The sequence below is a fragment of the Larimichthys crocea genome, unplaced genomic scaffold, assembly GCF_000972845.2.
Source record: "Larimichthys crocea isolate SSNF unplaced genomic scaffold, L_crocea_2.0 scaffold90, whole genome shotgun sequence".
NCBI classification, from domain to species: Eukaryota; Metazoa; Chordata; class Actinopteri; family Sciaenidae; genus Larimichthys; species Larimichthys crocea.
In genome coordinates this window covers 171,518-243,606 of record NW_020861222.1, presented here as the reverse complement: position 1 = coordinate 243,606, position 72,089 = coordinate 171,518, and the positions used below count along the sequence as shown (strand labels likewise).

The 72,089-nt window shown below is 41.0% G+C and overlaps 3 protein-coding genes across 7 annotated transcripts in view; 2 read left to right on the top strand and 1 right to left on the bottom strand.

The window, feature by feature from the left end:
- The window catches only part of ncaph (non-SMC condensin I complex, subunit H), an 11,593-nt gene extending 11,014 nt beyond the window's left edge, over window positions 1-579 (top strand). For both annotated transcript variants that reach the window (XM_010751937.3, XM_010751938.3), the window contains exon 18: window positions 1-579. This exon is cut by the window's left edge and continues 210 nt beyond it. The gene's annotated coding sequence lies outside the window, so the exon portion shown is untranslated.
- Window positions 580-2,400: 1,821 nt separating this feature from the next.
- vamp8 (vesicle-associated membrane protein 8 (endobrevin)) lies at window positions 2,401-10,975 on the top strand. The gene is made up of 3 exons (XM_010751940.3): window positions 2,401-2,600; window positions 5,756-5,923; window positions 9,498-10,975. Exons 1-3 carry the CDS (start codon window positions 2,586-2,588, stop codon window positions 9,681-9,683), a joined length of 369 nt encoding a protein of 122 aa, XP_010750242.1. The 5' UTR covers window positions 2,401-2,585; the 3' UTR covers window positions 9,684-10,975.
- A 6,122-nt stretch (window positions 10,976-17,097) lies between these two features.
- On the bottom strand, window positions 17,098-50,934 carry mamdc2a (MAM domain containing 2a). 4 transcript variants are annotated; one of them, XR_003462203.1, is made up of 17 exons: window positions 50,849-50,934; window positions 50,310-50,622; window positions 50,024-50,149; window positions 43,274-43,524; window positions 41,359-41,443; window positions 41,091-41,228; window positions 37,912-38,168; window positions 29,517-29,610; window positions 26,382-26,528; window positions 22,571-22,836; window positions 22,313-22,409; window positions 21,009-21,155; window positions 20,462-20,721; window positions 19,434-19,518; window positions 19,273-19,335; window positions 18,492-18,543; window positions 17,098-18,392 (listed from the first exon to the last, which is right to left on the bottom strand). XR_003462203.1 is itself a non-coding variant. In XM_027277194.1 (16 exons), the coding sequence occupies exons 2-15, from the start codon at window positions 50,335-50,337 to the stop codon at window positions 19,274-19,276; spliced, it is 2,043 nt and encodes a 680-aa protein (XP_027132995.1). In that variant the 5' UTR covers window positions 50,338-50,622; window positions 50,849-50,934; the 3' UTR covers window positions 17,098-18,543; window position 19,273. The 4 variants fall into 4 exon arrangements, 3 of the variants coding, with proteins under 3 accessions (XP_027132995.1, XP_027132997.1, XP_027132998.1); XM_027277194.1 differs by having other exon boundaries at window positions 17,098-18,543; XM_027277196.1 differs by lacking the exon at window positions 18,492-18,543.
- Between the last annotated feature and the right edge of the window lie 21,155 nt (window positions 50,935-72,089).

Below are 72,089 nucleotides of genomic sequence, written 5' to 3'. Positions count from 1 at the left end.
TCATCCTGTGTAGATAATTTAACTGATCAACCACCACACAAAAAAATTTATATTGTCAAAAGAAATAAAACCTTTTTTAAAAAAAAAAAAAAAAAAAAAGAGGAAAATATTAAGCCTTTTTTTAAATGACTCTTCATGATTCCAAGAATGAAATGTACTAATGCTAATGCCTGCCAGGGAAATAGTTTTCCAAAACTGTCATAATGACTTGGGTTATTTTCAGCTGCTTGTTATTCAGAGCAGCCTGCAGCAGTGTCTGACGTGACAGCAGGTAATGAACAGTATTTAGGCCTCACCACCGTCATTCTAGATAGAGGTGAAACAGGTTGATCAGGCTTGATGCTGCTGGTTGGGTGGGACTTGTTATGACGTCAGCTGAGCTGAGAAAGCCACAACAGTTTTATGTTCTTAAGAAGAGTTATGTCACTCATCGATTTATATGAAATCTTAGCAGTAACTATGTAATTATAATCCCAAATTTTTACCACTATCTTTTGCTAATGTGGATCATTTTCTACAACGATAATAACTTCTGATAGCAATCTGTAACATGGAACATTGCTGCTGATGTCGAGATAATCGAGTTCTCAATACTAGTTTCCTGTGATGGGTGGATACCGAGCTGAGAGTACATGTTGAACCAGCTGCACTGCAGCTTAAATGTTGGAAGATTACAACATGAGTTTGGAGAACACCGTACTCACACTACATATCATGTCATGATTGCCCTTAGAACTGAGTCACTGGTGGCATCCCTAGGTTACATGGGGTCAGGCGTGGGCCTTGAGGTAGACAGTAGTAGTAGTTTGGCTTTGCTTGAGGAAAGCAGGTGCCAGCCTATCAACGTTGACTGTTGACCAGGCTTTCAAAACAATAACCAGACAACAGTGTCTACAGACTAGAATGTGCTGACAGTAACTCTAACAAAAACATTCTCTTTGACTATGTATGTGTAACATAAGCTGTAATAAATGTTATCAGAAATATGTACAGTCTTTCCTGTTATCATTTAAAACATTACATGGACATGTCTCCCCTAGTTTGAGTGTAATCCAATTGTGGTAAATATGTTCAGCTGTACTCGAGTATTTGTTCTGATTACATTACTTATGATCAAAAACTAGCAGGTCGGCAACTTTGCTAACAGCCAAAGGTCAACAACAGCAGACACAGCAGCAGCTAATATTACTGACTAGTCCAACAGCAGTCAGCCCAGCTCGCCGTCTGTCTTTCAGCCTTTTATTTTACCAAGCTCTTCTTCCTGGTGGTCCAAAATGCCTGTGGTACAAACACTAACACTTCCCTGGTGCTCTAAGCTGTCTCGGCAGCCCAGCTAAGAGTTGTGGTGGAGCTGCCAGAAATAAAATATGATCTAGTTTCACCAAAATCAGGGAAACGGCTGGTGGTGTGTGACTGAAGAAACAAATTTAGATCAGCACTAGTCATGAGTCCGTCAAACTCCTGAAGTTTACAAGTGGAAAGGGTGTTTCCTATAAAGGGGGTGGGTGTGGAAAGAACCCAGTCTCACCTTCTGCTTTCTGGGCACTATCATGACCTCAACTGAGAGCTGAACATGGGCTTAAATCTGCCGTTTCTCACGAATTGTGGGAAGGCCAATTTTCCAGGGAAACTGGAATATTGTAATCCACATGATCAGGAATTATCAGTGGTTCAACATGATTATGATCTGTCTAATAAATGCTGAAAAATATTGGGGGACCTACTTGGAACTATAAACTTTTGACTTAAATTGGAATACTCACGCAACATTGAAGTCATTGTTAGCTGATCAAAGAGCTGATTGGCAACATGTTTTCATGAATGTTGCCACATAGATGTCTTCATGCCCGGACTCTGCAGTTTGGGGCAGATTGGACAATGCACACCAAAGTTAAAACAACTACTACTACTCCATGGCGAACCATCAAAATACCACCACACACACAGAAACACCATTCAACAAAGCTTCAAACCTTTAAGAACGAGCCATGGAAGCTGCTCTTTAGGGTGTGCTATCCAGACATTTTGGCATCTCATGCATGTACAAATTCATATTTTTTTCAAACACATTAAGTGCTAAAACTAAATGATACATATTTTGTTTGAAGTCTAATTATGAAGAAAACATGTATGTATGTAACTATGAGAATGGCTAGAGTTGACTCACTTGTTCATTCTTAAATCAAGGGTCATGACTTTTAAATAACAGTGCTGTTATTTTAGTTTATATGCTAACGATGCTAGGTAGACCACAGATTAATACAACAGGATCTTAATAGTGCTGTGACTTCCTGTATACTCTTTGAAGGCTCTTCCACTTTACAGTATCAGTTCAATCCGCACGAGCTCCATTCCACGGGAAAAAGTTGGGGAGTGTACTTTATTTTGAAAGTCTGAGCGGAAGTTGTGGTTGTGTTACGGACAGTCGAGGCGGAGGAATTCAGTTTGAAGAAAAAACAACCAGGAAGTTGAACGAAGGAGGAAACGTTTTCTTGAGAGAAACATCAAACCTCTTCAAAGAGGTTTTCTACAAACTGAGTAGAACTGCGTCAGCTGGACAGGAAGTCGATCCACCGGGCTAAAGGATGGACTTTGATCCGGTAGGTGAAACAGGCAAAGTGGACATCTCGTTGATAATGGCTGAAGCTTGAGCAGCCTGTTTGACGTCTACACGACGGTCAGCAGGTGTGTTTCCGGATAGAACAAGTTCCATTTGACTGAAAAGTGTTCCAACTGCGCGTGAATAAGAGTTAAATAGTTACAGAAGAGAACATGAACTTTTCAGAGCCTAGAAAGAAGCGCGAGTCTTGCGACAAAATGGCCTAACTGCACAAAGTGCTGAAAAGACGCAGTCTGACGGAGACGCGTTTCATTCGTGAAGCTAGTGTTAGACACTTTGACCTGCTACTATAACTTGATTATTAGTTTATAATTTATTTATTTTCTATGTTATCTATCGTCAGCTATTAATTTGAGCCGCGCACAGAAAACGCCAAACTCCACTCAAAGATGTCTGCTGCCTTTGAGGCTAACACTTGTTGCTCAGTGCATTCCTTTATTTCTCATCTTCTTAACGCCACACATAAAAGATAGAAAACAGAATTTACCAAAGGGGATAACAAAAAGTTGTTGTTGTTGTTGTTGTTGGTGGTGGTGGTGGTGGTGGTGGTGGTGGTGGTGGTAGTAGTAGTAGTAGTAGTAGTATTAGCTGTAAAAGCTGCAACGTTTGAGCTTTTACAGCTTCAACTGACAGCCTGCTAGCTTCTGTTTGGTCACATTCAAATGGAAAGCTGACACACACACACACTGTGTAACATTTTGTATGAACACAGCTGTGAAAGCTGTCATTAAACTGAATGAAGTCGTGCATTGCTATTTAAAGCTCACCTGTCACCTGTGCCATGGCTTTGCCACAGTTGGCTAATATTTTGGACTTGCTTTGAAGGACACAGGAAGTCCTGGGACTAAGCAGAGGTGGCACAACCCTGTCTTCATTGTGTCTTCTGCAATCCGTCAGCGCTGTGCTATGAACACAGCCTGAGACAGTTCTCAGGCTTCATGGGCTCTAATTAGTGTTTGTTGGAGGCTGTTGACATCAACCTCTGCTGAACAGTTACAGTTACAGACTGCACTTGTCCTGACTCGGCTGTGCTAAAGCCACAGGCTGGTTTTCCTGGAGCACGCAGGATTTATTACTGTCAGCGTTTATTGGTGTGCTCTGAAAATCTCACAGCCTGTCTGTCCTATGTTCAAACCTCGTCCTGTGCACTTACAGATTATGGTTTTCACATTTGACTAGATTTGAATGTGCGCATGAAATCCACTCTTTACATTTTTACAGCAGTGATGTAACATTTCAACAGCATTCACATTTCAGAGAGCACTTCCTTATTACAAGTATCGGCTTATTATTGACAGGGTGCCTTATCTGTCGGCCTTTTGTTTGAGTTGACAGGTTTGACTCGGAGACTCGAGTCACTTTCTGTACACGGCAGAGGAAACACGTTTAGTAAGTATTTGTATAGAAGAAAGAATGTAGCTGTCGGTCCAGGAGTGTCTCATACTGGCAATGTCTCCTCTCTGTGGATGCCTGACACTTGATAGCTGTCCACCATTCAGAGGGCCTCACTGAGCCACTGGCACTAAAACAACCTGGTTTATATGGCAGCTAACTAATAGAAGAGTTAAATAGGATGTACAGTGAGGCATCTGATGAATGCTGAAATAAGGTTGGATGGGCAGATATAGAACAAAAATGTGTACGATGAAACGCGGAAGTCACAACACACATCGGACATGATCAAAAGAATCACCTCTTACAATGTTGTAAGAGGTGATTTGGATGATCCTGCATAAACCAACAGATCCACAGGAAGCTGAAAAGAGGGAAGGAGGAGATAATGGAGCAATAGGAAAGAATGAAGACAGGAAGGTAACAACAGATGACGCAGCAAAACCTGCTCTGTTTCCTAGTGATGGCTTTGTTTACAGTCTGGAGCTGACTCCTGGGACTGTATGCAGACTCTCACACACACACAACACTGCATAGAACAATTCTTTGAAATTACACCTACAACTGTGTAAGATCACAACTTCCTTCTTCCTCCTGCAGCAGGCATTCCCAGAGATTTACAAACAGAGCTGTCACATACAGCAGGGAGGACTGAAATGACTCTCAAAGACACCACCAGTTGTCTTCTACATTCTTGTCTGTACCACTGACAGTGTGAAGAATGGATGTTGTATGCATGACGTCAGTGTGGTGGCTTTTGCCACTGACAGGTTGGCAGTCCTGCCTCTTCCACCTCTCGCCTAATCTAAAAATCAGCACAGACATTGATGGACTTGGGCAGGCTGAACAGCAGAACATGGAGACTGACTCACTTCTGGAGCCAGCCTCAAGCGGCTGTTTGAAGAACTGGGCAGGCTGTTCTGCCAGTGGTTGGTTTTAAAAATGTGAGCAGGCCTCTCAGTAGAGCCCATTGAAAAGATAACATTGTTTTTGCCACCAGAGCAAACCACATATTCACAGAGGCCAGGCAGTGTCGCAGGGCCAGTGATTTAGTATTATACTTCCATGAAGTTCAGGGGTTGTATTAAACAAAGTGAATATAACCCTGACCGACCTTAAGTCATTTCCTACAGTGCAACTTAATGCTCACTTCATATAAACTACATGTGAAGCCCAGACAGCCCACAAACACATGAGACATTATCCAAGTGTTTCCACACACTGAGCAGTAAACCCATTAACATCAACTTTCAAAGTAAAGATGCTAAAACAAGCTAACATCTCTTATTTATGTTAAAAATGTCTTGAACAAACTTGAACTGTTGTACATGTTCATGCAAGAAAACAAAGTATTCCATGAATAATTCAGCTAAATATGATCATTAACCTTCTTTTGATGTAAAAGACTGGACATGCTTTTTTAAAAACATTGAATCAAAAACAACACAAGCTCCTTGGAGTACGTTGAATTAAAGGAATCAGAAGCAACAGGCCCATCACTTTGATGAATATCTTATGAATGTGTCAACTAGAGGCACTATATGCAAAGAAACTGACTTAATGATTAACCCTTCATATACTCCACAAGCTGAATTTACTATATGGTGACACACACTGCTCTCAGGACAACAGGAACATTCAGCATCATGTGGTTTATAGCCCTGACAAATAGAAATCTAATATTCCTCAGCAAAAATCATAATTCTTCTGCTTATAATAACCTTTCATTTATCTGTATATCAGGAGCATGGAGGAGTCGCTGCAAAGCCGGAGCCACAGGACAAGGTGCAGGCCTTGCAGAATCAGGTAGATGGAGTGAAAAACATCATGACACAGAATGTGGACCGGATCCTGGCTCGGGGAGAGAGACTGGACGAACTCATGGACAAGTCAGAGGACCTGCAAGCAGGGGTCAGTCACAGCACAGGACTTTATGTTTCATGTTCTCTGTTTATGTGTTAAAGTGAGTTGAGATGGAACGATGTGCGTCTTTGGAATTTTGATTAAAGCTCTTTTTAGTTCTAGCTGCAGCTTTTTTGGTGATTGAACTCATTAACCCAGACCCTGGGTGTCTGTTCAGTGCCACACTGCACACACTCTGTTGACCATTCACTGTAGACGGTTTGATTGTGTCATAGCAGAATAAGTACAGGTTGAACTGATGACAAAACTACTTGATGTCAAATGTCTGCCATGAATAAGGTGAAACACTTTTAGCTTTATAGCAGGTTATATTTCTCTGCTCTGAGTATATGGAATTATGTAACATCTCACAGAGACATTTTGGAATTATTAATTAATAGCCTTAAACTTAAACTTAAATTTTAAACTTAAAATTAAAATTTGAAGTTTAAGGCTTAAAATTGAATTGAATTGAATAGATTTATCTAATGATAGTGATGGCCATGTCAGTGAAGCACCATGCATTCTCTCACTCTCATATCCCTCACTCTCGTATCTCTCACTCTCATGTCTCTCACTCTCATATCCCTCACTCTCATATCTCTCACTCTCATGTCTCTCACTCTCATATATCTCACTCTCATGTCTCTCACTCTCATATCCCTCACTCTCATATCTCTCACTCTCGTCTCTCACTCTCATGTCTCTCACTCTCATGTCTTTCACTCTCATATCTCTCACTCTCGTCTCTCGTCTCTCATCTCTCTCATTCTCATCTCTCTCACTCTCATATCTCTCGTATCTCTCACTCTCATATTGCTCACTCTCATATCTCTCACTCTCATATTGCTCACTCTCGCTCTCTCTCGCTCTCATATCTCTCATATCTCTCGCTCTCTCTCGCTCTCTCTCGCTCTCATATCTCTCATATCTCTCGCTCTCATATCTCTCGCTCTCATATCTCTCATATCTCTCGCTCTCATATCTCTCACTCTCACATCTCTCATCTCTCTCACTCTCATATCTCTCACATCTCTCACTCTCATATGTCTCGCTCTCATATCCCTCACTCTCGTATCTCTCACTCTCATGTCTCTCACTCTCATATATCTCACTCTCATGTCTCTCACTCTTATATCCCTCACTCTCATATCTCTCACTCTCGTCTCTCACTCTCATGTCTCTCACTCTCATGTCTTTCACTCTCATATCTCTCACTCTCGTCTCTCACTCTCATCTCTCTCACTCTCATATCTCTCACTCTCATATTGCTCACTCTCATATTGCTCACTCTCATATCTCTCACTCTCATATCTCTCATATCTCTCCTCTCATATCTCTCACTCTCACATCTCTCATCTCTCTCACTCTCATATCTCTCACATCTCTCACTCTCATATGTCTCGCTCTCATATCTCTCGCTCTCATATCTCTCGCTCTCATATCTCTCATATCTCTCATATCTCTCACTCTCATATCTCGGCTAAGCTAAGCAGCTGCTGTGCTATCTCTCACTCTCATATCTCTCTCACTCTCATATCTCTCATATCTCTCACTCTCATATTGCTCACTCTTATCTCTCTCACTCTCATATCTCTCACTCTCATATCTCTCACTCTCATATCTCTCATATCTCTCGCTCTCTCTCGCTCTCATATCTCTCGCTCTCATATCTCTCACTCTCTTATCTCTCACTCTCATATCTCTCATATCTCTCGCTCTCTCTCGCTCTCTCTCGCTCTCATATCTCTCATATCTCTCGCTCTCATATCTCTCATATCTCTCGCTCTCATATCTCTCACTCTCAAATCTCTCATATCTCTCACTCTCATATCTCTCACTCTCACATCTCTCATCTCTCTCACTCTCATATCTCTCACATCTCTCACATCTCTCACTCTCATATCTCTCACATCTCTCACTCTCATATCTCTCGCTCTCATATCTCTCGCTCTCATATCTCTCGCTCTCATATCTCTCGCTCTCATATCTCTCACTCTCATATCTCGGCTAAGCTAAGCAGCTGCTGTGCTATCTCTCACTCTCATATCTCTCATCTCTCTCTCTCATATCTCTCATATCTCTCACTCTCATATCTCTCACTCTCATATCTCTCATATCTCTCGCTCTCTCTCGCTCTCATATCTCTCATATCTCTCGCTCTCATATCTCTCGCTCTCATATCTCTCATATCTCTCGCTCTCATATTTCTCATATCTCTCGCTCTCATATCTCTCATATCTCTCACTCTCATATCTCTCACTCTCACATCTCTCATCTCTCTCACATCTCTCGCTCTCATATCTCTCACATCTCTCGCTCTCATATCTCTCATATCTCTCACTCTCATATCTCTCGCTCTCATATCTCTCATATCTCTCGCTCTCATATCTCTCACTCTCATATCTCGGCTAAGCTAAGCAGCTGCTGTGCTATCTCTCATATCTCTCGCTCTCATATCTCTCACTCTCATATCTCTCATATCTTTCACTCTCATATCTCGGCTAAGCTAAGCAGCTGCTGTGCTGGCTCCAGCTGTATTTTTTTTTTTTAACATGTATTTATTGAAAATGTGTTAATTTAACAAACAGCAACAATACAACAAGGCACATTACATAAAACAAAAAGGCACCAAGGATGAAAAATAGTAGCTGTAGTATCCACGGACATAAATCTGAACACCAAGTGTACACTCATGCTTCTAATTTATCACATGACTGTACAGTACAGGCAGCACAGTACTGTCCACAGAAGTATCTTACTTTAGAGAGAGAAGAAGAAAAATATGTTCAGTTTTCAATCCAACCATTTACATCCATATTGTTATTCTCAAAAAAAATGTAGAAGATGCTCCATGTTTTCCAAAACTTTTTCCAAAACCATTGTGATGTGACACAGTGTGTGTCTGAATTAACAACATAAACAAGCAATACATCGCTTGGCTTGCCAAATATTCAATAGAGACATAATTTTGTTAGAGGTTATAAAGCCATCTGGGTCGAGGTTTCATAAGCACAATTAGGGCTAAGGGGAACTTCCTCACCAGATCCAACATTTGCCTCCAGAATCGGAGTATCAGCAGACATTCCCACATCTAATGAAGTAAAGTCTCTTTTTGATCTTTACATTTGACACAAGTATCAGTATGTTAGGTTTAAAGTGGTGCAACTTAGCTGGGGTTATGTATAGTCTAGTTTTTAGTCTAGTAGTTTAGAGTTCGTATTTATGGATTGGGTTGGAGCTAGAAGACTTTTGACCATTCCTCCTCTGTTAAATGTCCCTGTAAGTTTGTTCTCCATGCTTGTAATAAGTTTTGTGATAATGGTTTGTACAGGAATGAAACCTGTCCCGTGGAATGTAAGAAATAAGTGTAATCTTCCAGAGTGGATCAGGAAGTTTCAAACTATTGCTCTGATTGGACAGGATGAAGCTTCTAATTTGTTTGATTTAAAAATGTTTTCCAGCTGTATATTTACTGTACGAACACAAGAGTGGTATCAATCTCTCATGTAAGTCTCAGCAGCAGTTGAATACATCTGAAATAAGTGAAACACTTCACCGTCTTGTCTCTCTTCCTGCTCAGGCTCAGCACTTCAAGCAGACGTCTCAGAAGGTGGCTCGCTCCTACTGGTGGAAAAACGTCAAGCTAATCGTGGTCATCGTGGTCATCGTCCTCATCATCATCCTCATCATCATCCTGCTGGCCACAGGTGTTATTCCTGTCAGTTCCCCCGTGCCTCCTTTAGTCCCTCCCACTGAAAAGCCATAAACACACACATATAATGTACATATAGATATAATTTAATCTTAAACATATTGCACAGTACAAAGCATTCTGTAGGCTCCTGATAATCACTGGGCTTTCTGGTGAAACCTTTATTACTTCCGAGGTAGTTTCTACTGGTAACTTTCTTGCTTATTTTGGAATTTGTGGTTAAGGAACTTTAATGAAACACTTTTGAAACCCTTTTAAAACACAATTCCATCTCATCCTTCATCAATATTTGAAATTGTGAGAAATTAAAGAAGTGTCTGGCAGGTGTGAAGTCTTCACCTGCCAGCAGACAAACACTGTCACACATCATCCCACCACATCAGCTCTGTTTGCTTTAAGGGCACAGAGGAAGTCACTTTAGTGTGTGTAGATATAAATCATGTTTTTGGATGTCTCCAGCCTCTTACTCCATATCATGTTTGACTTGGAAGTTATCACATGCACATTTTAAAAAGGACAGTTTGTATAGTTAAAAAATGAAACATGCAGTGTCTTAAAAATGTCATCAACATTTTTTTCTTAGTTTTTGTTGCAGACATTGGACAGATGCACGAAATGAAATCTGTAACAATTTTAGGTCACAGTTTATTTAATAAAAAGCTGTGATGTGTTTTGGATACATATGTTATCATTTATACCAAGCACTTCCAGTTTCAGACAATGTAGAAAAAGTAATCATTCCACTGAAATCTAAAATGTGTCTGATACTTTGTTGAATGTATGCAGTCATCACTGTTTGTCCTTTGTCCGAGGAGGGGTTTGAATAGTACACGCTCAATCTGAAAATGATACAGCTTTTGCAGTTGTGTGGTTTCTCTGCGTGCTCCCTTGAAGGTATGATGACAGAAAACTGTAGATTTGTACATTTGTCTGCCTTTTAACTGATTTATTTTTTTCCTTTCTGTGTTTTAACTGTAGAAATATTGCAGTCTAAATGTATGTTTAGTACACAATAAACAAAGCACCGGGTCAGCTGTTAAAGATCTATCACCACACTCCAGGCTCTTCCAGCCAACCAGCTGAGAGAGCTCACTTAAAGCCCCGGTTGCGTACGTGTCACAGTCACATCTTCCAACTAGAAACCTCCACCTCTGTCTGATGTGACCAGTTTAGCTGTAACTTAACTCCCATTGTTAACTGTAAATAGTCAACATATTCTTAGCCTTTAAGCAGCTAGTCAATTAAAGTTTCTGTTCGTTTAGAGGGTATTTATTTAATCCTTTGTCATTTGTATTTTCTTATCAAAAATCAATACGGATTAATAATAAAATGCTATGTTCAATGACTCTGCTGTGTATCATTCTTTACAAGTAGTTTTAGGTAGACTGTGTTCTATGTTCCTGGCTCTAATCTCTGCCTGTTTATATAGTGATACTGACCTGACCATGATCAGCTCTGTTCATACACACTTCACCTGCAGCAGGGCTCATTTTGAATCTGCATCTTCAGGTGAAATACCAGAATACGGTTTAATAGTCTGTCATCTGATGCTTTGTGGTACGATATGATAGTATTTACCTCAGTTGTATTGTAATGTTTCCCCATGTGCTGAAGTGCTACAAGATGGAGACAGGTTCCAGCTGCTCTGAGACTTGAGGAAGGTCAGAGGAAATGCTTTTCATAGCTCCTTACTCTTTTAACACATTTTTGTTGCATAGTTTATTCACAAAGTTTCAACAATCAAAGAATTTGACTCTGAGGTCATCTAATGAATGTTTTATTCTTAGCAATCAAAAGTTGGTTTGATCTGCCTTCCTAGTGTTTTCCTTTTATTTTCCCCTCTTCTTGTGTGTCCGTCTTGTCTGTCTCTCCCTGGAGGTGTGATCAACCCATCAACTTGTGCTGCATAAAGCCCCATGAAGCTCATTCTTCTGCCAGAACGTTCAGCCTCCATTGCGGTAACAGCATCACAGCCAACTCTTTGTTTGTGCGTCTCCTCCCAACACATCCAGCTCTAGTTGTCTCCACGTCTGCACTGTGCACTGTGGATTCTTTTGTGTTATCAAGGTTTCAACGACATTCAGTCTCCAGTTGTTGTATTTGAGTCCATTTTCATTCTCCTGATAAGATGCTGCAGTCGAGGTGGGGTCTGTGGCTGCTGCAAGCCAGGCAGCAGGCAAAGGTGATGTTCCAGGCATTCTGACTTAAGGCATTGCAGACTGGTCCTACTGGGTACCTGTTCTTTCAATATATTACGGTATTTATGATCCAATGAGCAATAAACCAATAAACCTCTATAGATTGACTTCTGCATCACTTAAATCAAGTTGATTGTCAAACACAATACTTCACAATTCTATTAAGCTTTATTTCTATAGCACCAGATCATAACAGAAGTTATCTTGAGTTATCTTCTAGTTATCTTGCTGGAGAATTGAAGAAAGTAGTCTAGTCTGGTCACTACTGTTGGTTAGTGCTGAATGGAGATGGTGTAGGTAAAGAGAGCCTAGGATAGCCGGTTAGCTCAGAAACTTGACAGACAATGATTTCCACACCGTTAGCTTATTCTGCAGTCCTTAACACTGACTACACAATGCCAAGAATTAAATAATGAATTGTACTGGCAGACAGCCTGGATTTGGTGCATTTAAATGAGGACCATATGAACGTACTACTTGTACTAGTTGGAATGTGAATCTGGACCACAGCCTTTTTCCCACCACCTCCAAAAACCACAGTTGTAAAAATCTGGGGCTTTGTTCGAGAAAGTGGGCTCAGAGAAAAACACCTTGAGTAGATGGAAACCCAGTCCTGTGGGTCAGCATCTACAGCAGCTTACAACCAGCTCCAACATGCTCAAGCCAGAGTTAACAGTCTATCAAAGCTCAGGTCATCTATAGGTTCATGTCAAGACACAGATCAATCAATCATGTTTTCATATGTAATTGTTAGCTGATGTCTTATGTTTCTTTGCATTAATCTCATCATTTCTTGAAACATACAGATTACCACTGCTCACTGATTGACGGCCACTGTCACTCTGTGTTATGTTTAGCGGCCATTCAGTGGTGTAACAGAGGCCTTAAAGCAGCACAGGGAAGGGACCTGCAGTGATAAGCAGTGGGAGTTTTGATCTACTACATCAAAATGCATCCAGTTATTGGACTGATTAAAACTACTGCTCAACTTCTTGATGTTCTTTATAATCCATCACTGAAAGAAAATAATTAGGGTGTTGAAACTAGATTTTAATTCAGGGATAATAAAAGTAGGATCACAATGTTTAGTGTTGCATATTCTCAAATGTTTGCTATTAAATCAGCACAAAAATAATTTATCTGCTTTTCTCTGGTTGGTGATTCAGCCGTGAACACTCGATCATAACAAAGTGCTCTTCTGTTTAAATTCTTAAAAGAACAGAATGACTATACTGTTAAGACACAATACAGAAATTAAGGCTGAAGGGTGAAACCGTTAGAGGGCACTCTTATCTAACAGACAGGAGAGGGGATTCAATCCCATTCCACCTTTAGTTGATCTGATCAAATAGGTGATGGCAGACTCCTGTTGTCTACAAACAGCATCTCTGATCTCATTCAGTTTCAAAGTGACAAAATGATCTGTAATTTTTACAGCAGACAACATTAATGATGGCACTGTTCAGTGGGATATGACAGTTCAGCAGTGACATGGACAGTACCAAGACCCTGAAATCAAAACAGTTAGTCATCATTCTTTATTATTCACTTCCTGCTGTGAAAAAAGCCTGTCCGAGGGTCTAAGGACAGAGGGTGTCACTCCCTGTACAGATTGTAAAGGCTCTGAGGCAAATGTACTTTGTGACTTTGGGCTATACCGTCTACCCGAACCAGAAACCCTGGCTGAATGCGGAGGTCAGGTCTCTGCTGAAAGCCAGGGATGCTGCGTTCAGGTCAGGCGACAGACTGGCACTCAGAGCGGCTAGGAGACGGCTGATAGCAGGACTAAAGAGTGCCAAGGCCACATATGCCCGAAGGATCGAGGGAAATTTTACATCTAACGATCTACGGAGTATGTGGAGGGGCATAAAGTGCATCACAGACTACAACACCAGAGATGCACAGTGCCCCAGGGACCCCTCTCTGCCCGACACTCAACACTTTCTACGCCCGAACACCTCCCCCAGCACCAGACTCACTCCACCACCAGGTGAAGAGCCTGAATGACTATCGGCCGGTTGCCCTCACACCGATAGTCATGAAGTGCTTCGAGAGACTGGTGATGGCCCACATCAAAGACTGCATCGACGTCACTGTGGACCCACACCAGTATGCATACAGAAAGAATCGATCCACAGAGGACGCCATTTCTTCTGTGGTCCACACAGCCCTCACCCACTTAGAGAATAAGGACTCTTATGTTCGCCTGTTCTTTGTGGACTTCACGTCTGCATTCAACACCATCAGTCCGCAGACTCTGGTTTCGAAACTGACCACACTCGGGCTGAGCTCTACCCTCTGCAACTGGGTTCTGGACTTTCTAACAAAAAGGCCGCAGTCTGTGAGGATCCATGAGGTCTCCTCCTCCACCATCACCCTCAGCACAAGCTCCCCCCAGGGCTGTGTGCTGAGCCCCCTTCTGTTCACTCTGCTCACACACGACTGCTCAGCGAGACATCCGAGATGTCTAATAGTGAAGTTCGCGGATGACACAGCTGTGGTTGGACAAATCACTAACAACGACGAGTCGGACTACAGGCAGGAAGTGGAACACCTGGAGGGTTGGTGCAGAGAAAACAACCTCTGCATCAACGTGAAGAAGACCAAGGAGATGATCGTGGACTTCAGAAGGGGCAGACATCTCCCCCCTCCCCTGCACATCGGAGGGACAGCGGTGGTCTCCAGCTTCAGGTACCTGGGCGCGAACATCGCAAACAACATCACCGGGAGCACCAACATTCCATCTGGTTAGGAAGGCACACCCAGTGCCTCTACTTCCTCAGGAGGCTGCGGCGCGCTGGACTGGGGAGCTCAGTCCTGACCTCCTTCTATAGATGTGTGGTGGAAAGCGTCATGTGCACCTGCATCACCGTGTGGCACGGCAACTGCTCTGCAGCAGAGAAGAAGGCTCTGCAGAGGGTGGTTAAAGCTGCACAGAGGACTGTGGGATGCAGCCTATCCACCACCATGGACATTTACACCTCCAGATGCAGGAAAAGGGCCTCCTGCATCATGAAGGACCCACTCACCCGCACACGCTCTGTTTGCCCCTCTCCCCTCGGGCAGGAGGCTGCGGAGCATTAAGAGCAGACCACCAGACTGAGGAACAGCTTCTTCCCAGAAGCTGTGAGACTGTTGAACTCTGGAGGACCCCTGTAGCCCCTGCCCCTCATCCCCAACCCCACCTCCACCCCCACCCCCCATCCCCCACCTGGAACCCCCACCACAGATGCACAGACAATAATACAAAAATACTTTGCACTGCAATTACTTGCACAATGCAGTTGTTTGCACAACTGGACACTTGCACATCTCACTACCTCACCATGGTGTTATACTGTTGTTGTTTTTCTATTTATTGTATATACTTTTTCTTAAATTTAAATGCCTTACTTTTTATTTTATGTTATATATATATATATATATATATATATATGATATATATATATATATAATTATTATATATATATATATATATATATATATATTTTGATATATATCATTGTCATTGTCTTTGGCTGTTAGTACAGTAGGTGGTGCTGTAGTAATCCGGGCCACAGGTAAAAAGGTAAAAAGTTAGTTGGAAATCCATTGCTGTCAGGTGTTGTCTGACCCCAGAAGGATAAACGGTTTTGACCGCTAAGGCGCAAGATTTGAATCTCAGTGTTTGTTATTGAATGGATATTGTTATACTGGAATGAAAATAAAACTTGATGAAACAATCAACAGCAACATGTGGACTCATTCCTGAACTCAACATGCAGCCAGGAAATTTGGACAATTTAGCGGGGTCGCTCCTGGGTCAAACCTTCAGTAGCTTGGTATTGGATTAAGCTCCTTTAACAGGGCTGTTTGTCGATTATGCTGGAAGAGCATGGACCATGGAAGAAGCCATCAGGAAACTCAGAGTAGCAGATTGATGAGTGTGACATGGTTCCCTCTGTTATACTGATCAAACATTTTGTCAAACTTACCATGTGGTATGTTGTAGTAATGTTGTACATAATAATACTCTTTTATCTGGATTTAATTTGTACATGGTGGCTATTATTTAAGACTCATTGTTTGAAGTCATTATTTGAATACTAGCTTTTGGGAATTTATGATAACTTGGCCTGGAGCTCTTCCCCGGTGGTCATGTCAGAATACTACCACAGGGAGGCATCCAGGCTGATCCTGAGCAGATGTTTGAAGAATCTCAGATGGCTAATTTTTAATGTGTGAAGGAGCTGTCATTCAACTTTGAGCCTTTTCCAGATGTCTGAGCTCCTCACCCTGAGCCTGAAGATGTGCCCAGACATCTTCATCATCAAGGAAAGTCATTTCAGCCCTTTGTATCTGTGATATCTCCATGACAAGTTTACGCTTTCAAGGCCAAGCATCACTTTTCCCATTAGAAGTGATGTTTACTGGTGTATGAAATGTAATAGTGATTAAATAATCTTACCTCACATATAAGTATACAGCACACAGTGCTTACAAGTCATAAGTCTTTGAAACTAAAAGGCTCATGGACCAAGACTACAGACTGTTTCTTCATGTGGCCCCTGCCATGAAAAGTTTAGACAAACCTGGTCCAGAGCTTCCTCTTCACTGCCACATTTCATTTTAAGCTTGGGGTGTGCTTGATATGAACCATTAAAACAGTCACACTCAAAGGTGTGGTGAAACTGAGTGGAGAGAGTGCCAAAAGTGGTTCATTGAGCTGAATGTACAATAGGTGGTTCTCTACACAATACATTTATATCAAATGCTGCAAAAATAAAAATAATCTTTCAAATCTTCAAATCAATTGTTTATGTAACTTTGTGCTCTGGGTACCATTAGTTAAACTTCAGGACATAAAATGGATGGATGAACTGCAACTTTCTGATGTTAAACTAAGACAAAAAACAAAACTGTTTCAAAGAGATGCAGAAAAACTAGTCTAGACTAGGCTGGACTATTGTAACTCTTTGTTATCAGGCTGCTCTAATAAGTCTCTTAGGACTTTGCAGTTAATTCAGAATGCTGCTGCACGTGTTCTGACAGGAACCAAGATCAGAGATCACATCTCTCCCATTTGGTGGGAGAATGGTAGTTATCATTATACTATTATTGCTGTTGTGGATCTTGGTCTCCCTCCCTCTCTCTTGAGTAGTTGTATTAAAATAAAAAAGTTCAAACCCTGCCCACTGTCACACAAACAGAAACTTTCTTTCACAGACAGAATGGCTCAAATTATTAGACAATACAATTTGTAGTAAATTAAAATGATTCTTTAAGGGGAAAAAGTGTGACGTTTATTGGTGGTTCCAGCATCTGAAACAGTCATGACAGGTTCATGCATGACAGTGTTAATACAATAGAAAAGATAAACAGGAAGGAGGAATTTAATCAAAATAGCAAAACAGGAAGACCAGAGTACAATAAAATATTAACCCTTTAGGGTCCTATCAACGGAACTATCGATTGCTCAAACCCCAGAAGGTTAACAGTGGTGCACAGGTGGACAAATACAGCACATGCACAGCTGAGCACTCTGGTGTTTGCAGAGATCTGTAACATGTATGACTGAAAAAATCTGTCAATGGATGGCTAATGGAAGGTTTCCAGCACCTTACTAAATGAATGCTTTTAAAAGGTACTTATGTGCAGATAATACAAGATTCATCAAATAAGTATGACCAAAATCTGTAAGTGCAAAATTATTCATATAAATTAGTAGGGAAAAACACAAAACTTTAGTTATACTCTGAGATGAGATATGTAAGAAATTGTATGTTTTGGCATTCAGATTTTAAACCTGTCCATAGCTTAGCATCCCAATTTCTTTGACGTCAAATAATTTCTAAACATCTGATATTATAAACAAATATATACATAACAGAGTTACTGAACAAACAGAGCAACAGTAGAAGCCTAATTATTAGAATGTGTCCAGGTAGGTTAGACAAGGATGACAGAAGGTTTGCTGCAGATTATTAAAATTTCATGTGTGCTTTGTTTCCTCCCAGATGAACGTAACGGAAGCAGTCAAGCTCCAGTGTCACTATGCACTATAAAGTTTCATCCCTTCTATACTGTCTGACAGTTCCTACTCCTAAAGCCCAGTTAGGCTGAGCCATGACCTCTCTGAACTGAAGAGGTGATCTTCAAGTCTCTCTCTCTGAGTCAAACATCAAATTCATGAATTCCTGGATGGTATAGGAAAAGATTGGCAATATTTATACATACACATGATGTATGTAATGAGTTAAATGAATGAATTGAATGGTTCAGAAACTCTGCAATTGTGTCTCCAAACTTGAAACATAAGAGACGTGTATCAGGGGTTTCCAACTAATTAGCTCTGGTTCTTGAACTGGTTGTGCAGAATGTAGTCCTGTATAGTAGTACACTTTCTTATTTATCTGGTCTGCAAAGAGAACAGGGCCTTTATTCGAGACAGGAAATTATAAATTCTAAAAGACCTTTGTTTTCACTGCTTCATAAGTTTATTTTATTTGTTTATAACCATCACTGTACTCCCTGGTTTATGACCTTCTTCCCTTTGTTGTCTTCTGTTTGCTATTGCTGCTGTTTGCTGTTAAAGCAGAAGAAGAATTAGGAGACTGCTAGCAAGTAAATATGAATGTCAACAATACATTTCAAGGGTGTTTTATGAGACCTCAAAGATACACACAATGCATTTTGGTGCAAACTCCACAGGGTGCCGTTGAGTACCTCAGCTTGGGCTAGAACAGAAAGGGTGCATTACACACTGGAGGGGCATGAAGTTTAAAAGATACAGCCACACAGGAAAGGTAGGAGCTTATATATTATATAATATAATATTATAAAATCTCACGTTTTTGGAATTGGTCTCATACTATTGATTAAATGTCAGGATATATATTTTTTAATCTGTTACTTGCATGTCCTTGCAGTTAATCAATGCATACTATTCTCTAACTTCAAAGTTCCATCTGTATCAGAAATTTGCAACCTCGTGGTGTCTGTGTGTCGAAAAGAAAGTTATATTTCAGGTTTGTTTGTGAAGCGAGGTTCCTCCTCCGAGACTCATTAGTTTCAATTCAAAAGCCAGTGGGCACTTTCCTTGATGACACTTTGTACAGATGGCACTTTTGTTGCATGGTGTCAGCAGGGCTTAGCACTGGATGGTGATTTTGTAACCAGTGTGTCACAAGAATGAGGTATGACTCATTGTCTCAAAGAGAAATCACAACCATTCCTCTGCCTGAAATACAATTACATTATATATTAACACTGAGGATTAAAGCACATTCACTGATATCGCTGTACTGGAAAGTGAAGACTGGACAGCAGTATAGTGTGGTGGAGGTCCTGACTGTAAAAAGTTTGTAAACTGTTTCGGTGGATTGTTCACATTCATACTTCTGAAAGCCACACAGCCCAACTCTGAAAAACTACCAAGCATTTATACAGAAAGACTCTCTTCAAACCTCAGTTCTCAATCTCATTGAAATACTCTGAGAAGCCCGAGTATGGAGTGATGTCACCAGGATCTGAAGAGGATGACAAGACAACACCTTGTTATAGCTCCACTCATAAAACAGTGCATATAGCATTGCTTAAACACGGATAGACTGTGTATTATACAAACCTTCACATGGCCCACTTTTAAAATGGATGTCATCAATAGCAATATCACTTCGTAATGATGGACCTCGGATGGCTTCAAATATAATCTGTGGAAACACAAACTCTTTGTTAATCATAAACTGTGAGAGTGGAACTGTGATATCCACCACCAAACCGTGTGAGACCAACATGTTATGGAGCTGATGTATCTGACAATAGTTTTTACATTTTCAATGTTAAGTTGGCAGATGAATAGATTTGAATCTGAATCTGAATGTGAGTCGTGAACAATTAAATGCACCTGACAGCACAACAACCAATCACATCTAACTCAAAGTAACAACAGGTAACTGTCGCTCAGTGTGAAGGTCCAGAATAGCCTCTAATAGTGAAATAAGCTGTGGTGGGACTGTTTTCAGCTTTGGTTTATTATTCACTACAAATATCAAAAAGAGATGTACTGTCAGGCATGTAAAACAAAATATCATTAAAATTGACAATATATTGATATATTGTACATCAGTAAATTTAAGTTAAGACCAGACGATCAATCACTAGTTTTAAGTCTTCTTCCATTTTATCATTTTGTAGATTATGGTCACATTTAGTGTAAAACAGATAATGGCAGCTGTGATTGACAAATCAAGCCTGTTAAGTACAGCACAGTGGGCTCACAAAACTCAAAACAAACTGCCAAACTAGGCAGTGCTGATCAAATATGAATCTATTTCTCTGTTTTCATAAACAGATTGTAGTTTCTTTTTAACTGAAATTCAAGAATGTCTGTGACCAAGAAGAACAAAATTTTTCCTGAGTCCAAACTAAGCACAGCCAAACTTGCAGTACATCACCCGCCAGCTCCACGCTATGGTCACTTCTGGCTCCAAAAAACAATGAAGCAACATCCATAAACAAAACTGGAGGCTTCAGAACAGTTCACAACGTACTGGGCGTGGTGTCATGATGTGTTTATACTATTTCATGGTGTTTTCTCACTATATTTATGTTAGGAGACAATCTGTGACTCCTATAATCTACACATTGACTGACCTGGTGTCGGACATCACAGTGGTAGTCAACCATTGCCCTCATCCAGCTGACACTCTGCTCACCACGCCGTCTCCACAGCAGTGTGTCTCGCTCTGTGCTGCCATGATGCAGAAGCACGCTTAATATCCCGGTGCCGGATCCATACATGTGGTAGTAGAAGATCAAACACTGAGGTGACAAGGAGCCCCGCAGGTCAGAGGTCAGCAGCCGAGCTTTGTGACCTGGACGCATGAGTGATGCCTCAATGTACATGAAATAACCTGGAGGAAGCACACAGAGGACAGAAGCATGAATTACACACTTTACAGTGTGGACTTGATCCTGGAGGAGACTTGTTATTGCAGCTGTGATGAGACAGAAAGAAGTACAGAATAGTGTGTGACTGAGAACAAAGAGCATATGAACATCCAGCAGCCCCAAAAGTCAACTGCTGAATGGTAACATATTAATCCTTAACATTTCACATCAGACACAGGGTTCCATTAGGCCATTGTGTCCAGGGTGTGAGTTCTGAATGAATAAAGCAATGAATGAGGAAATGACTCACCCACCCCAGTGGTGTGGTCTCCTCTGGGTCCCGTATAAGAAGTCGGGGTGTGTCCTCGGACTCGCAGCCAATCGGCTTTGTCTATTTTCTTCTCCTGGATGTAACCACAGACTCCGCTTTCAAAGTCACATTGGCCTGAGAAGGAGCCTGTGGCCAAAGGTGAAAATAAACCCAAAGCAAGATTTAATCTGGCTCAGCACAGTGTGTGCTTCAGTTTTTATGAAAACTAAAAAAATCATCCCGAGAGAGGAGGGCTGCTGATAAGGATGAACGCTTACAGGAAGTGGGTGGATTTTGATCATTCTTTTTGTCAGCACCACAGCAAAGCAACGAGCAGCCCCATAAAGATGAAACTTAGTGAGTGATGTTGTGCTGAAGTTACACCATTGGTAGGTCGTATTGAGGTTTCCTCATTGGTCATTGCTCTTGAAAAATGAATAAGCTATGTACCGTCAGGTTCACTTTCTCTCTGACTGGAGATTTTAACCACATACACTTACATCAGACTGTAAAGGCGGTGACAGGGATATACAGTAAATGTCTGATGGTCTGTATTTGTGATTGAGGTCAGTCCTGTATATAACATGTAATACTTTGATAGTAAACTCCCATCACAGATGTGTTGACTTGGTTGTTCCACATAACTGTAAGAAGTCTAACATTCAGGTACCATGGTATCATGGTTGAAAGAGAACCTGCAGTCTGCTCCAACAGGACATTGATTTACAGACCTGTAGCCAGCTTTGAGTGATGTCTTTAATTTCTTTATTTAAACTATAGACACCCAATACACACACACTTGATATACAGAATCTTATATGCATAATTCAGAGGCCTCCCCGTGTCTAATATGTATAAGTTATTGCTGTGTTTGTATGTACAGTGATAAAAATGTAATCTCAGTGGATGCACAATGGTCAGTCAACACACCACCCCATCAGCCACATACTTTAGAGACATAAAAATTATCATGAAATATTATAAATTAGCACATGCATATGCAATAAATATTAATTCAACACCAGCTTACTCTTGATCTCACCTCCATCTAATAATTGTTGGGGTGTTTTTATGTTTTTATGTGAAAAGTGCTATACAAAAAAATCTGATTGATTGATTGATTGATTGATTGATTGATTGATTGATTGATTGATTGATTGATTGATTGATTGATTGATTGATTGATTGATTGATTGAGAAGTGTTGCATACATGTAGATTTAAGAAAACAGATGTAAGAAAACAATTTTAGAGTTTTTAGGCTCCTGGTTTAATTAGCCGTGGACGTCTCGGTGAGTCTTTTACCTGTTGTGATTCGACAGTCCCCCAGGCTCACAGTGATGTCATCAATGGCTACCAGACCACATTCCCAGAAGTTCTTACATATGCTGGCAAACACTAACTGGGAAACAGTGGAAAATAGTCAATACTGCTTTACAACCATTCATTCATCATTCCCTATATTCCTCTCCCATCCACCCACTCATCAGCCTGTCTTTCCAGCTGTTCCAATAAGCACATTCAAAAGTATCAGCCTCCACACACATTGCTCATGTTTCATACCTTAGAACGCATTGGTTTCATGTAGGTGATCTCCACCTTAGTCCATACAGCCCTGGAAGTGTCAGCCAGGCTCCATACCTTCTCCTGTGCCACATTGTTCTCGTCATAAATGTAAAGAACCAAAGCATTGTCTGCTTTCTTAAATCCATGAAGCAGGTAGTAGAACCTTAGGCAGTACTTGTGGTTCCCCGGTAAAAAGGGACCATGAAGCCGACCCATATAACCTGGCCTCGAGGTGAAACGAGTGTTTGCCAGAAGGAAACAGCCTAAGACGAGATAAGACAAAGAACAGAAGAGCAGAAGAGTGGTAATTTGTTCATGTGTTATATTTCAGTATAACATATAACATGTAATACATAGTAAGTTGTCACAACTCAACAAGACACACAATAAAAGTAACCACAATATTATTTTAGAATAAGCTATATTCATGAATTGTTGAGAGATTGCTGAAGGTCAGTGGTGAGGTCAGAAAGGAAGAAAGTGTTCAGGAGCCTGACGCTTTGCCAAGGAGAATTAGAGACACTCTCAGAGTTCATCAGAAGTGCCGGAGTCGGTCTCACATTCTGCCCAACTCATCCTGGTGGATCGACTTTAAACCCCAAGGTCTCTTTGACCCTGGCCACCACAGTGTTGAGATAGACTGGCACCTACTGTTCTCAATCAAAGCCAAACAACTAATACTGCTGAGGACCTCAAGGCCCACACGTGACCTCGTGTAACCTAAGGATAGAAAATTCCTAAACATGAATAAGATACACGTTTGTAATGAACTAACTGATTAAATAAAAGTTAAATAAAATACATAATTGCTGCTCTATTGGAATTAGATTTCTTTTTTTAAATGTTCTATACTGTGTCAGTCATCTTTTCTACAAAGGAAACTCTTTATCTTCTGCACCATCCTACTATTTTTATTCTCTGTGCTCCTTCTCAAAATGTCAAATATAACTAAACCGCACAAGCCTAGATTAAAAAAAAAACACACAAACTGAAGCTTCCATGATTGTCTGTCCCACAGCTTGTTGTCATTTCACCCTCCTACAAACAGACTATGTGAATGACACACTTGTGTTTTTGACTTTTTAATGGTGAATATCTAAAACACTTCCTGAAGGCTGTTGCACTTTGTTAAGTTCCTGTTGTGTTCCATGATGGCAAATGCCTTTTTCTATCTTTCTTTGTATTTTTCTAACCAGTTCAGTCAATCATCAGGTTCTATGTTACACAGTGACATAGGGCTGCACGATATGGTCTATAACCAATATCTATTATAATATAATAATATATCTAATATATTTTTAAGCTATATCGCGATACACGATATATATCTCGATGTTTTTATTTCTCCTGTAAATCACTATGAATGTTAAATTCAACCCTTTGATGCAAAAAATAACATAAGTATGATGATTCAAGTAGACCCTTCTATTAGAGTTTTTGTTAATTTGCATGCAAAAAGTGTAAAATCAAATTTATTTTAGCAAACCCCCTTTATTTCAAATTAGGGTGCTACACTCACAAGTTTTTAACAAATAAAGTTAAATAATAACATGGTAACCCAAACCACTGCCATATAATGGATCCAGTGCAGTGATGCGCGGCTCCATGCTTGATCGACCTGCACCGCCGTTTTAAACTAACCCGCCCGACCTCGGACACTCGCAGCAAATAATTGTGAAATACTGTACCCAACCCACTTCCTGACCCGCATTTTAAAAAGTAGTCTATACTTTCTCTACCTCTGTAGAGCTCGTGGCATATTTGCGCCAGTTTCTCAGCCATAAAGTCGGTGTATTTCACAAGAAATTTTGTCTACTACATAATTTACAAAACTTTCCTCGGCATCTTTATTTCAAACGACCCGACCGACCGCGACCCGAATAACGTTAAAAATATTGTTTGGTGACTCGTGACCGCGGGCACCTGCTCAGTTTGGATCAACCATCACTGATTGAGTGCTGTTTTTCTGAGAAGCCCCTGGCTGCAGCCCGCAGATCGAGGTGTGCCTCAACGTTGAGCCACGCCCACATTGAGCCACGCCCCCAACGCTTGACTCCTTTCCGGGGGCCATCTGGTGGCGGAGACTATGAACGGCAAGTGGCCGCTCTGTGGACCGCTAAAGAATATTGTGCGCAGACGAAGACGACATAAATCAGTTTGCAAAATCTTTTTTTTTGTTTTGACGTGTTATTTTGTGATATATGTGACAGGCAAAGGGCAAGGAAGTAAATTATTTTATTTCTGAAACAGGTAAGCTCTGTATGTATTTGCGTTCTACACTGTAGTCAAGCCAGTAGCCCAACATGCAAATGCAGATAGATTACAGACTGCAAATGAGACGTAGTATTGAGAAAGTCAGCGCTAACCTACTACAGAATGTGGAAATGTCCAGTTTTCAAAACAAACGAGCACTGCCTAAATTTCATTAAAAAGCCTTGTCTCATAAAACAAGTGTTGTACTATGCTCCTACACCCATTTTTAAATATGAGAATTTAGCTTAATAGCTTCGAGGTCGTGTGACAACCCTGTTGTTGTTGAGCCATTTCTCTTCCCTTTCAGTCTACAGGAAGACCATGAGGCATTCTGCACTGAAGTTATCGACACGCGACATTTGCAGGCATTTTCTGCTTTTGAAGTGTAGGCTACTGTCTGTGTCTTGTTTCCTGTTTTACTCCTCTTTTTTTGAAGCTCAGTGTTCAGTGTGTTCAACTAAGGAATAAAATATATGCACTAAAGGTAACACCTGAACATATCCCAGTGTAATATTTTTCTTTTTTTTTAAACAATTACAAACATAAATAATATTTAATTAATATATATAATATTATATATATATATATATATATATATTATATATATATATATAATTATATATTAAGAATATAATAATTTTTTATATAATATAATTTATATTATATACACAGAATTAAAATATTATTTACACAGAGCGGCCACTTGCAGTTCATAGTCTCCGCCACCAGATGGCCCCCGGAAAGGAGTCAAGCGTTGGGGGCGTGGCTCAATGTGGGCGTGGCTCAACGTTGAGGCACACCTCGATCTGCGGGCTGCAGCCAGGGGTACTTGGTTTTTCTTGGGAACCAAGTCATCCGTCTCCATCTTCAGTTAACTCGCTTGGGCTCTTAACTTTTTTTTTCGCTCTGTCTCTTTTCTCTTCTCTCTCCCAGAGATTCTCTGTCTCTCCTCACTTGATACAAAAAGTAGGCATGCGCGCAGGGGATTTTTCTGGGTAGGCGGGGAAGTGTGCTGTGTGCTGTGAGCAGCACCAGGAGTGAGTGACACAGGCAAAACTCCGGAGAATTAAATGCAGATGGCTTAAAACATTTACGTGACAAGTACTCGATGGTCGCGATATAGTCATTTCATACATCTCACGTAGAACAAGCCGCGATATATCGAGTATATTCGATATGTCGCCCACCCCTACAGTGACACACTCTGTTGTAGCTGAGGTGTGTGTTGAGAATTCTCTGTTTTGCTCCTTTCAGGCCACATGCCAGGAAACCAGGTTTTCTACATCCACAGTGACATAAAACTCAGCAGTGGTGTATATATCACTACTTTAATAAATAAATGACACCAAATTTATCAGAGAATTACTATTTATATATGAAGTAGGAGTGATATGAGGAAACATGGACTCTGGAACATGCTAAATGTTCATGTACAGAAAAACACAGGAAGCATTCATGCTGTCACACACCATAATTTTAAAGAAATCAGAAAGTTATCTCAGTGTCAGGTGTGTTGGTGTGGGAGTATTGAAGTTTGTGGTACAGTGTGACTCACCTGTTCCTGTTGTATGGTCTCCTATCCTGTAGGCATTAGGCTTGACTGAAACTCTGCTCCACACCTTACTCTCCACTCTCTCCTGATAGTACAGACACAGTCCATCCTCAAAGTCACAGTTGGCCATAGAGGGGTCAAAGGATGGCTCTGGAACACAAAACAAACCTTCAATGTGAATCTGAGGTCAGTGATATGAAAAGTGTGCACTACCCAAGTGGAATATGAACAGGGAGTATTGTAACATCATGGAGAAATGAATGTTGCACATTGTCAGTCATGTTTACAGGAAACTGTTTGCAGCAGTGTGCAGAACCTTCACTAATGATTGAGTCAAAACAATTACAGGATGCACATCATCCATTTTCCATTACATGGCTTTACTTTAGTGTCACCACCAGGTTAAATTAGGACTAATTAATTTGATTAGTCAAGTTACTATTTGTATGTGTTTTCTTAAACTGCAGTGGCATCGTACATTTCAAGGATGGAATGTGTTACATCAGTGGCAGGATAATTACACAGAAATGCAGTGCTTGCAGAGAGAATCATTGCAGGAGAACAGCAGTGGTTGGAAAATAAAGCCACAAGGGAATAAAAGATGATGCTGTGTCTCAGACCGCATCACTGATGAATTGATTGATGAAAATTGCATATTAATGATTGGTTATTGACCATTGTACAAGCAAGGGATGCTCCAGTCTGATCAAGCAACCTCAAAATACATTTTGTCATAATACCATTGTTTACTAGTCAGGGAATCCGGCAGAGTTAGAAATGACTACTCCCACTGAATTCACATTTACTCACATACTGTAATAAAATGAATTAAAACTAACGATCTGTCTCCTTATTTGTGTCACAGTTTAAAAATGCAATAAAATTAACATTTATAGGCTGATCTGAGAGGAATCTCTTCAGATGGTGTCATTCACAATGTTTATTAGATTATTGCACAGGGTTTACAGGAGTTATCCCTGCTGCTGTAGTCTTTATGTTAATGTGACAACATTGAATTCAGAATATTTTGAGAAGTATTAAAGGTCTGACCATCACGACTGTTTCAGAAAAGTGACTTAGTGAGAAAGAGAATGAAAGAGGCCTTATAGGCAGATAAACTACATACAGAAAGAAATTAAATTTGTATTTGGTAGATTATTTCTTTGTTGTAACAATGCTTATTGGCAACAAATCCTACACCATTGGAAAGCCTGGTTATTTCTCTTGTAAATGGTGCCACATTTGTAAAGAACATGCATTTTTGGGATAAACAGCAGAGAATGGCAATCTGACAATGCCAAACAGCTTTTCTTTGCTGTTGACTTTTGTTTGGTGTCATTTGGATGATTGAAGTCAGAAGAAACAAGACATATTGGCAATTTAACTGTGTTACGACCATATGAAAGGGTATGAAAGAAGTAACATAAAAAACAGATTTTAAAGGTTATTAAACAAAAGTATTTTATTAAATGAAAGTTTTAGATCGTTTTTAACAAAAGGAGGTGAGGCAAAAGGGAACTAAGGGCGAGCAAGTGCTGTTAAACGAACAAACAAATATAACATAACATATAAAGAAAAACCTCACTAACTACGCTACTAGCAGATAACAAAAACACATCAAAAACAGCACCTCTAAACTAATGGGGCTAACAGAAATATCCTCTAGTGTGATCAGTAAATATACATCTAAACTAATCCCTGCCCAGTCCCAACAATTCAATACACTAACCTCCACAGTTACGAATACCAACAAACGAGGCAAGCTCACAAACACACAACCAAGTGAAGCCGCCACGATGCTCGGGCGGCTGTGGTTTAAATCATAGACATATATACATAGACGCCGCGGTAAACTAATACAAGGAAATGGACTGAACTTCATAAAGCGCCTTTCTACAAAGTTCTTTAAGTTAATGTCTCTTATACACCCATTCACACACACACTAATATATCTGGGAAACAAACAGGCACCAAAAACAACGTATGTAACTTTTAAAGTGATGATTATAAATGTTTACTCCTTATGTAAGCACCAAACCAACGTATGTATTTTTCTAATGCTGAGTGTTTACAGCTACTAATGTGTGTAACACTGTTACTGTGATGATAAATATTGAAATATTTATATTTAACATTTAATCTGTGTCTATAATAACCAGATGTTAGTTTACCGGCAGATCTGCCCGATCCAATATGGCGGACCCGTTGACGTATCGCGACCAACGACCAACCCGCTCAATGCGGCGTCTATGTATATATGCCTATGTATATATGTCTATGTATATATGTCTATGTATATATGTCTATGGTTTAAATCCCGGTGATGCTGCTGCGGGGGCCCTCTCATTGGCGGCGCGGAAATGATGCCGCACCAATCCTGGCCCTGCACAGCCACGGACACGTTGTCCCCGCCTCCTCCAGATGGGGCCAACCAGGGACCGGGAACCGCACCCCTGCATTTACCTATGGGAAAACACTGCACACCCACATATGCGCGGGGCGAAACGACGACAGCAGTAACAAACTGTTAATTAATTTAACAAACAGGAGCCTCAGTAGAGTGTAGAAGAACCATACACAGTTCTTCTCACCTGCCTCATTACCACACCACCTATGTCTCATCAACCAATCAACCTGTGCTGATTTTGGACGATTCTCCGTTATATTGTTCAGTCAGTAATTACGACCTCCCTATGCTTCAGGAAAAAAACAGAACTCTGCCATCCTTCCACTGCGTCCAGCTCTGGTTGTTTCTACATCTGCACTCTGCGATTCGTGTCTCCACCAGCCTTGCTCCATCCCTGGTGTTGTTTGCGAGTCCACTTCCATTTTTCTTAGCAGTTTATCTTCTTTTTTCATCTTTCCGTTTATCCAGGGGTTTTGAGTGATGCTGTACACTGCCTTTGCCTGAAGTGTTGTTAAGAATCTCTGAGCCTCCCTAACTCTAGCAATAATAACAAAACTGTTCAGTATAGAGTAAGTCCAATACTTTGTGAGGTATGAATTGTCTCTGCAGCCTCCAGTGGCCACAAGTAACACCTCAGACTTTGAGTCCAGCATATTTACTAGCAAAATTAAACTGATCCAGTACTGAGATAATAGAACAGTGTGTGCTTGTGGATCTGGATGTCTCCTCACCTGTGTCAGTGTAGCAGAATTCAGGGGAAAAGGAGATGTCATCTATGGCAACATATCCACCTCTGGCACTGTTAAAAGCCACCTCAAACACCACCTGGTAACACACAAACAGGAATAAACAGTAATTGTTAACAGATGGGTAATGAGCTTTGACTTATGATGTTTGACTTAGATCTATTTATCATGAGAACCTGCTGTGTGATTTGAGGACATGTGGGGAGAGTAACATGAGACAGCTGTAGAAGCTAGACAGTGACATCAGTGTATGGTAAATTCAGGAACATGGGTTAGTCAGCAGAGCGCTGCTTGATGGAAAAGTTCTGTACGATTCTTGGCTTGACTAGACAGAGGAACCGACCCAGTTAGTAATGTTACGCAAGCTTCTTTCCACAGAGGCAGCAGCAGGCTGTGGGAGGTGTTCTGGATGAGAGCACAAGGAAAGGAAAGGAAACCATGGAGTCACAGGGAGGAATACACATGTGAGAGCAGGGGAAAGCAACAGAGGAGTGTGTGTGTTTGTCTACTCAGCTGCACACAACACAACAATGACAAAGGGAAGTACCATATGTTGGAAGAAAAATGATCTCACTGCGGCATAAGATGAAAAAACAACAACAATTGAATGGAAGAAATGAAAGGATCCCAGCCATATCTGCCAGTACTGACGTGTCTGAAAAGCACACTAGATTAATGACACAGACAGGAAAAGGCTTAGCAGCAATTATCTCTCACAAGCCAACAAAGCAGAAAATTACTGTTTGTCTTGGTTTCAACTCATTCACAGTATTAACAACAGTCTGCAATACTATCATAGAGTTACAGTTTCACACAGTTGAAACAAGAGATTTTAATATCACAACAAACATTTAATTATATCATCATCGTCATCATCATCATGTAACATCACTTTAAGAGTTGTTAAGAGGTTAAGCTTTATCTTTTGAGAGTATGTGGACACAGCTGCCATCATAATTATATAATGTCATGTATATCAAATGCCATAAAAGGACCTCCAGAGTTCAGTTCACTTTTTCGTCTGGTCTGTCTGTGAAGGTAACATTACCTGAGCAGAAATGTTTCAATAGTGGTGATGACAATGCATGCAGATTAGTTGGCTACATGTTGTTTTTTTGTCTTTATTACAGAAGCAAAGGTAAGCTAAAATAATAAATAATAATAATAATAAAAGCTAATACAATGATTAAGTGCAGCAGATCTTCAGATCTTCTGAAAACCCAGCCAATGCCACTACAAGAACTCTGGTAAGATGAAGAAGACTGTGTTTGCATCAATGATGCTTGCTGCTCAAACAAAGTTGATGGACAGTGTTTCCCAGATGTTAAGGGTATTAAAGGGATACAATACCCTGAAACATGTTTACAAGAATATTCCTGCCAGGTATGAAGCCCTCCCCCACTCAGATTTCAAACAATCAGACCTTTCATTTCCCTGCATCTCCTGCCAAATTACTCCCTGCTGATTAAAAGTTTCACAGTTAAACAGTTAAAGTGTGGACACATGAAGCTATATCACCACAACTGCTGCCACCCAGGAGAACCACATCAATGTTGAGTAATATACATCGTTAATAACATCATGCATCAACAAACATAACAATAATAGGACAATAAAAGCCTTTCCCAACCAAAAAGCCTGGATTCAGTCTTCACACACACTGAGAATGACAATGTCTACCTTTTCACTCAGCACTATGGTACTTGAAATTTAACACCAGTGACTGACAAAGAGAACTCCAGTGTTAAGTTTGCAGATGACACCACCAACATGAGGTCAAACAGCCGAGACTTCATATCATGATGAAATAAACAATCTTTCAGGGTGGTCTAAAGAGAACAACCTACAGCTCAACATAAATAAAACCAAGGAATTTGAGAATTGGTGTCACAGAGAAGCTGTAAAGGTCATCGCACCGAATAAACAGAGCTCAGAAACCACTATTTCTTAAGGAAACCTAAGAAGGCAAAATTCCCATGCCAAGTTTTTGTTAACTTTCAAACAAAAAAACATTACGAACTAGCATGGGATATGTATGACTGAGGAATGGCTTTGACAATTCCCACCCTGGAGTCCAATTTTTGAACTCAAATTCCATTTGTAGATGCAGCTTAAAATTCTGGAAAACATTGAACTGTATGCTCCAGTCAAGACAAGGTGGCAAACACTGTCAAAAAGTAGACTAATTTTTTTGTTTCTTGAATCCTGGAATTCAACAAAAAAAAAAAATTCTAATGAATGCATGTCATCATTGACTTTTAATAACCCATAAACTGTCATCATTACTGCATAATATCTATAGTTACTGAATCAAAAACATGCAATCTTGAAATAGAAGAGCACAGGACCCAGAACCCTGGGTGGTGTTTGACAGATGGCATCTTTAGAGGTAATCTCAGTCTATACCTCCATATAGAGTGCATCTACACCAGATGCACCAGACTGTGAGAACCAAGAGAACATAATCAAAAGTGTTTTTGATTGTCATTTGTCTTTTTTTTTGTTGGGCGATTTACAAGACAGATGTAAAAATAACAGTAAAAATCTGTGCAGCAGAGCCTGAGAATAACCTGACTAGTCATTATGGGTCAATCTCCAACAACACTGGTCTCACATTTCCAATGATGGAACTTGCCACATCTGCCCACATCACACTCCACTGGTCCCTTTGTGTAGTTTCTCTTTCAATTTTACAGCCTAAGCTGAGATCACCCAGATCACATGATCAGGGTTTGACAAAGCTTCTTCAGAGCCACAGAAGTATAAGTCATCCTTTACAATCTAATTCAAGTTCAGGATGGAGGAGTCATGTCTGTAGGACCCAAGCCGCAGTAAATAAAGAACAACCATGGATGGCTCCAAATTCTCCACCCTCCCTCATTTGTTTGTTTTCGAGGTTTCATTAATACTACTGTAGATATACAGCTGGAGCAAGTAACTCAATATCACTGTCCTCATCCATATTTGAAGACTTTACAAATACAATCCAGCCACAAAAAAGCTGGCAGTCAAACAAAAGTACAGAAAGTCATTCCTGGTGCATCTATACATCCATCTCATTTAGCTGAATATGTGTAAAACTGTTACATTTACAGAATGCTGCAGACCACTAAACAGCAAGTACAGTAGTCAGAAGGTTCAACTTGTCTCATCACTTTGGTCTTTGGATTTAAGTGAGCTTCACACATGCCACTTTATTTTGTATCCCACACTTCCCTATGCAAAGGGACTTCAATATCAGTCAACAGTTTTTATGGCATGTTTTGTTTTATTGGGAGGGTCTGGGGGGGGTCAGGATCCAGTCAGTATCTGGTGTGACCACCATTTGCCTCACGCACTGCAACACATCTCCTTCTGATTGTGGCCTGTGGAATGACACAACAATGGGCCTCAGGATCTCGTCACGGTGTCTATGTGCATTCACAATGCCATCAATAAAATGCACCTGTGTTCGTCGGCTGCCGATACCATAACCCCACCGCCACCATGGGCCACTCGATCCACAACACTGACATCAGAAAACCAAACCCACACGACGCCACACACGCTGTCTGCCATCTGCCCTGAACAGTGAAAACCAGGATTCATCCGTGAAGAGAACACCTCTCCAACCTGTCATACACTGTCAAATGTGAGCATTTGCCCACTAAAGTCAGTTACGACGACAAACTGGAGTCAGGTCAAGATTCCGATGAGGACGACGAGCATGCAGATGAGCTTCCCTGAGATGGTTTCTGACAGTTTGTGCAGAAATTCTTTGGTTATGCAAACCGATTGCTGCAGCAGCTGTCCGAGTGGCTGGTCTCAGATGATCTTGGAGGTGAACATGACCCCCAAACCCTCCCAAATGAAACAAAACTGCATGTTTCAAGCCTAAAATACACTGCATGCGGAACAGCTCCGGAACATACATATGTTCAGATACATTTCAATGTTAGACAATGCGTCACCTCACACAGTCTCCGTCCCTGCTGCGTCACGGGTCCGGAATGACTGCGGCGACCGGCAGCCCTCCGCAACACATACGCAGAGCTTCTATTTCTCATGAACGCCAGAGATTTAATAGGTAGCCAATGCAAGGAAGCCAAAATGGGAGAGATGTGATCTCTGATCTTGGTTCCTGTCAGAACATGTGCAGCAGCATTCTGAATTAACTGCAAAGTCCTAAGAGACTTATTAGAGCAGCCTGATAACAAAGAGTTACAATAGTCCAGCCTAGAAGTAACAAATGCATGGACTAGTTTTTCTGCATCCGCTTGAGACATGATGCGTCTGATTTTAGCGATGTTACGTAAGTGGAAGAATGCAGTCCTCGAAATTTGTTTTATGTGGACGTTAAAGGACAAATCCTGATCAAAAACAGCTCCAAGATTCTTTACAGTGGAGCTGGAGGACAGGGTGATCCCATCTAAAGTAACTAAGTAGTAAGCAGTAGTATGCTGTATAACAGCATACTACTGTCAGAGAACTCTCCTACTTTACTTGTGTACAAAGCCCAAGGGCTAGTTAAAGCCACTCCTAGATGGAGATTTCATCCCAGATGGCTTTCTGGTTTAAATTTCCTGCATATTTTAGAGGTGCTAATTGAGTCGTCATTTAATAGTTGTAGAATAGTTGGTCATCTATACCAATCTCCCTTTTAGTATGTATAAATTAAATAAAAATGAATATACTATTTACAATGTTTATTTAGAATAACAGAAGAAGTAGAGTTTGAGACTATCACTCCTTTATCTGCCATATGAGAAAGGAGGGTTATTTTAAATTACACAATTTACAAAGGTATTTGTGGGCTGCTCAACTTAGAGCTGCGATGTGCTGGGTTTCACCTGAACCTTACTGACCATGGGTACAAACTGAAAGTGTCTGCACTAAAGGCCTGCAGCCTGAGACTTATTTATACTCTGCACCTGCCAAAAACTGAAGCGGCTCACTGATAACCCCTTTGTTAGAAACACAATTAATGTCCAGCACAGCGGACAGTCATTTCTTTCATGCTTTTCATCAATATGGGGGAATGATGGCAGAAAAGACCATGGTTTTAAAATGTGGACAACAAAGGGCATCTGTAAAGTTATGGATGTATACAAGGTGAAGAAACTAGTTTCATCTGAAGAACAGTTAAGGAGTTTTATTTATGCACAGACACACTATATACAATTCCCTGCATCCATATTAGAAAACCTAGCAGTGAATAATTGTGGTGGCATTGGTCAGATATCCTTAATCTATAACGTACTGGTGAGGAATCAAGAAAAAGACTCATAAGAAACCCAATGCATAGATCATCTTGTTGATAGTACTACAGGCTCATTACAGACAACTTTAGACTCTATTGCACCTCTGAAAAAGAAGATAATTAAACAAAGAAGGCTAGCACCATGGTATAGCCAGCAGACTCGTAAATGAAAGCAAGAGACTCGTAAATCTGAACGTAAATGGCGTGCCACTAAACTGGAAGAATCTCATTCTGAACGTAAATGGCGTGCCACTAAACTGGAAGAATCTCATCTAGTCCTGCAAGATAATCTCAAAACATACAGGAAGGCTCTCCGTAATGCCAGAGCAGCCTACTACTCTTCTTTAATTGAGGAGAATAAGAACAACCCCAGGTTTCTCTTCAGCACTGTAGCCAGGCTAACAGAGAATCACAGCTCTACTGAACCATCTATTCCTTTAGGTCTAAGCAGCAATTACTTCATGAGCTTCTTTAATGATAAGATTATAACTATTAGAGACAAAATCCATCACCTCTTGCCCTCAACAGGCATTGATCTGCATTCTGATACAGCAAGTTTTGAAACAGCTGTAAAACCTGATATGTATTTAGACTGTTTTTCCCCCATCGACCTTCATCAAATAACTTTAATCATTTCTGCAGCTAAGCCGTCATCCTGTCTCTTAGACTCCATCCCAACCAGGTTGCTCAAGGATGTTTTACCTGTAGTTAGTAATTCGTTATTGGATATGATTAATCTGTCTTTATTATCAGGATATGTACCACAGTCCTTTAAGGTAGCTGTAATTAAACCTCTTCTTAAAAAGCCCACTCTAGACCCAGAGGTCTTAGCCAACTACAGACCGATATCAAACCTTCCCTTTCTGTCTAAGATACTTGAGAAAGCTGTAGCTAATCAGCTGTGTGACTTTCTCCATAACAATAGTCTATTTGAGGATTTTCAGTCAGGATTTAGAGTGCATCATAGCACAGAGACCGCATTAGTCAAAGTTACAAATGACCTCCTAATGGCATCAGACAAAGGACTCATCTCTGTACTTGTCCTGTTAGATCTTAGTGCTGCATTTGACACCATTGACCATCAAATTCTTTTACAGAGACTGGAACATCGAATTGGCATCAAAGGAACCGCCCTAAGCTGGTTTAAATCGTACTTTTTAGATCGATCTCAGTTTGTTCACGTCAATGATGAATCCTCCATGCAGACCAAAGTTTGTCATGGAGTCCCACAAGGTTCTGTACTTGGACCACTTCTATTCAGTTTATATATGCTTCCTTTAGGGAACATTATTAGGAATCACTCTATCAATTTTCATTGTTATGCTGACGACACCCAATTATATTTATCGATCAAGCCTGATGCAACCAATCAGTTAACTAAACTCCAAGCATGCCTTAAGGATATAAAAAGTTGGATGACCTACAATTTTTTGATGTTAAATTCAGACAAAACTGAAGTTCTTGTAATTGGACCCAAACACCTCAGAAACTCTCTTTCTAGAGACTTAGTTACTTTAGATGGGATCACCCTGGCCTCCAGCTCCACTGTAAAGAATCTTGGAGTTGTTTTTGATCAGGATTTGTCCTTTAACGTCCACATAAAACAAATTTCGAGGACTGCATTCTTCCACTTACGTAACATCGCTAAAATCAGACGCATTGTCTCTCAGGCGGATGCAGAAAAACTAGTCCACGCATTTGTTACTTCAAGGCTGGACTATTGTAACTCTTTGTTATCAGGCTGCTCCAATAAGTCTCTTAGGACTTTGCAGTTAATTCAGAATGCTGCTGCACGTGTTCTGACAGGAACCAAGATCAGAGATCACATCTCTCCCATTTTGGCTTCCTTGCATTGGCTACCTATTAAATCTAGAATAGAATTTAAAATTCTTCTCCTTACTTACAAAGCTCTTCATGGTCAGGCACCATCATATCTAAAAGAGCTCATAGTACCTTACTACCCCTCTAGAACACTGCGCTCTCAGGATGCTGGGTTCCTTGTGGTTCCTATAGTTTCCAAAAGTAGATTGGGAGCCAGAGCTTTCAGCTATCAGGCTCCTCTTCTGTGGAACAAACTACCATTCTGGGTTCAGGAGGCAGACACGGTCAACACTTTTAAGAGTAGACTTAAGACTTTCCTCTTTGATAAAGCTTATCGTTAGGGCTGGCTCAGGTCATCCCTTAGTTATGCTGCCATAGGATTAGACTGCCGGGGGACTCTCCTTCCCTTCTCTCTCCCTCTCTCCCTCTTTTTCTCCCTTTCTCTCTCCCTCTCTCCGACTCTCTCCCTCTCCCTCTCCCTCTCTCTCCCTCCCTCTTTCTCCCTCTCACCATCTGTGGACATACATGTCACATTAATGCATGTTACTAACCAAACTTCCCCGGAGTTTCTGTGCTCTGTCATCCAGCAGGTTCTCGTGGATCGTGGCTGCTGCTGTGATCCTGCACGACGTCCACTACACATATTATTACTGTCATTATTGCATTATCTGCTACTGTGGTCATTTTATCATTCATTGTAATTCATTGTCATTTTGTCAGTCATTGTAATTGTACAATATGTTTGTGTTGATTTGTTCTGTACACGTGACATCCATTGCACGTCTGTCCATCCTGGGAGAGGGATCCCTCCTCTGTAGCTCTTCCTGAGGTGAGATTGTAAAGCCCTCCGAGGTAAATGTACTTTGTGACTTTGGGCTATACAAATAAAATTGATTTGATTTGATAAATGACTTGCAAAAATATATCTCAGAGGCAGATTCAATAGAATTGGATGATGAGGAATTGTGTTAGTGCAGATAGACTGAATAAGATGAATCCAAATATTCCTGATATCTGTGTTAAATGCAGTGTAGAAAAGGGCATGTTATTTCACTGCTTGTGGAACTATCCTGAGATACAAAAGGTCTGGAATGAAGTTATAAAATGCATTTCATAAATTACCTTGAATCCAGTACCTGACTGAACTTTGTATTTTTAATTTGTATCCAAAGGACTGTATAGTAAACAACAAAGACCTTGTTGGAAGTAAAAATGTTGGCTTTGTCCTTGAAAAATGAACCTACACGATGAAAAAGAAATCATTAATCATATGAACCTCACCATCTTACTATGACTGTGCATTCTTGCTCCTGTACTGACCTCAAGGGGATGTGGGGCCTTGATGTCAATGCCGACCAGAGACCAGCCAGCAGTAGCATACACCTCTGGTGTCCAGAGCTCCTCGTAGTGGCCCAGTTGGTCTCGGGTGAAAACTGAGAAAATGTTTCCTCTCTCCTGGTCTCTGTGGTAGTAAAAGGACAGGCAACCGGCCATGGGCTCTGTAGTCATGGGTGAAGTCAGCTTGGCCACTTCCTGGAAGTGCTTGGCGTACACGGAGTCCACATACATGTGGTGGCCTGGAGCAGTGGAACATGAGCATGAATATGAGTTAAAACAGTCACATAAGATGTGTGTGAATTTCCAAGTTGTCATAGGACTGAAAAAGAGATTCCCAGATGAACTGTTACAATGACTCATGTATAGTGATTCACACAGAGCTCCATCAGTGTTTTAAGATCAAACAGATGTGTTCTGTACTGACAGCAATGAGCACAGATATATAACGAGCCACAGCGATCCAAACATGCAGGTCTTCATTCTAACCAAACAATAAAGCAGCTCATTTCACAGGCCAGCACACCTTCCTGATTACAGATTCTGCCTCCAGAACCATCAATCCTCGTAAACTGACTGTCAAACTACAGAGCCTTGGTCACAACTTTATATGCAGCTGGATCCTGGATGTTTTAAACTGGCAGACCATGAACTGTTCAAAGTGGAATATTTTGTGATTATGTCATGGCCAGGTGTCGTTTGTAAATGTGATTTGGAATGTCAGTGGGATTCTGCCTGGTTCAAGTTTATTCAGATGCAGCACATTACCTCTATTACCCTGCTGATAGCAGGGCATGAAGTAGCCAGCAGCTCCCTTTTTTTTTTTTTGATCTGATATTTTTTTATTACTGAAGAATATATTACAGGGAAAAAAAACACTCATCAGCAGCAGAAAAGGATGTGCAGGGACTGGAATTAACCTTGAGACACTTTTCCACAATCCAGCCATTCCAGCCAGCAAAACACCATCATGAGCTGTGCAACCACCGCAGGAGAAGGGGGAAGACAGCCAAGACAAAAGCTGCTTGAACCTCAGGCTGCTTGACTACCCAACCTCCTCCTGGCTATTGTCGGCACACAGGAAAACCAAATAGATTAAATATGACCAAGGCTAACCAAGCAGTGGAAAATCAGAGACTCCTGTGCCCACAGCTGTACAGAGACCAGCCTCCAACATAACATCCAATGACATCAAGTTACTGCAGTCAACAGGCAGACTTTGTTCTGCACTGACAGGACGTAATGTGTTTACATCAATGATGCTTGGTGCTTAAGCAGGAATCTTTGTTGTTTACAATTCCTCAGACAAAACTTCAAAACTGATTATTGATGGAACAGTGTGACAAAAGAAAGAAAAAGACAGGAGATGTAGGACCAGAGCAGCTCACAACCCCCCCCCCCCCAGGCGAACCTTTTTCTTGTGCGCCATAGATGCGCCACGCGCCCGAGCGTAACCAGCCCACCACCCGCTCCTGCGCGGCCCACATTGCCCATCGCTAAGCCCAAGAGTGTGTTTGGGGTGTGTGATAACCTCGGTAAATATATATATATCGGGACTTGTCGGCCCAAATAGCACGTCGGCCCACCGGGCAAATGCCCGGTATGCCAGATTGCCAGTCCGTCCCTGTATATATATGTGTGTATATGTATGTTGAACTGTCAAGTGTTCTGACATGATGTTCACATTGACAGTGATCATAACACCTCTCACAGAGTGGATCAGAGTCACATGATTTCATTTGAGTTGATAATAAAAATGTTTGCTTGGGAATCTCCTCTAGCTCCTCCTTCACACATCAGTGCAGGTGTACTCTTATGATGGGGCCATGAGTCAGACTTGTTTCTATGCAGTCACACAGTCAGACTTGCTAACACACTGAAAGGACATGGATAGCACAAATATTTAAACTGACACACAGGGAGCAAAACCTCATCTCAAATCTCCAAAACTGTAAACACATTTTCTGCTTTACACACATTTTGCAATTGGAAATGTCTTTAAGTGTACTGAATGCGGTTCTCTGCATAAGACACAACAATCTGACATATAGTCACATGTTTGCAATTTCAAAACAGTGCCATTTAAAATGACACTACATGAGCTCATTGGCCACTATATGTGCCACCTGGCCAAACAGGTGTTATGTAATTGTTAACACTTCAGTCAGGAAGTAAGCAATAAAAGAGCATAGGTGAGCATCTTTGGAAGACATTGCTGAGAGAGGAAGAGGAAGAGGGAGGGTTTGAATGAGAGGTCGGGGTAGAGCAGTGTTGTCAAATTATTTTGCTTTCCTCTTTATTTCTTTATTTTTTTACAGGCTGACATTTTTTCTGCAATTGTATTTTTCAGCATACTGTTTTGTGAGCATATTTTAGTTCACTCCAATGTAAATATATCTGCTGTGCATATGTTGCACTGACCTGTTTGGTGAAAAATAAAAAATAAAAATATCTTAATAGCACATGTGTGTATCTGCAAATATTTCTGTGCATGTGAACAATCTGAAGAATTCTACAGTTTGAACTATGTTAGTATTATGGCAAAGCATACTAAAGATAAGAGTGCTTTTCATTATGCCCAACAGTGTGTAGTTGGTTAGACAACTGTGTTAGTGTTTTGATAAAAGCAGCCTAGTTTGCAAAATTGTGTTTAAGCAATTGGAAAAAACTGTAATAAGCAGTGAAAATGAAAGTTGGTTCACGCTGCAGTAATGCTCTGAAAAGTTTCTCTGAATATTTGATACTTTTTTCTGCAGTAAGGCTACTGTAAACCCAAATTTAAGAGTTTGAAAACAATTTATAATCTGAGATTTAATTTCATTATTGATTCGATTGTGTTATGTTTCATAACTACTATTGTTACACGCAATTTCCCTTTTAGGTTAAGATAGTATGACAGACAGACAGTATGTTACTGTTTGTCTGTGTCTATCTGCAGCTGTCAAAATAACAAGCTGAAAAGGTTCTTCAACAACAATCTGAATAACTTTTATTAACTAACTAAATGAACTCAATTATGGATGGTGTGTGTGTGTGTGTGTGTGTGTTTGTGTGTGTGTGTGTGTGTGTGTGTGTTGTGTGTGTGTGTGTGAGAGAGAGCGAGAGCGAGAGAGGATGACGAGGTTAGAGGGAGTGCGAGAGAGGATGAGAGAGAGAGCATATACCTCTCTGGTTATTGTTGGTGTGGTTTCCAGGCAAGTTAAAATCAGGCTCTCTGTTCACACTCCCCCCAACGTACCAGTTGACGTTTGGGTTCCAGCTGTTACTGTACCCACACAGGTGATGCTCCTCAAAGTTACACTCTGGTAACAGGAACAGCAAAGACAGCTATTACTCAATTGTACATATTTTATAGTTTTAAATATAATTTAACTTCAGACTGTACATCCAGGTTGAAACATCTGGCTTGATATGATGTTGTCACTGACTGACCTATGCAGTAACCAGGAACAATGTGTATTTCAAAGATGGCCACACTGTTCCCAAAGCCACTTCCCGGTCGACCTTCCAGCAAAATCTGTAGAAGAAAGCACAGGTTTAACAACACCCTGTAATAGAAGGTATTCAGTAATGTTCTATCATGTCCCTTCATGATACATCTCATTTATATCATATCAGATTAATTTATGCCAAAATCATGTCACACTGTAGCATAGCATGTTCATCTCTCATTTGTTTTCTCTTGACCAGGACAGCATGTTGCAGAAGGTTCATGTGGAGAATGCATGGCACAGATATAATTTGGTCCTAATCCAGTGAGGGACTCACAGACCAGCAGCAGTATGCTAAAATTAATTCTCCAACTCACTGGCAACCAACTGAGACTTTTAAATGGATGTGATTATAAGTTCTTAGAAACACACATAAACATATGGGCATGGCCTGAATCATCCCTTGTATATCAAGTCACATTTCACATTATGTCACAATACAGCCCATCATATCACAGATCACAGGTCAACACATTAACAACATTTAAAATGCAAAGTCTAGGGAATAAACTCTGACTCACTTAAACTACATAAACTGTAAATCTCCCCGTCAGTGCATTGGAGTGCACTGGCCAATAATCCAAGCTCTAATTCTAGAGCTATAAACACTGGTCCATAGCCATACTTTAGTAATTTCAGTAACCGCACAGCCAGCCTTTAAATGTTTGTCATGCCATTACCTTAAATAATGTCGTTCTATTTTCCCCTCATAACTCAGCATGGCACGTGGAACAACCTCACAGTCTCCAAGGTTTCAGTTAATACCATGTTCTACTGTTTATTCTCTCTCAGTTCTATACATCAACTTGAAGAATTGTTCAGACGAGGTTAGTGCTGTGGTTAACTATAAGGAAGCACTTAAAATTTAGACAGATGACATCATGGCTTCTTTTTTTATGGTCTTGTGGGTCTCATACTCACTCTGTGTTTAAGGAGGGTCAGCTTTCTTTAAATTTAGATCAGCAAGCAAAGCCATATATTATGTATGTAAGTTCAGCACTGCTGCTCCTTCACTGACACAAAAATTTCACTGGTAGATAAGCAACCACACTATAGAATGGAATATTAAAAATAGGCCAATATCAGTGTGAAGGCTGGGATTCTTTACAGTGTCCACACTAAATTTCAAGTCATCAACTGAAGCAGGAAGTAAACGTAAGTCAAAATCACAGCAGTATTTAAAACATTGTCACACATAAGGAAAAAATGTGGATGACAGCAGACATACAAAGGTTAAGATAAACTCCAGAGCACCTGATTCCAAAGTAACAATCTGCTGAGTGTCTAATGGTGATTTATTCCTGCGTTATCATCTAACCACCACAAAACAATCAGCTGTTTATGTCTGCTAATCTGTGCTTTCAGCTCAATCACACACACTCTTTATCTCCCACTCTCATATCGATTCCAGTGACACAACAGCCAGGGATGTATTTTGAACCATCAGTAGTAATCAGGCCATCAGGAGAGGACTACCCTCAGACCCTCAGACCCTTAAACCCATTCCCGGTTCCCGTGGTCACACACAGAGAGTTTCTGAGCTTGTAGAAACATTGCTCCTGTATAAATAGGCTACTAGACCTCACTATTTTGCTGACTGGGATTATTAGGCTGGTATGACAACTGTAGACTAAAAATATATCTATAAATGTGTAAGCTGACAGGTAATTAAAACCAAATGCAGCTGGGGTGTAGGTGGGTTGTTCTGACTCTGTAACACTTTTCCAAACTCTTCAGCACCAGCAGTCAAGCCTACAGTGCCCTGTTCTGTTATGGAACAGGGCACTAATTTCGCATTTTTCAAAAAACGGTGACTCCTTCAAACACAGAGCACTTTGATTGGCAGCCATACCTACCCGGTAAGGGATTGTGGTGTTGGGTAGGTCCACACTCGCAATGAGCCAGCTGTCAGAGGATTTGTTGGCATTCCAGAGCCGGTAGTCAAAGTTATCGCGATCCGGTCTGAGGTGGAGCTGCAGAGAACCCTGTCCAGTGATCTGGTACACCAGCCTGACACAGCTCCATTCCTGTTGGTCCAGAACCGGACTGACTAGAACAGCCTGTTTTTGGTCATGCAAAAAGGCTGAGTCCACTGTTATCAAATGTCCTGTGACAACAAAATGAAGAAAGGTGATCAAATTCAGAATTTCTTCATAGCACGATAGCACTTCATATTATTATATTATACAGGAAAGTACATTCAAGCTACTCAACAAATCTGCTTGACGGTCTTATCTTTGAGTACCTGAGTCATCTGGCAGAGTCACCACTATGAAACAAACATGAACTCATCCTGAATAAAAAAAATCTAGATGCTAATACAGGCATTGTCTGAAAACATGACTGGAATTAAAGGGAGTACTGTTAATCAGAATAGAAAGTTCTTAATTACTAATTTCGGATTACAAATGTGTTCCAGGTAACATGTGAATTCACAACTTTGCTTCACAACAGAGGTACCCACACCGATTATTATTATAATTATGTATTGATAAGATACAAAATGCAAAAAAGTTAGAAGAAGAAGAGATACTTTAGAGATTCTTTTTTCACTTCAAATGAAACGTAGAAAAAACCAATTAAATATGTGTATTACTTGTTGGCCCTAAAATAAGTTAAACAGAGACAATGATGTACTTTCTGAAGTAAATACTACTAGTAATAAAAAAATAGTAATGACTGAATCCCTGAGATAAGTAAGTTTCAACTTGCTTCTTTTCATGCACAGCTTAAAGACGTTTTACCCATTCATGTCTTAGAGCACACAGAGGCTATTTAGTGAATATAAAGTGTGTTTATGGAAAGCTGGTTTATATGCCCTCAGTTCTAAATCAGGTTGGGGAGGGGAGGCAGGAGGCTTTATGGCTGTATCTGTGATCCCTTATTTGGTCAAATGATGTTCATTGGGAATCTTACTAGCAGGAGAATAGCAAGTGAGCCATGGAGGAGAGGAGAGGAGAGGAGAGGAGAGGAGAGGAGAGGAGAGGAGAGTGTTTATGGAGTACTCTAATATTAACAGAACTTTTCACCTTAAGTTGTCAACATATTGGAAGTCGGAAACTGGCCAGGAAAAGTTCTAAACAGTCCAGAGAGAGATACGGAGTATTTATTGTGGTGGTCTTTGATACAGCGGTGACAGCTCTCCACCTCACTCCATACATCCCTGTCTTTCTGTTTATCCTATCCAACACAGGTTGAAGTCTTTGCCTCTGATGTCTCTGTTTAGTGAATATAATCACCTAGGACATCCTTCCCGCGTTTTACCACAAACTCTGCCCTGGGTTCTTTTTTTGGTTCAACTTTCTCAGCTCAAGCCCACACTGCCATGGCAACCAAACAGAAAATACTACCGTGGTCCTGTCTTCTTTTTTATGAGCCTATTTATTGCCACAGAGGGTGTAGTCTATTACCAACTCCAAGATGATTCCCTCTTAGTCTGGTTAGGGGTTTAGTGCTGGTTCTCTGCTGAAGCTCTTGGGGTAGAACTCTGTTTTTGGTGGCTCAGGGAATATGCAGCGTACTGCCTACAGTGAGTACAAACTGAGACCTAAAGGCTTGGCTAGAAGAGAGATGGCACACACAATTTACAGTACTGCCACTTATCTTAACAGTGGGAACATAAACTGTGCTGACAGATTATCATAAACAGAAGGAGCTGCTTTTGGATGCTTTGTGGCTTGATGCACACAAAAAAGGGGGAGTTGATTGGAATTTCTGGCTTGGAATATGGTGACACACTTTTAGAATGAAGGAGATCGGCACATTATCACACTTTTAATTCCATTTCTTCCAGCTAACAAGATTGCCAACAAGATTTCAAGTCAGGTCATCTTCAACTGTTTTGTTATCCCATTTCAGAACTCACATAAAAAAACTTCTCTGACTCAAAGAAAATGACATCATCAAGGCCACTGATTCTTTTCAGGAAAAGTCAAAACATAAATAGATACAGTGGAATCTAACAATATGATGATAGCGAAGTTGTAATCTACAGTAACCCATAAAATGTATACTTTTGCAACCAGCCCTGACCTGTTCAGTCACAGCCTCCACTAGAGATCTGAAGGTGTTCTGTGGTATCCACCACCAACACGTTAGTAGCAGATCCTTGAAGTTCTGTAAGTTGTGAGGTGGGGCTCCATGGTTTGTCCAGCATGTGCCATAGATGTACGACTGGATTGAGATCTGGAGAATCTGGAGGCCAGGTCAACATCATGATGTTGTTGTACTCCTCAAACCATGTTTGCTTTGTGGCAGGCCATTATCCTGCCATCAACGAATACCATTTCCATTACCAGGGACATGGTCTACAGCAATGCTTAGATGCATGTCTTCTTCCATTGCTCCATGGTCCAGTTCTGATGGCCATGTGCTGTGTTGACCCGATAATATACAAAAAACTGTGATGCACTGTGTGTTCTGACATCTTTCTGTCAGAACCAGCATTAACCTATTTATCTATTTGAGCTACAGTAGCTCCTCTGTTGGAAAGGACTGCACAGACTGGCCTTTGTCTGCGGCCTTTTGACCTAATATGGCTGAAAATCACTCAAATTGTTACTCTTGCCCATGATACAGTTAGACTGAATAGATTTGAGTGCATGTTAATTTCCTGACAGTTGATATTGTGCATTTAGCTCATATTTTTCCGTTGATCTGTATACAACTCTGGTCAGTGCCTCCTCCCTTTACATAAACTATAGTTGTGGCTTCAGTGCAGTTGCACTTCAAGTTTCAGACAACCTACTGTAATCAGACTGAATTTTTCCGAGCACTCTGATGTCACATTTTTATCACACATAACATTTTTGTCTCTTAAAAAAATAAAAACTAGGGAAGAGCCCACCTGATTCCAATGGAAACATGGCTACCCTGGAAAATTTTGGCTTGGTATGCTTGTTGTCTTGACCCATTTAAAGAGGCTCAGTGCCACCACACTGCACTAGACTAACTTCTTTTTGAGGACGACAGTTGTAGTGTTAAATTTTACTGCACTACTATTAATTTCCCAGTTCTAAAGGTTAAAATGTTTAGTTTGCAAAATGATGAAGAAGGTACTTGGTGATGACTATGATGACTGAAAACGATAATAGATACACACACACACACACACACACACACACACACACACACACACACATCCAGGGCGAGTATATATTTCTTTAATAACTCACATTATACATACTGAGGAGTAGCTGGTAAAAGGTTTTTCAATCCATTTCAATTACTCCAGAACACACATTTGAGAGGGATGGTACATTGTCAGGGAACTAAAATATAAACTAAAACAAAAATATAAATAAAGAGCACAGTGCCTCTGAGTAGTAGATAGACTTTGTAAGATTAGTAGTTTCTTTAATTGTTTATAACTGCTTATATTGTTTTTAAAGAACAGCCAGACACCCCATAAGAAAAGAAGATGCAGCTGGTAAGAGCATGTGTATAAGAGGAGACACGGGACAGTCTACGCCATCCTCCAGAAAACAGTGAAGATAGAACTAACAATAGCCACATTGTGAGGGTAGCCACACACACAAAGTTAAAGTAAGTAAGACACACAGAAAAGCAGCTGATTCAGCTCGGAAAATTCTGAGTCATGACCATGAAAGTTTAAATGCAAGCCTGCAACCATGTGTCAATGACAAGTCTATTCAGCCACTTCCTCTTTATTATGACAGCAAAGATGACCTAAGGATGAGCACTTATATAGTTTCATTGCAACAGTCTGACTGAAGTGAATGAAATGAAATGAAACAGTAACAGTTGCCATTACTTGCCATTACCTGAAACCTCCCCATCAGACTAATAATATTATGTGGCTACCAACTGAAAACACAACATAAATGTTTGCATTAATATCTGTTATTTAGATGTTATTTTGGCATTATTCTACAATATTAAAATTCAACCAATGCTAAATGAATTTAAGCCCAGTTTTCATGCAACATTTGTGGTATTCTGATAATCTTCTAGAAAATCAACAGAATATTTTCCAAATCCATGTGGAAACCACGAAACAGACTGGTACAACTGTTTACTCCCCTTTCTTAATATGCCATCAAAATTTTAATTTCATTTTTCATTCTTTTGTGTTTTAGTCTCTTGTTTGGGATGTCATAAATGAAACACACACTGGCCATGTTGCAGAGTGTTGAACGTAGTTGAGGTACAGTAGCCCAGATGTGCAGTTGGAGACCTGGAGTATAGAAGTGTGTCTACACTGGAACACCCTAACACCTAAACCTACGCCCAAACCCTAACTGGACTGTGATGATTTAAAACAACAAACTATGTCCTATGTCAGTGATGTATCCTGTCCACCTGCAATAATTAAGGAGGTGTGTAGGCACCTGACAATAACCAGTACTGGTCTTTTGACACACATCACTTTCTACCAGTGCGTGATGCCTTTCAGCTCTACCCCTTTAGATTTATATCTTAACGGAGGAAAAAGCAGTAAGTGAATGCTGAGTATGGAGATACAATTAAATGAACTGTGATTATTCATTAATGAATTGTTAATTCAATTTATATTTTTACTGATAAAAAAGGAGAAATGAAAGTCTGCCTCTAATGCTGCCAGGCTAAAGTGTCCCCCGTTTTTTTTTTTTTTTTCTTATAGTTACTTCACTGTGTGCTGTGAGCTTAAGAAGTATGAGCAGGATTTCATTGTGCTCCTCTATAATTTATCTCATTGTTGTAGATAGCATTTGAACTCTCAGGATGTTACAATATATATTCTGCAAAAGACATGGACATTCAGCAGGACAAATCCACAGAGAAAGAGAAAGCCTTACACCTGCTCAAAAGGGCACTGGAGAGGTGAAGGGTAGGGAGGGATAGTCATGAGGCAAAGATAATGCCTGAGGTGAATTGAGTGATAAATCATGCTCCTATTGAGTCATAACTCTGTCAAATCTGAACACAGGTATGATTCTCATATTGTTACTTACACTTCCAAACAGCATCATTATCTTTGATGTCAAATAAACACTGAGAAATCATAGAAAGACACTTGAGAATGTGTTCCAGAATCATCATATATGTTCTTTACTTTAGCGTACATATAAACAAACAAGTTAAAACTGTATTAAAGTCACTGACCAGTGCAGTTAATGTGAAAATCACCCTGCCTCCCTCAGAGACATACTGTGAATCCAGCCTGAATGGCCCTTTATGAATTTTAACTAACTTCACATTTTGTGGAAAAGCACCATTTAACAATTCTAATGCTCTGCAGTTTAATTACACAACTGCTGCAGTGAACCATGGAGAACATGCGGATGAGAAAGGTATAAATGAGGAAAAGAACTGGGCTGCAGTCAAACAGACAAAACCTAAACCGAAATTTTTCTGTGAGCTCAATGGAAAACGTCATGAGGTCAAGGAAAGATGTGAAGTAGGAAAAGACACCCACGGTGCAGACTGCACTTACGTAATGCAATAGCGGATGTTACTGATGTGGATTTGCCACAAGGAATTATGGTATGGCATTATCTCCTTTCCTTTCAGAAAATATTCTTGGACTGGATTGGATTGGATTGGATCTAGTGTGCCCCAGGTCAGTTCACTCACTTTTAGCCCAGAACAGACAAACCAAACACTGATCTAGATATTAACTTTCCTTCTTTTCTTTTCATTTAAATTCATCATGCAGCTACTGTATCTGTGTATATGTGTGTCTCTAATCTGTATTTAGTCATAGTGCATACTTGAAATCATTATTATAATTTAATTTAATTATTATTGCAAGTTTCTAACTGCAATTGGCCTTCTTTATGTATTGAGGACACATTGGGATCATTTGGAGTATGGCCAGCAATTTAAGAGACATTATTGCACATATTAAGACTACATGTCCTGGTATGACTGGACGTTTTTGATACAAATAATAATAAATAAATAAAAAGTTAAAATCAAAACAAATTCTTTGTGTAGCTCTAATTGTATTGTAAAAGTAGTTACTTAGTTGAATACACATTGCACAGGTAGCATTGCCCTCATTGGGGTCACAGGTCATCTCCATGGCTGTGATGTGAAGTCAACTGAACTGCCAAAAACTGCAGTTCCTCACATGTTTACTTGGGTACTGTAACAGGTGGCTCATTAGGGCAACCAGGTGTCATTCAACAACGTACGATCCACGTCTTTGCCCATTTTTAAATGATCCGGAACGTGACAACGGAGCCCCCACACTTTGCAGCAGCTCTTCTATGTCTTATAGGCTGTTTGTACTTCTAATACTTTTCACTACGTTCACTGTCCCTTTAGGTTGTCTTCATGGCTTATATTTCAAATAAAAATAATCCATTGTACATTGTTAAATAGAAGCTGGCTGGACTTGAAAATCAGTGAAGGCAACATTTAATAAATGTTGTACATATTTCTACAATTCTGCTTATTTCTGCAAAATAACTTTCACTTTTTTGTAGTATCAACAAGAGTACTGATATGTACAGTACAAATACACCAGTATACAGTTATCAGTAAAATCCTAACAGACGCATATTTACAGGCTATGCATGGTGTGTTCAAATGGATGTAATAGCACTAAACATTTCTACATTCATTTCTGTCAATAAGGAGAGCTAATGATGACACTGTACCTTCTTCATTCATGCTCCAGCTCCCATACTCTGGGTCTGATGTGTAGCCACAGGTGCCCAGCTCAAAGTTGCAAGACCCGGGCATGAGCTGCTGCTGCGCCCTGAGAAATCTGCAAAGAAGCAGCACTGCAAGAGACAAGAGAAAAGAGCGAGCATCCATGCTCCAGAGTTTATCTTTACAAGTTTGTCCGACTGTATTAAATGTCACTAACAGGACCAAAAATAGAAGAACAAATGTGTAGAATTCTGCTGGATATTCCTCCAAAATGAAATGAATTGGATTTACCCTGCAGAGTGAGGCAGACGGTGCTCATCGTTTCCGTTTGAGATCTTCCTCAGTATCTGATCGTCTCCTGTTCAGTTCCCCAAACTGCTCGTCGAAGCTGTCACTGGTTGTCTTTCACATGTTGGAATGATGTCAGCAAGAGAGATGGCGTGTGGATGAATGGATGTCCCGGGGGCGGAGGTGAGAAGCAGCGGTCCGGGTCTGGCGCCTCTCCGTTTACTTCTGCCGCTGTACTCTGTCGCTTAATGAGACATGGCTGCACCCAGACCAGCTCAGGCCGTTTGTGGAACGTCCCCTCATCCACCCATCGGCTCTAACAAGAGTCAAGTCAGCTACAATGACCAATACATTTTCATTTTCATATATGTACATAGCGTAGTATATCTTATTTTTATTGTACCACTATTTACTCATACAGTGATAGTTCTATAAAGAACAGACTTTTCGCTTTTACACACAATCCTTTCATTTATAACGTGTATAGTACACATATGTACTATACTTTTTTATTCTTATTGTATTTGTTACATTTTACTCACATGATTCAACTTTTCACTTCAAATTTGGTTTTATTTTATTCTATTTTTACTCTTCTAATGCTATTGCAACCAAGAACCAACCTCCCTGTTGCTGTGAAACGAAGCCAACACAGGAAGTGGCTGCAGTTCCTCAAAGGGCTACTTGAGGCTGGCTTCAGAAGTGAGTCAGTCTCCACAAGTCCCCATGTCCAACTTCACAGCAGAAATCAACATGTTTACAGCCTGGTACAAAAAACAGTTTTGGTCTCTGTAGCTAATTTCCCCGTTCATGACAACTGTACTGAGGATGAATTTATATACAACTCACCTGTTCACATTATGTTAAGTCTTAAAGTTATGCAGGATTAAGAGCATGACCACTTTGACTTACAGGTGGACGTCATCACACGTGACTTGTTAAATTCAACAACAGTCAACAATAAATAGTCTTAATAGGAATAAACTGGCCTCATGTGTAAACAGTCCATAGATAGAGAGAGAGGGGGGGGGTGAAGTCCCCCAGCAGTCTAATCCTATGGCAGCATAACTAAGGGATGACCAGAGCCAGGCCTAACTATAAGCTTTATCAAAGAGGAAAGTCTTAAGACTACTCTTAAAAGTGTTGACCGTGTCTGCCTCCTGAACCCAGAATGGTAGTTTGTTCCACAGAAGAGGAGCCTGATAGCTGAAAGCTCTGGCTCCCAATCTACTTTTGGAAACTATAGGCACCACAAGGAACCCAGCGTCCTGAGAGCGCAGTGTTCTAGAGGGGTAGTAAGGTATTATGAGCTCTTTTAGATATGATGGTGCCTGACCATGAAGAGTTTTATAAGTAAGGAGAATAATTTTAAATTCTATTCTAGATTTAATAGGTAGCCAATGCAAGGAAGCCAAAATGGGAGAGATGTGATCTCTGATCTTGGTTCCTGTCAGAACACGTGCGGCAGCATTCTGAATTAACTGCAAAGTCCTAAGAGACTTATTGGAGCAGCCTGATAACAAAGAGTTACAATAGTCCAGCCTAGAAGTAACAAATGCGTGGACTAGTTTTTCTGCACTTTCTCCGCTTGAGACATGATGCGTCTGATTTTAGCAATGTTAAATAAGTGGAAGAATGCAGTCCTCGAAATTTGTTTTATGTGGACGTTAAAGGACAAATCCTGATCAAAAACAACTCCAAGATTCTTTACAGTGGAGCTGGAGGCCAGGGCGATCCCATTTAAAGTAACTAAGTAGTAAGCAGTAGTATGCTGTATAACAGCATACTACTGTCAGAGAACTCTCCTACTTTACTTGTGTCTAAATTGTAGGTCATCCAACTTTTTATATCCTTGGAGTTTAATTAACTGATTGGTTGCATCAGGCTTGATCAATAAATATAATTGGGTGTCGTGTATATATATAGATATATATATATATATATATATATATATATATATATATATATATATTATATATATATATAATATATTATAAATATATATATATATATCCTGACTGAAAATAATCCTCAAATAGACTATTGTTATGGAGAAAGTCACACAGCTGATTCTACAGCTTTCTCAAGTATCTTAGACAGAAAAGGAGGTTTGATATCGGTCTGTAGTTGGCTAAGACCTCTGGGTCTGAGTGGGCTTTTTAAGAAGAGGTTTATTACAGCTACCTTAAAGGACTGTGGTACATCCTGATAATAGACAGATTAATCATATCCAATAAAGAAGGGCTAACTAGAGGTAAAACATCCTTGAGCAGCCTGGTTGGGATGGAGTCTAAGAGACAGGTTGATGGCTTAGCTGCATAAATGATTAAAGTTATTTGATGAAGGTCGATGGAAGACAAACATACATATCCGGTTTTACAGCTGTTTCCAAACTTGCTGTATCAGAATGCAGATCAATGCCTGTTGAGGGCAAGAGGTGATGGATTTTGTCTCTAATAGTTATAATTTTATCATTAAAGAAGCTCATGAAGTCATTGCTACTTAGACCTAAATGAATGGATGGTTCAGTAGAGCTGTGATCAGGGACGGATGGGCAATCTGGCATACCGTGCATTTGCCCGGTGGGCCGACGTGCTATTTGGGCCGACAAGTCCCGATATATATATATATATATATATTTAACGAGTAGATCACACACCCCAAATACACTTTTGGGCTTAGCGATGGGCAATGTGGGGCATCTATGGCGCATGAGAAAAAAGTTTGCCTCTTGCCAGACTAGATGAGATTCTTCCAGTTTAGTGGCACGCCATTTGCGTTCAGATTTACGTGTCTCTTGCTTTAATTTATGAGTCTGCTGGCTATACCATGGTGCCTTCTTTGTTTATTGTCGTCTTTTTCAGAGGTGCAATACAGTCCAGAGTTGTCCATAATGAGCCTGTAGTACTATCAACAAGATGATCTATTTGTGAGGGGCTAAAGGAAGCAGACAAGTCCTCTGTTACAGTTAGACATAGCACTGAATTCAATGCTGAAGGAATCACTTCCTTAAATTTGGCTACAGCACTATCAGATAAACATCTGCTGTAGGAGTTTGTGCAAAAAAGGCTTATAGCCTGGTAGTATGAACTCAAAGGTTATTAAAAAATGGTCAGACAGAAGAGGATTCTGTGGAAAAACTATTAGATTATCAATTTCAATGCCATATGAAAGAACAAGATCAAGAGTGTGGTTCAGACAATGAGTCAGTTTATTTACACTCTGACAGAAGCCAATTGAATCTAATAAAGAGATAAACGCAGTACTAAGACTATCATTGTAGTTGTCCACATGAATGTTAAAATCACCTACAATAATTACTTTATCTCTTTTAAGGATCAAGCCTGATGCAAATTCAGATAAAAATTCAGAATAAGGACCAGGAGCTCGATATACTGTAACAAATAAAATTGGCTGCAATGTTTTCCAGGTTGGGTGAGTGAGGCTAAGAACAAGACTTTCACATGAATTATAATTTAGTTTAGGTTTAGGATTTATTAATAGACTTGAGTCAAATATAGCTCCAACTCCACCACCTCGACCAGTACTTCGAGGAACATGAGTATTATAATGACTCGGAGGAGTGGATTCATTTAAGCTAACATATTCATCCTCCTGCAGCCAGGTTTCAGTGAGACAAAACAAATCAATATCATAGTCAGATATTAATTCATTGACTAAGACAGCTTTAGATGACAAAGACCTGATATTCAATAGTCCACATTTAATTCTCTTATTTTGGACTGTTGGAGATGTTGATTTAATTTGTATTAAGTTTTTATGATGAACTCCTCTTCTGTTTGTTTTATCTTTAAATAATGTAGGTGGACGGGGGACAGACACAGTCTCTATACTAAAGGACTGGGTGGGCAACTGCTCTAATGGAGGCGCAGAGAAGCGTGTAAGACTGCAGCTCTGCTTCCTGGTCTCAACTCTGGGTTGTCGACATGATTTTGGTCAGCTAATAAACTTGGCCATATTTCTAGATATGAGAGCTGCTCCATCCAAAGTGGGATGGATGCCGTCTCTCCCAATCAGACCAGGTTTTCCCCAGAAAGGTGTCCAATTGTCTATGAAGCCCACATCGTTTGCTGGACACCACCTCGACAGCCAGCGGTGAAATGACGACATGCGGCTAAACATGTCATCACTGGTCACATTGGGGAGGGGACCAGAGAAAACTACGGAGTCCGACATCGTTTTGGCGTATTCACACACCGATGAAACATTAATTTTAGTGACCTCCAATTGGCGTAACCGGGTGTCATTACCGCCGACGTGAATAACAATCTTACTATATTTACGTTTATCTTTAGCCAGCAGTTTCAAAAAAGACTCGATGTCGCCCGCTCTGGCCCCCGGGATGCATTTAACTATGGCTATGTGGATGCATAGGGTCCTGCAGCTACCAGGGGGCCCCCAAGATGCTAGTTCAGCCTCCAATATATTTTAATCAAAAATATATCATAAATACCTTTTAGTTTTATTTATTTTTTTCATATATATAAGTAAAACTAAGTTATGCTATGATAGGGAAGCTGTTACTATGTTTGTGGGGTAATCAAGTCAAAATCATCTCTGACCTGTTATGCAGTGAGTGATGTCTGCCGACACTGAAGTGAGGAAAGAATGTTAGGCATCACTAACAATAGCATCATGACATCAAAATAATAGAAATCAGCAAAAGCCATTGCTTTGTGCAGTGGCCTCAAACATCCCACTTGTGCTTCTACATACCACAATGACAGAAACAGATCCAAAATGGAACTGAAGGGGTTACAGTGTTTAATGTAAATGTTTCTTACTACCTGAAACATCAGTATTATTCCTCCTAGTTTGTTGTTTTTTTATTGTTTGCCCATTAATATGGATGCTGCTCCACTGTATTTTTTTATTCGTTTAAGTAAGTTATTTATTTTTTTACTGTTTTGGATTGGTGGGAAGAGTTTTTATGTCACCTTGTTTTCAAAGTTTATGATGAACATTTTTCAGGAACATGCTGCGTCTGTTGCATTTATTAATATCTTGTCACAGATCATCTGAAGAGGTTAGGAATCTTTCCCTCAGAGTTTGATAAATAGGGGCCCCCAAACAACACCTTGCATAGGGTCCTCAAAGAGCTAGAAACGGCCCTGGTCCAGGATGTGATGGGTCTGTAGTGATGTCTCCTGCCTCTGAGTATTATATGTCCTGAGGGCATGTTGCCACTAATTATTTGTCTGTTGTCCTGACTGTCTGTTGTAGTCTGTCTGTTCTTGTCTTGTTTGGTGGCTAATCCAAACCCCAGGATTTACTTCAGGTCCTGGCTTAATCTCACAGCTCCCCAATGACATCAGGGTAGCAGAAACTGCATACATTTTCCATTGCCAGACTGCATCTTGAACCTCAAATAAAACAAAGCAACCCATTTTCTCTGTCTTATCTAATTCAGCACATGCAATGAAATTTGATAGATTTGTGTAAGTTTTGTATCCACATGGTTAAATGCACTTATTGTAAACATTTTTTTCAAAGAAAAACAAATGTAATATACTGTGATGTAATGATTTGATGGTGTATGTGCAGAAAGTTTCTGTCTGTGCATGTCCTAACAAAAGCTCATATAAGATGTCACAACTGCAGCCTCAAAAACACTCCAATTAGTGTAGTCAAAGCAGACCTGTAATTAGAGCTTTGTCTTGTTGGTCCATCTCCTCACAGGCTTGACCACAGGTTTAGCAGATTTTAGCTTCTCATAGGCAAGCTGTGACAAAAACATAATCAATGTAGAAAATGGCACACAAAATCTACCTATCCAAACATTGGATAAGTAATTAAGTATTAGTATTATTATTTCCGTTCTTTATTCAGGGAAACCTTGACTGAGCAAATTGCTCTTTTACAGCAATGCCCTGATCACAACAAAACACAAACAATATACAATAAATAGCCCAAACGGTTGACAGTTAACAGTTAAAACAAGATCAAGTTAAAACAGGTAAAACCAGTTAAAACAAGTTTAAACAAGATCAAAAACACAGTTTAAAACAGTTTAAAGCAAGATCAGTTAAAGCAAGAACACTGTATATTTCCCATACCATGTATTAAAACTTTAAAATGGTTTACGGACACAAGTTTGTCTAGTTTCAGTGTCTCTTGCAGATGGTTCCATTTAGTGGGTGCATAAAACTGAAAAGCTAATTTGCCAGCCTCTGATCTTATTTGGGGTGTTTCTAGTGTCATAAAACCTTGTGACCTTGTGCTATATGTGCAGTGTCTAAAATGTAAAAGAGAAGTGAGGTATGATGGTAATTTGCCTTGTAGTGCTCTGTAAATGAAAAGGAGGCAATGTCTTTCCCTCCTCTCATGGAGAGAGGACCATCCTACACTCTCATATAGTTTACAGTGATGTGTTCTAAAAAGGTCACCAGTAATAAAACGTATAGCACTATGGTAAACTGTGTCAAGAACTTTCAGAGTGGATGGAGATGCATGCATGTAAATGATATCTCCATAATCTAAAATTGATAAAATGGTTGTTTCAACAATGGACTTTCTGCTCTTAAAAGAAAGGCAAGACCTGATTCTATATAAGGCACCCAGCTTAATTTTTACCTTCTTTGCGAGCTCAATCACATGTGTTTTAAAAGAAAGCTTATTGTCCAACCAAATTCCCAGATATTTATAATTTGCAACTTGCTCAATCTGGGTTCCATTTAGAGAGAAAATTCTAAAAACATTAAAATCACACACTCTTGATCTCGTAAAAAGCATGAATTTAGTTTTTGATTCATTAAGAACCAATTTAAGACTATTAAAACAATCCTGAACACATTTAAAAGCAGATTGAAGGTATAAAACAGCTTTGTCAATGGTTTCAGCACAGGCATATAGGATTGTGTCATCAGCATAAAAATGGAATTTGCAATGTTCAAGGGAACCACATATATCATTAATGTATAGAGTAAATAATAACGGGCCTAAAATTGAGCCTTGTGGGACCCCGTTTCTTAGACCTAGTGCCTCAGAAGTCAAACCATTTAACTTTACAGCCTGTGTTCTGTCAGACAGATAATTCTGAAACCATCTAAAGGAACCATCATCAAAACCCAAAAGAGAAAGTTTTTCTAGAAGGAGAACATGATTGACAGTGTCGAAAGCTTTTGACAAATCAATAAATAGAGCTGCACAATGCTTTTTAGAGTCTATGGTAGTAGCTATATCATTTATAACAGAAGTTGCAGCAGTAATGGTGCTGTGGCCAGCTCTAAAACCAGACTGATATGGGCTCAGAATATTGTTTGCAGAGAGAAACGTACCAATTTGCTCATTTACAAAAGACTCTAACATCTTGCCTAAGCAAGGTAGCTTGGAGATTGGTCTGTAGTTGTTAAGCTCATTTACACTTCCTCCTTTGTGTAAAGGGGTAACTAGCGCTGATTTCCAGGCTTTGGGAACAGAACCAGAAGAAAGTGAGACATTAAAAATGTGTGTTAGAGGTTCAGCGATGACAGGAGCTGCTATTTTTAAGAGATGAGAGTCTAACTGGTCTGCACCCATTGAGCTCTTCATGCACTTGGAGCTACACAATGCATAGAGAACTTCATATTGGCTTAACGGTCTAAATGAGAAGACAGAGTCAGAATCATTATTTGAGGAAATAAAGTTCTCTTTCTGGGTTAGGTCATACTGATCTAAGCCTTGTGACACCATCCCACCAGCCTGATCAAACAGTATGCCACACTTAATAAAGTGATCATTAAAGGCGTTACATATTTCAATTTGTTCTTGGATAACTTTAGAGTCCACCTGAAGCTGTTGAGGGAGTGTTGGTGGAGAAACACCTTTAAGGGATTTAATTACTTTCCAGAACTTAGCTGGATTACCACCACAGTCAGACATGTTGTGTAGGTAGTAGTCAGACTTGGCCTTCTTAATCAAGTAGGTACAAGAGTTTCTTAACTGTCTAAAGGTCTGCCAGTCTCCTTTACTGCCAGAGGATCTTGCAGCTGCCCAGGCTTTATTTCTTTTGGAAATAATCTCACCAAGATCATGAGTAAACCAAGGGTTGCATCTATTTTTTACCCTAAGTGTTTTAAAAGGGGCATGTTTATCTGCAAGTGTATTGAAAATTGACTTGAAACGGTCAGATGCTAGCTCAGCATCTGGAATATGGACTAATGAATTGAGATTACTTGCATACAGGTCATGCAGAAATGCCTGTTCATCAAATTTTCTAAAAGACCTCTTACAGATGTACAGTGGCTCTGATTTTTTCATTTTTCCATTTCTAATACAACCGACTGGGCAATGATCACTCAAATCCAAAGGAAACACATAGACATCTAAATACAGATGTGGTCTGTTAGTAAGGACGAGATCAAGTAAAGATGAACGGCTGGGGAATTTCATGTTTGGACGTGTTGGTTCCGTAACTAATTGAGTAAGACTTAAATCATTGCAAAGGTCTTTTAAGTCATCAGCTGCTGGGGACAACCAGTCAAGGTTAAAATCCCCTAAAATGACAGTTTCAGAATGTAAGCCTACCAAAGTTGATAGCTGTTTTGATAGACTATGTAGGGCGTCTGGACTGGCAGAGGGGGGGCGATAGACACCCACCAGGACTATGGAGTGGCCACCTAATTGAACCTTAATAGCTAATAAATCATACTGATCTGGGACAGAGGAGGAGACAATAGTAGAGCAGTTTATCGTGTTTCTAAAATAAATTGCTACGCCACCCCCACGTTTAACTCTGTCAACTCTACCGATATTGTAACCATCAAGATTTATGTCATTATTAGGAACATTGCTATTTAACCATGACTCTGAGATCACAATAAAATCAGGGTCAGAATCATATGCCCATATTCTTAGCATGTCCATCTTTGGTAACAAACTTCTAGCATTTATGTGCACCATGCCAAGTCCTTTACGCGCCCTAAAGCTACTTGAGCTCGCTGTAGCAGGCACGGGACAAACTACAGTTGGCGTAGTTGTAGATAGTGGAGAGATAGCAGGCATAGTTGAGGAGTGAGAGAAAGATGCAGCGAAGTTTTTGAGTGGGGTATGACAGTGTATGTAGGTGAGATTAGATATAATCACCCCATGCTGAGAAGAACAGCGGGCTCGGAAACGAGAGGAAGAATCACAAGGTATAACCTCAATAGCAGAAATATAGCTATTAGGACCTCTAGGGCAAACAGAGGGCTGGTTGTGAGCAGATGTGGGTGTGAGTGGCAGGAGGGACCTGAAGGGGGAGCCCTCATGAAAAATAGCACGCTGTGGTTCAGTCATTGGGGGAGAGGAGGGGGGCTCCGGTGTGAGGGTGGGGGTAGTAGATAGTCAGTCACATGGAAAGGTGTGCACCGCGTGCTGCAGGTTAGCAGACAGCATTTGGCTACCCCTCTTGTTTGGGTGGATCCCATCACGTTTAAAAAGAGAGTCACGATCCCAGAACAAGTTAAAATTGTCAATAAAACCAAAGTTGTAGATCCTGCTGGCGGCTTGGAGCCAAGTGTGAAGGCTGAGGAGTCTACTAAAACGGCCAGCTCCACGACGCACAGTCGGGATGGGGCCGGATATAAAAACAGACTTTCCACAGTTCTTTAGGGCGTCAAAAAGGAGTTTAAAATAATTTTTAGTGCGCTCAGACTCCTGACGGGTGGTGTCGTTCGTTCCCACGTGAACAATGATCCTCTTAATTGAGGTCGGGAGCGAGTGCATCATTTCCAGAAGTTTATCCAGAATGTGGGGGACTGTGGCTCCAGGAAAACAGTGTGTGGCTGCATTTATGAAACGAATGTCCCGGGTTATGGAGTCACCGATGATCAACGTGGTGGGAGGAAAGAGGGGACGGGGGGACGAGATGTGCGGGCCGCCTGATAGACGTTGAAGACGCTCCGTTGGCGCTGCCTCCCTCGGCTTAGAGGTTGACAGCCCGGAGTGGGGGGTCTGTGCAGGTGGACAGAGGCGAGGAGACTGCTTCAGACTACCTCCAGGGAGACCCCCAGACCGTCTGATTACGGCTTCCTTCAGCAACATACGGCGGTCATTTACTGCAGAAGAGCGACGAGTGGCCTTACCATGGCTCGCTGCAGACGCTGCTGAAGTGACTTCAGGGCCAGGTGAGGTGGAAGCTGCAGGTGCATCGTCAGGATGGACGGAAGCATCCTTCGGGAGAATGGTGAAGCGGTTTGAGATAGCCAAGGGCGGTTGTGGATACGGACCAGCCGAGACCCTGCTGCGGCCGCGTCGCACCACTTCTGTCCAGGAAGGTCGGGGGCAGGTGTTGGCTCGGTTCGGTGTGGAAGTGTGAACCGGAGTATTTGTCCCGTGTCCGCTGTAAGCCCCTGGATCGGCTGATGGTGTCTGGGTGGCTATCGGTAGCGTTGAGGTATCCAGACTCGATGCAGCAGCCCTGGTGGTGCCCACGGTCTCCACGTCCGGCTCCCGGTCCAAGGAGAGGCCGCTCTTTTCACATGGACGGTCCTCCGGGCGGGCAGGTAGAGGTGACATGCCGGTGTGCATCGTTGCCTGCCAGGGGAGGGTGGCCGCGGAATCCGAGACCACAGGAGACATGGGTGAAGGAGGTGATGGTGCTGGTGGAGCAGTGAAAGTTGAGGACTGTAGATGTGAGATATGTTTTGACTGGGCAGCAGCAACCGAGACAAAGCCCTCGATCAGCTGATCCCTTTTTCGGAGCTCAGACTCAAGACGATGGATCTCGTTCTTCAACTGTGAGTAAGAAATGGTGCAGTCCACGCACACAGCCATAGCAGTTGGTATTGTGAATAAAAAACACAGTTAAGTTGAAATAATCCAGCGATCGGAAAAAGCGTTAAAAAAAAGGTTTTGTTTGGCCGAGTAGCAGCGTGTGAGTCCTGTTGGTATCAAACTGATCGATCACCAACTAGTGTCCATCAGAGGTGTAAGGGTTAAAATCTTCTTTCAGCCCATTTAGAAGTGTCAGTATAAAGAGAAAGCAAGACGATACGATAAAACAAAGGCCAAAAACTTACTTAAAACAAGATAAAACTCAGAGCCGGTGTGGAGCGCCTGTCAAACCCGGGAAACGCCGGGCCGCCGTAAACTTGGAAAGTGCCGTGAACTGCCGAAAAAACAGGTGGTGCCACACTATTTCCACACTAATGTGTCCTAGTCACACTGTACCTTGATTGTTTCCTTTTCTTGCAAGATGCTTTGGATTAAGAAGTCAGCTAAATGACTAAATGCAAAGTAATGTAAGATAGCAAACTACCTCCCTTCAAGCTGTGAATATAGAAGCCTGCTTTTGGTCAGCAGGTCTTGACTGCATCAGATATTGACAGTTTTCTCAAGTCACTTTGTTGTTTCATTGTAGGTCACCTGATGACCCTATGATTTCTGATTTTTGGCTAGTTATATAAGGGCAGGAAACATCACATCATGACAGCATCAGCAGTAATGTGGCTGTTGTACTGGAAGGATTGGAAGATTAAGTGGGGAAAAAATGGATGGATGGATGGATGGATGTGCAGATCCTTTGCATTAAGTCTACACACTATACACCCTAATTTGATGTGTGTATCTGACTTCCTAAAATATCATGGTATAATGTTTTGGAGCTGTATGGTATATGTTTTACAGTATTGGTATTATTGCTTGTAGGATAAAGTTTTGTTTCAATTCACTGAGAGCAATCAACCTGGGAGTAGAGGACAGGAGAAAGACCAAAAAGGACATTTATATCTGTAGTGTCTCGTTCTGGTTAAGGTCTTATGTTTTTGTTTCTGGTCTTCCTGTTTTATTTTGTATACTTACCCTTTCCTGTAATTTCAGGTGTCTTGACTTCCTGCCCTCTGTTCTCCTGTGTGCTGATCGGCAGCAGCCCCACCCTGATTGTTTTCACTTGTGTCTTTGTCTCCCCCTTCCCTTGAGTATTTAAGTCCTGTGCTCTTTGTCTGTCTTTGTCAGTTCATCTTGCACGACATGTCGTGTGTTCCAGCTGTTATCCTCGTGAGTTCATTTGTCAAGCCAGAGGTTCTAGTTTCTAGTCGAGTTTTGCTTTCGTCCTGTTTTTGCCTTGCCTCAGTGCATTAAATTTGAGTTTTTTCTATATCCATGTCTGAGTGTTGAGTCGTGCATCTGAGTCCCTGTCACTGATCCCTGTCAGTATCAATCTTTGAACACACATCTCCTCCCTCTATACAGTATGTCCACCTGTTTTCTCGTGACCAATCTTTCTTACAGTGATGATGACTGTGAGATTTGGCATTTTTTGTACCACTTAGATTTCTGTGATATATGAACAGACAGTCCAAAATAAAAAGTTCTAGTTTTAGATCTCCAATTGATGAGCATAAGCCATCACAACCACCAAAATGATAAAACATCAGCAGTCTCAAAGCACTATGCAAATAAACAAAAGGATGAACTGTTCACCCTCAACTACATCCAGAATGTTTTTCTATTTCCTGTTTGAAAAGGCTGATTTTTCCAAGGGATGAAACATCTAATGCGAAATATATGAGCACTCCAGGATATATCCAGAGCTCAAAACTCTGTGGAAACATATTACACATCTGGATATCGTTATATTCAAAAACATGGTCTCCTAATACATAATACTACAAGTCTGCTTGTGCTTATTCTAGTATGTAAGTATGAGTTGCTTTTTCTCTGCAATGATAATAATATAACAAAGAACATTGAATGAATGCATATTGATCTCTATCAGCATTGTGTCTAAATTCCCTTAATATTCCTCCCTTTAAATGTAGCCTCAAAGGTGATCTGTCACTGTGCTGTCTAGCACAGTAAGGGGAGTATCATGAACTAGAAAATTCCCGCAGAAATTTTGAGAGTGACGAGTGGGTTAGGGTTAGGGTTAGGAAATGGACTCTTGGACTTGGATTATCGTGATAATAACTACCTAGATGAACAAACACGTTTGGAGAAACTTTATTTGAAGAGTACTTTGAGTTTTTAGTGTCATTTTTATGAAGGGTGCGGGACTTATGACCTGTAGCCACTATAGCCAGCCACAAGGGGGCTCACTTTGACTTGACTCATTTATTGACATGTTTGCAGAGGTATGTCCGACAGTAGAGTTACCAGGGTGAAGGCGGGCGGGTGTAGACGATCCTACACCGCGAAAATGACAGATCAGTCAAAGTGTTAGTTAGTTATTATCACGATAATCCATGTCCAAGAGTCCATTTCCCCGGATAAGACGGGTTTTATTCGTTATTTGCTACTATAAACACGGTCTGACCTCCTCGAGCTTTTATTTTGGCACTTCCGGTTACCGGCATTTGAATTTGCATTTTAGCTAAATATTTAGTTTCACCCAAAACATTTAGCTTCAACATTTAGATTTAGATTTAGATTTAACATTTAGATATACATTTAACATTTAGATATATATTTAACATTTAGCTTCAACATTTATATTTATATTTATATTTAACATTTAGATTTAGATTTAGCATTTAGATTTTACATTTAACATTTGGATTTAAATATTTAAAATATCTCTAAGTTCACAAATATTGTTCAAAATGTGCAAAAAAGTGACTCTCAAAAATTCAAACCAGTTTTTTAAACATTGTTTTTAGCTAAATGTGACAAAATGTTGCTGTTATTTTCAGAGCGAGACACTTTACAAACGGCACCCCATAGTTGCCGGGGGTCTGTATTCAAAAAGCACAACTCAAATAGTCATTTTTAACATGTTTATTTAGACACAGGAGCAGCTAGTGCTCCCGCACGAGCAATTAACATTAGCGTGTTAACAATTACCATGTCTTTAATTTTTAGTGGCTAATGTTAATTAGTATATTAGCGCTAGCTGCTCTGCTGTCTCTGACGTGCTAGCAATTAACATTAGCATGTATTCTAAATGACTGAAAATGAGTGGCTAGCATTAACGTGCTAGCAATTAACATTAGCATGTTAGCATTAACATGTTAACATTAGCATGTTAGCAGTGAACATGTATTTAATTCTTAATGGCTAATAGTAATCAATAAGCATTAGCAGGTTACCATTACCAGGTTAGCATTAGCGTGTTAGCATTAGCATGTATTTAATACTTAATGGCTAATGTTAATTGTTAATGCGCTAGCTGCTCTGCTGTCATTGTCTGTCATTTTAGACAGACAAGGCACTGGCAATTATCATTAGCATGTATTTAATTCTTAGTGGCTAATGCTAATTGCTAGCACTGACGCGCATGCTAACATTAGCATGTTAACAAGTAGCATGTATTTAATTCCTAGTGGCTAATGTTAATTACTAGCACTGGCGCGCATGTTAGCATTAGCATGTTAACAAGTAGCATGTATTTAATTCCTAGTGGCTAATGCTAATTAGCATGAGACAGACAAGTTAATGCTAATTAGCATTAGCAGGTTAACATTAACATGTTAGCAATGATCATGTATTTAATTCTTAGTGGCAAATGCTAATTAGCATTATCATGTTAGCATTAGCATATTAGCAAGTAGCATATTTAGTTATTAGTGACTAATGTTAGTTGCTAGCGTTGACGTGCTAGCAATTACCATTTGCACTAATTTTAGCATTGGCCGCTAATGTTAGCAGTTAGCATGTCTTTACAGGTAGCTCTAACACGCTAGCTGCTCTGCTGTCTCTGTCTGCCATTTTACACAGTGTGGAAATGTATAATAGTGTTTGAATTAAAATAGATGTGTGTTAAATGTATCTGTGTAAGTATAAGGCCACACAGAGTATATTGCTTTTGAGTGTTGTGTAACTGGTATAAGTGTTTTGCAGAAGTTGCAGGTTCAAGGCCTACACACAGAGAGGTGCCTGTTGTTACCTAAGTGAGCAGAGAAACAGGAAACTTTACCCAAGGTCCGAACAGGAAATCTCAGGATTAGAAACAGTCACGAGATGTCTTACCCCATAGGTTTCAGCAAGCCGCATCCTGCTTGAGTTGTCTTACCATGTATAGGCATGAAAGATGTATGTTCACGTCCTGCTAAGTGTAACACCTATTTCCTTTGTGTGATAATAAAACGAGCCTGAACTGTTGATGGGCAGAACTCAGCTGGGTGTGATGGTGAACAGACTGCGGAGTCTGTCAAAGCTGTGTTCTCCCTCTTGCAACAGGTGAAACTGAAATACTTGTCTTTGTCTTCTTTAAATTCAATATCTCTCTGCTCTACATCAGGTCTACAGAATTCGGGGTGGTTTGAATCACCACAACAATTTGGGGGCTCGTCCGGGATCAACTGTGAAGTTGAATCAGACCTGAACGGTGAAAGCAATTAGGCTTCTTTGGGCTTAAAGACCAGGTACGAACGGACAAAGGACACGGGCCATGGCAACATAAAGGTAAGCAGAAACTTGATCTGCATTGACTACTACTAAATTGAAACGTGTCCTAGGTCTCAGTAGTAACTTGTCTGCAAAAGTGAGAGATGGAGAATTAAGAACACAAAGACATAAAACAGTAATGTATTGAACGAGTGAAATGAGAAAAATTATGTGTTGAAGCAAGCCAAAGTCTGTGAGTGAGATAGCAAGACCAGTATTAGGATCCTGTGAGCATCTGTCACAAGACCAGAGCTTTGAGTACACAGGCTGTGAGTCCTCTGGATAGCAAGACCAGTAATTAGCCAAAAAAAAAAACTGTGAGCATCTATTGACAAGACCAGCGTCTTCGAGTGTGGTAACTCCCACAATATTCTGACGAGGTATTGTTTTCGACTGGGTTTGAGGCCCGGGGAAGGACCCCCGAATTCTGAATTTAACCCATGAGCTACTTGCAGCAAGACCGGAATGTTGTTATTGTGTATGTGTTGATTTTGTATTTGTTTGAACATGTTTAGATAGATTTTAAGAAAAAATTGCAATCACACACAAAGTATGAATGTTGGAGTCTCTGAACACTGAAACATAACTGCACTAGTTAGGCGGTTGTGGACGTAAGTGAACAGTGCTCCAAATCACTGATATATGTGGTTTGGTGTCATGATTCACGGCTAGTCGTGAATCATATGGACTGAGCGCGTGGGACACAGCGTGCCATACGGCTCGGTCAGCCAGACCTAGATAACACACAGATAACACACTCCCCTAGAAGCTAAAGATCTAACCGTGAGTTGTTCATGAAAAAAAAAAAAGAGGAACAACAAGACCGGAGAAATAGAAGCCCCGTGAATACAAAAGCACGTCCTTGAAAACATAAAAAAGTAGAGTTTAATTGTACACATTAAGTTTGCATGTACATGCACACACATAGACACACACACATAGACACACACTGGGGTAATGCATGAATGTGAATGTGTATGAGTGCTAGAGGAAAGTGGTTGAAGCAGCAGCACTGCCGGAAACCAGTCTCTGGTGTAAATGGAAGGCAGTGGCATGTTGAACTAGACCACCGAAATCTAGATTGAGGATTTATTTGCACTGTGTGTAGTACGAACAGAAAATAGCAGTTTGTATATCCAGACGTCGTATTTTAATAATTTTGGCAGTATTACGGATGTATCAATTGACAATATGGACGGAGAGTTTGACAGAAAAACAGACGATGGGGGGTTGGGGACCCAGCAGCTCGTACAAGACTGTGACTGAACAGCTGTTAGAGATGCAGCGTGTAGTGGGGAGCATGTATGACAGTAAAGACACGACTGAGATTATGAAACAGATGAGAGAGGATGTGAGTAAGGTTGTGAGAAGGGAGAGACAGAAAGTGATAAGGGACGGTTAGGTAAGTTGTTGTGGGGCCGAAGCAAAAGCGGCAGGAGAGGAAAAGGAAAGGAGAGAAAGTAGGGGTAGAGATTGAGATAACAGGGAGGTGGCAGGATCCTGAGAGAGGGAGAGATGAACCCTCTAGCTATAACCCGTTTGATTATAACTCCCACAGTAACTATGATGACATCCTGCGCCCCTCACACGCTATGACCACTAGATCTAAATCACAAGCTAATCAGAAACTTATGATGCCACTCATTCAGTCCAGCAACTGAGACAAATATCGCCCTTTTGGGATAGGTGATGTACAAGCCCTGGTTGTTAAATTACCTCCCATAAGTGAAGGAGGCACCCCGTGGCTTGCACAGCTTGATAGCCTGACCGCAGGACAGAGATTAGCCTTAGGAGACTTCAGGGCAGTTATATCCAGGTGCCTCACTGGAGCAGACGTTAGGGAAATTGAGATAGACGCACAAACAAACCCACTAGGCGATGACACACCATTCACACGCGTCAGCACAGCAGTAGGCAGGGCCATGAGAGCTAAGTATCCTCTCCCCAATGCAGCAGCCATGCCCAAGATAAAATGGGATCCTAAGCAAAATCCCAGAGAGTTTCTAGATAAGAGCAAAGACACATGGATTAAACGCCCAACAGGTAGGGACTCCAGACCTCTGTCCGGTGCCCCACTGGGCGCCACAGCCCCCACCTTTGCAGCCACCACACAGAGACAGGCAGTATCCGAGGGGGAGGGGCGCATGGAGAGGGGGACGAGGAAGGGGTGGAAACGAAATGAGGTGGGCGGCGTCACCTGGAGATCGTTGTCACCACTGTGGAGCTCAAGGCCATTGGCAACGTGACTGCCCCCATAGAAACAGCAGAGTGGATCCAGCTAACCCCTACCCGGCCGGAAGGGGGAGGGGACAGAATGGCCCGCCTTTACCCTACACCCCTGGCACCGCCCTATGCCCAACTGGAGGAGGAGGCGCCACCCAGATGCCAGTCACAGAATGGGACCGCTGGGAGGGGTGTGGAGACCAATATCAACAATGACACACCCCACAGAGAGGCCAAGACAGCATTAACCTGGCAGATCCAATGCTGTCAATGAAAGTAGGAGGACAGACTGTGAGACACTCGTATGTGCACTCCCCCACAGTGCCACTAAACTTGTTAGGAAGAGACCTCCTGATAAAACTGGGAGCCTCTATCCTTTGTAGTCCGGATGGATTAAAGGTGACTCTACCTGATGGCACCATGTTCCACTGTAAAGGACCAGCCACTGGAGGGCAGTATCTACTCCAACCCATTGAAGAAACATATGCTGACATTTATTGGGGAATGCTCCAACCAGAAACTGTTCGAACACCCGGTGTGCTTTCTGCCTACCTACAGTGGAAGCCCTGGACTGTCGCTCTCGAGCCATGTGTCTCTCCACCCGATCCTCCCCACGTAACTCTGTTTTATGATAGGCTGCAGACAGATTGGTATCAAGACAAATTTCAGGATCAATTGGAAGGGAAAGATTGGGTATTTAACATCCAGAACATATATGTGGCGCCTGAGGGGGTAGCGGCGGGGGTTAATCTGAGTCCAGAACAATTAGAGTGGTACATGATGTCTGACGAGGCTGCACCACACGTCTCACTGGCTCTGCACCCACAACATCAGGCTAAAGAGTTAGGAGGCATGGTAAAGCGAGCCATGAGACAGCATTTATCACTCTCGAACAAGCATTAGCTTACGCAGCAGAGCTAGCCACGCCAAATTACCACCTACCTTTCCACCTAGATGTCTCTGTAACAGAAAACTGCATGAATGGTATTCTGTTCCAGAGAAAAGGGGGAGATAGGATAATACTGATGTACAATAGTGTAATGCTAGACAATATGGAAAAAAGACACCCAGACTGCACACAACACGCGGCAGGGATAGCAAAGCTAATACAAAAAACTGCACACATAGTCATGGGTCACCAGTTAAACGTCCTGACAACACATAGTGTGGTGGCTTACGTCAACTCAGAGACATTCACAGCTAGTGACGCAAAAAGCAGAAAGACTGGAAGGACAGAAATCAGCACAAAGAGCAGAAGGAGTGGCAGTCATTGAAGCACTCAGACTAGGAGAAGGACAGGAAGTCAACATCTACACAGACTCAGCATACGCAGCAGGAGCAGTGCATGTAGAGTTAAGGCAGTGGTTGAGAGCAGGGTTTCTGACAGCCGGTAACAAACCAATCAGACATGAGAACCAGATGAAAGAATTGGCCGAAGCACTATTGCTTCCCAAAAAAGTAGCAGTTATAAAATGTAAAGGACACAATGTAGGGACAGACAGAGTGACACAGGGAAACAACGCAGCTGACCAAGCAGCAAAACAGACAGCAGGGTACATTGACAGGGCAGAAAAGACGGTACTTATGTGTTCAGAGACTGAGCTATAACCAGAAATCGACATGACCAGAGTAATCGAACTACAAAATAAGGCGTCTCCCCAAGACAAGTCACTGTGGAAAGCCAGAGGGTGCACAGAGACAGACGGACTATGGAGAGGACCAGACGGCCGACCCATTTTACCTCCAGGACTAAGACAGACAGCCATGGAAGAAGCTCATGGGGTGGGACATGTAGGCGTAGCACAGATGATGAGAAATCTTGGTAACTGGTGGCATCCGTTTCTTAAAGACATGGCTCAGTACTTGATCAAAACCTGTGAACAATGCACAAAGTTTAATACCAGACCAACTATCAAACCAGAACTAGGAAGGTACCCCCTAGAGGCCAAACCAGGAAAGGAGATTATCATAGACTATACAGATATGATAGACTCAGTCAGGGGTTACAGGTATGTACTAATGTGTGTGGATGCGTACACATGCCAGAAGCTTGGCCAACCAGGAAGGAAGACAGCAGGTCAGTGATCAAGTTCCTTGTGAATCAGTACATCCCCAGACACGGTTTTCCTGAAAAAATCAGGTCAGATAATGGTACACATTTCAAAAATCAGGACCTCCAAAAGGTGGAGGCCATGCTGGGGCTCAAACATCCATTTGGTACAGTGTATCATCCCCAAAAACAAGGTAAAGTGGAAAGAATGAATCAAACTGTCAAAGTCAAATTGGGCAAAATCTGTGCACAGACCAAATTGAATTGGCTAGACGCTTTACCACTAGCTTTGATGTCCATCAGAAGCTCAGTAAATCAGACCCAGAGGTTTTCACCGCACGAGTTGCAGACGGGGAGGGTGTTCCCCGGACCCCATTCCAGACTCCCTCTCGTTCAACATGATGATCAGAATCTAACCTCTAAAGCTTATTTTCACGAACTGCAGAGCTTGGTGTCAGCATTCTCCAACAGGTCACAAGCCAGCAGGAAGTAGGACAACATACTCCACCGCCAGAGGCAGAGTGGGTCCTGCTTAGGGTCATCAAGAGGAAGTGGTCGGAGCCAAGGTGGACAGGACCATTCCAAGTGACAGAGAGAACCTCCCACGCCGTCCGCCTGAGGGGAAAAGGAGACACCTGGTTCCATTGGAGCCAGTGCGCAGCAGCTGAGGAGCCACAGCGTTCCTTGAGCGAGATCCAGACGAATCTCCAGGAAAAGAGCACGATCGGTGATCAGAGACAGATCCCCTCAAACAAAAGGGGCAGAATTCCCTGGTGGTGATCCTAGGGCTCCAGGGCGAGTCTACCCCTGGGGTCTGAAGAAAGAAAGATTTCAAGAGGCATCGTGTTCAGTTTTATTATCATCAAACTATAACTTTTTACTTTATCTTATCATTTACTCACCTATGTGTTATTAATCATCGTCGCATATTGCTAAAAGTTGTGTTGATATAGCATAAATAAGTTGCAAACTCTCCTAGGGGTGGTACCCGCCTAGGACACAGAGATAGAAAAAGGTCTATCACAAGAAGGTTTTGCTTGCATATTATTTTACTCAACTTCATTTCTATAATCGTAAAACAAAAGTGTTTGTCTGAATACGTAAATTGATACCACACTTTCCTCCCCATTAGTAGTGGTTTTGATTGTTATCTCTATTGTATTGTGTCATCATCCTCTGGATTTACGTGGAGCTCCAACCCAAAATTGTAGATCTCCATGCAAAAAGGGGGACACCACTTAAATGTTAGATCCGGAAAACAACATGTAAATTGATCTCTTTTGGAGAGATCAAAAGGGGAACGAAGTTTTCCAAAACAAAAAGGTGATCTTTTAGTAAGATCAAAAGGGGGAATTGTGGAAAGTGTTAAAGTGTTTGAATTAAAAATAGATTGTGTTAAATGTATCTGTGTAAGTATAAGGCCACCAGAGTATATTGCTTTTGAGTGTTGTGTAACGTGGTAATAAGTGTTTGCAGAATTTGCAGGTCAAAGCCTACACCAGAGAGGTGCCTGTTGTTACCTAAGTGAGCAAGAAACAGGAAACTTTACCCAGGTCCCGAACAGGAAATCTCAGATTAGAAACAGTCACGAGATGTCTTACCCCAATAGGTTTCAGCAAGCCGCATCCTGCTTGAGTTTGTCTTACACATGTATAGGCATGAAAGATGTATTTTCACGTCCTGCTAAGTTAACACCTATTTCCTTTGTGTGATATAAAACGAGCCTGAACTGGTGATGGGCAGAACTCAGCGGGGTGTGATGGTGAACAGACTGCGGAGTCTGTCAAGCTGTGTGTCTCCCTCTTGCAACAGTGAAAACTGAGAATATACTGTCGTGTCTTCTTAAATTCAATACTCTCCTGCCTACTAGAGGTCTACAGAATTCGGGTGGTGGTTTGAATCACCACAACAACAGACAAGTTCAAATGAAGCCAATAACTGCTAAAATGGACGCCACTGGGCTTCTGCACCTGTTGTCAGTTGGAACGCCGTTGGAAAACCTGACATAGAGAGAGAGAAATGCGCGAGACCAACCCCTCGAAGAGGGAGGGATCTCTGGCAAACCATATTTGTTCAATCATTATACCGAAATCACTGGAGCATCCTGTGCCCTTCCTGAACGTCTACATATCTGTTTGTGTCGATAAGTGAAGAAATGTGTCCTTAAGGCAATTCAGAGAAAGGTTACTTCTGGCTTTCCTCCAGAA

Bases quoted from the DNA above. Each gene is read 5' to 3' on its own strand.
- vamp8 (XM_010751940.3), top strand. The intron at 5,924-9,497 runs GTCAGTCACAGC...CTTCCTGCTCAG, and splicing joins CAGAGGACCTGCAAGCAGGG to GCTCAGCACTTCAAGCAGAC.
- mamdc2a (XM_027277194.1), bottom strand. From the start codon at position 50,337: ATGAGCACCGTCTGCCTCACTCTGCAGG. The intron at 38,169-41,090 runs GTATATGCTCTC...CCACTGCTCCAG, and splicing joins CACCAACAATAACCAGAGAG to GCCACCACATGTATGTGGAC. The intron at 22,837-26,381 runs GTGAGTCACACT...ATCTCGTCTTAG, and splicing joins AGACCATACAACAGGAACAG to GCTGTTTCCTTCTGGCAAAC.